General features: G+C 38.2%; 1 protein-coding gene across 1 annotated transcript; it reads right to left on the bottom strand.

Moving 5' to 3' along the window:
- Positions 1 to 52,202: 52,202 nt before the first annotated feature.
- LOC122739113 (1,25-dihydroxyvitamin D(3) 24-hydroxylase, mitochondrial) lies at positions 52,203 to 71,245 on the bottom strand. The gene is made up of 13 exons (XM_043980959.1): positions 70,988 to 71,245; positions 70,349 to 70,539; positions 69,053 to 69,146; positions 67,015 to 67,111; positions 63,941 to 64,032; positions 62,744 to 62,855; positions 59,361 to 59,506; positions 56,809 to 56,975; positions 55,978 to 56,056; positions 54,523 to 54,720; positions 54,122 to 54,242; positions 53,053 to 53,137; positions 52,203 to 52,341 (listed from the first exon to the last, which is right to left on the bottom strand). The coding sequence occupies exons 1-13, from the start codon at positions 71,243 to 71,245 to the stop codon at positions 52,203 to 52,205; spliced, it is 1,779 nt and encodes a 592-aa protein (XP_043836894.1).
- Between the last annotated feature and the right edge of the window lie 844 nt (positions 71,246 to 72,089).

Genomic DNA, 72,089 nt, shown 5'->3' with positions numbered 1-72,089 from the left:
CCTACATAAGGGCCATTCCTGATGCCTCAGTTGTAAATGCCCTCCTTTCCCTCACATTTCTTTGTGTTTAATTTTTACCTTTTTTACATTTGATCGTGTGTATGCATATTGTTTTACTTTAATAATATGTAAGCTTCTTTTACATAGGGATTCTTATGTTTTTTCCTTTTTGTCTTTTAATCCTCAATTCCTAGAACAATTCTTTGTACATAAGGATACATGAATAAATGCTTAATTGAAAAAATTACCTAGAGAACATCTAGGTTGAAATGTTCAGTAGAAAGTTGGTGATTTAGGACTTGAATGAAGGAGAGAGACAAGGGTTAGCTATAGAGAACTAGGAGTCCTGAGCTTAGAGATGAATAATGATGAGAGATTAGTAATAATAATAAATACAATATATTCATGTAGTTTTAAGGTTTATAAAACGCTTTGCAAATATCATCCCATTTTATACTCACATTGATCCTGAGAAATAGGTATTATTATTAACCCTATTTCACAGATGAGGAACCTAAGCCTGAGAAAAGGTTAGGGCAAGAGCCCAAGGTTACCCAGATAGTAAGCTTTCTGAGACAGGATTTTGAATTGAGTTCTTCCTGTCACCAAGTTCAACTCTATCCACTGTGCCACCTAATAACCCCTGATTAATAGAGTACATGTCCCAATAGTTATTTTTTGGATGATTCAGGATCATCATTTGAAAAATTATTTTGTTGCTCTTTTTTGGAACAGAGTTTCAGGCTACATTGAAATGTGCCAGCTTCTATCTAGACCAAATAAATCGGGACCACTGTCCTTTTATAGTTAGTATTTCTTTTAAATTTTTTCCTTATTCTCAGTCATTACATTTTTCTAGTCTTCAATGTTTTAAAAATTACTTTTCTTTTTAAGGGTAAGGCATAACTGTAAAGGGTTGGAAGACAGAAGAACACACAAAATAAGTGAAGGAAAGGGAAGAAACAACATTTGTTGAGCACCTACTATGTGGCAGTACTGTGCTAAGTGCTTTATAAATATTATTTTATTTGATACTTACCCAAAAGAGTTGTTCCATCTCATAGGAGGAAGGTGCTTGGATGTTATGAAAGTTGTTGTCCCAATACTCAAAGGTGTTTTCAATTAATTTCTAGGTTCTTAATCCATTTCTGTTTTCAGCTATGTTCCACATAGCTAGTTTAAAGTGACATCTGGATAATTGGTGTTATTTATAGGAAGAGTTCAGTTGAACACACATTGATAAAATGCTTACTGTATGCTGGGTTCTGGAGAATATATAAGTATTTAAATTGAATTTTTCATTTAGGAGGCACTTTGCTCACAATAGTGTTGTGGTCTAGGTGTCATACAAATAGGTATTCCCCTTTTACCCTCAGAGAAAGAGACTTAAGAAGGTATAGTCCTCTTGCCTAATGTCAAGACCAGTAAGTAAACCCAGGGCTCCCCCAACTCTCCCCCAACTCTAGGTCTAGTGGGTATTACACTATTACACAGTGATTGGTAATAGAGTATATGCTTCTTGAGGCTTTTGTTGTTGTTCAGTAATGTCTGACTCTCTTGTGACACCATTTGAGGTTTCTTGGCAAAGATGCTGGGAGAGGTTTGACATATCCTTCTCCATCTCATTTACAACTGAAGCAACAGGGTTAAGTGACTTGCCCAGGGTCACACAGCTAATAAGCATCTGAGGCCAGATTTGAACTCTGGATGATGAATCTTTCTAACTTTAAGCTGGCATGTCAATAGTGTGTCATCTAGCTGCCCCATTATAGCATGGAACATCATAATATGACATCTGTTATGCCAGCATGATAAATGACATATATACCAGTTTGCTAATACATCGGTTTGCATTGGCAAGATAAATGATATAACACACTGACACAGTAAATGACTTATTATTGCCAACTTACTATCATGCCTCTGTTATATATCTCATAATTCTGACATACTAAATGCTATATTATATGATGCTGTTATACAATACTATACTATGCTATACTATTCTCTCCCATATTATGCTACATACTATGTTATACTTTATTATGTTATACCCTACACTATATAACCCAACCTATGGTACTCTGTTATACTATACTAAGCTATGCTTTGCCATTCTATGCTAGGCTATGCAAAATACTATGCTGTTCTTTAAGATGCTATGCTTTATGATCCTATATTATACTATGTTATGATATACTTCCCTATACTATATTATCTATACCATGTGAAAACCGTCTTATACTATACACTTTACTATTCTTTAAGATGGGGCAGCTAGTGGTACAGTAGATAGAGTGCTGGGCCTGAAGTCATGAAGACTACTCTTTCTGAATTCAAATCTGGCCTCAGACATTTCTTAGCTGTGTGACCCTGAGCAAGTCACTTAGTTCTCTTTGTCTCAGTTTCCTCCTCTGTAAAATGAGCTGGAGAAGGAAATAGCAAACCACTCTAGTATCTCTGCCAAGGATACACCAAATGGGGTCATGAACAATCAGACAATACAGAAACCAATAACCTAATCAGTACCCTAAGCTGCATCTCCCATCTGACTAGAGGGCTAGAGGACCAAGCAGAAAACTATTCCCAGGATTTCCTAGGGTTTCTAAGTCATCATTAAAGGAAGGTTTTGGGAAGAATTTCTTTTTTTTTGCCCTACCAGAGTTACTTTCATACCCTTATTCAATTTTAAAATCCTTGGAATGTTGAGAAAATGAAATAGTGATCGCAAAAAAAAAAAATAGTGATCACAGGGTTAAAAACAAAAACAAAAACAAACCACCAGGGTTTTATCAAGAACAGAGCATGCCACGCTTTTTTTTTTCTGACAAATTTAGTAGGTATGTACATCAAGAAAATGCTGTAGATGAAGTCAACCTTGACTTTCAAAATGCATTTGAGAAACGATCACATGCTATTCTTGTGTAAAAGATGAAGAGATGTGGGTCAAAAGTCAATAGTATAATTTAATGCATTCAGAGCTAGTTAAGTAGCTGGACCCTGAGAGTAGTCAGTAAATGTTTAATGCCAACATAGAAGAGAGTCTCTAGAGGAATTTATGCTTGCTTCTGTGGTTTTTAAAAAATATCTTTATTAATATCTGAGGTCAGGGCATAGAGGTTTATATGTGTCAAATCTGAAGATGATACAAAAAACTGAAGGTGTTATGAAGGCGGAGTCATGACCTGAAGAAATCTTAACAGGCAAGACTATTGGGCTAAATCAAATTTAAAAGGGATAAGTGCAAAGCCTTACCCTGTGGATCAACAAACTAGTTTCACACTAAAAGGCAGAAGAGGCACAAGTAGATAGCAGTAATTTGAAAAAGATCTGGGAGCCATAGTAGGCTACAATTTCAGTATGAACCACTGGTATAATATAGCAGCCACAAAAATCAATGCAATCTTAGCCTACATTAATGCAATCTTACACTTGGTACCTATGAGTATGGAGTTGATAAGACCAGTGCATTTTGCCCTGATCAGATACTGGGAGTATTGTGCTCAGATATGAGCCCCACTGTTTTGGAATGACATTGATAATATAGAGAGAATCCAGGAAAGTGACAAGAATGGTGAAGGGCTTTGAGATCCTATTATATTAATTGATTTAATTCTTTTAGGAAGTATTTATAATGAGGATCAGTTGAAGGAATTACTGATGTTGAACTTGGTGAAGAGAAAATTTAGGGGAGATGTGACAACCATCTTCAAATATTTCAAGGACTGTCTTATGAAAGAAGGATTTTATTTGTCCTGTTTGAATCCAGATGGTAGAATCCAGAGCAGTAGTTAGAAGTTTCAAAGAGAGACACCTGGAATTCAGGTAAGGAAAAACCTCATAAAAATTAGAGTTATCTAAAGTTATTCCTATTTGAGGAAAATGGGTGTCTCCTCACTAGAAATTCTCAAATAAAGAGAACAGGACCACATGATGAGAATATGCTTGCAAAGAGAATTTTAATTTGGATATGGGTTGGACCAGAATAACCTCAGAAGGCCCCTTCTGCTTCTATCATTTTGTGACAATACAATAGATGATGTCAGTCAACAAGAATTTTTTAAGTGTTTACTATGGACCAGGAGCTACTATCTTCACTATACCACATTGTGTTCTTTAATCTGGGATCTCCTGATCCCTTTCCAACACTATCTTGTGTTTGTTGTCTTATATTTCAGGGTGGTCCAGTCAATAGAATGCTGGGGCCTGGAGTCAGGAAGACTTGAGGTCACATCTCACCTCAGATACTTCCTAAGTATTGACTCTGGGCAATTTGCTTGCCCTTTGTCTGACTTAGTTTCCTCAACTGTTAAACAAGGATAACAAAAGCACCTACCTCCTTGGAGTTGTTGTGAAGACGAAATCAGATAATACTTATAAAGCATTTAGCACAGTGCCTGATGTATAATAAGCACTATATAAATACTGTTGTTGTTGTTAAGCTCGTTAGGAGTAAAGGCTGCTTCATTATTTGTATTTTTATCCCTAGTATTTAGCACAGTGCTTGGCACGCAATTAGCCAATAGACTTACTGAATGTGGATTGATTCTAATTCTAAGGGGGTCTCCCAGATAAGAACAAGGGCCTATATTTTATTCTCATTCTCCCCTCAAAGCCTGATTAATTCTTACTCAGCCTAATGACACGAGGGTCATGAAAGTTGTAATTTTTAAAAAGAGAGTGAGAGCAAAGATAATTTTTAACCACCACCCCTATTTTTCATTAAACACTTTTCTTTTTATAGTAAACTAGGGAAACAGTGTCCAGAGTTCAAGTTCATTTGGTGCAGTTTTTTTTTGCTAAGCAGAGCCCAAAATAGATTCTCCAAAGTTCAAATTTGGTCAATGTTTAATTCATTGAGATCCACCTAAAATACTACTGTTACTTCCTAAGCAAGAAAAAAAAGCCACCCCCAAAAACAAAACAAAAACCCCATTCACCAAAGCATTTCTATTTCTGTCCTCACAAAACACTGCCTCCATAGCACAATTTTAAATGTGTGTGCAGTTTATTCTGTTTCTACCAAATCTCTGGAGCCAGAAGAACTTAATGTTCAGGCTTTCGGTCAAGAATTAATTTCCATTCAAGGAAATGACATAGTATAGTGGAATGAGTGTTGGATTTGACACAGAGATTGTGAGTTCAATTCCAGACTCTGACATTTACTCCCTGGGTGATGCTGAATAAGTAACTTCTATTATCTGGGCCTCAATTTCCTCAGCTGCATAATGAGATAGTTGGCTTAGATGATCTGTAATCAGCCCAGGAACCTTAGCTTAGGGTCAATAACCCCCTTTAGGTCACTGGTGTCCCCTGACTTTGGTTTTTTCTACTTTGGTGAAGTTAAGTCAACAAGCATTTATTAAGCACCTACTATATGCCATGAACTACACTAAGCATTGGGGATATAAAGAAATGCAAAAAAAAGTCCCTACCCTTAAGTAGCACACAGTTTAATAGGGGAAATAACATGCAAATGCCTATTTACAAACAAGATATATACAAGGAAAATTGAAGATATTCACAAGAGGGAAAGCACTAACATTAAGGGGTACTAGAAAAAACATTTCAAAAGGAAGAGTTTTAGCTAAGACATGAAGGAAGCCCAGGAGTCAGAGAAGTGAAAGAAAATTTGTGGAATTAGGGACAGTCAGTGAAAATACTGAGTGTAGAGATAGAATGTCACATTCAAACAACAGAGAAGTCTTCACTGAAAAAAAAAAACAAGACAAAAAGAAAAAATCAGCAGTAAATACACAGACAGACAGAAGCTAATTTTGTAAAGAAATTGAGTAGCAGCTCAGTGTTCTAGGGAGTTACAATAGTCTACTAGGTTCCAGCTCAGGTGATACCTTCTCATGAGCTACTTCCTGATTCTGCCCAGTTGTTAACATTATCTCCCTCTTGCAATTACTTTGTGAGGTGTGTATGAAATCTATCACTATCATCCTAGTTTTATAGAAGAGGACAGTGAGGAACTTGCCCATGGTCAAAGGCAGTATTTGAACCCAGATTTTCTTGACTCCAGGTTCACTGCTTCTACATTTTGGTAAAATATAAGCTTATTGAAGATAAGGAATACTTCATTTCCCCTTCCCCCAAACCCCCATTTCCAGTGCCTAGTATGATATATTAAATGTAGTAGTCTTATAGTTAAATGTTTATTGAATTCAATCAAATATATTAGATGATAGAGATTTGACTAAGTTTTCACCCATTGAAATTTGTATTATTAAGCAAAAATAACACCAGTCCATGACTCAGGAAAACTTGAATTCATAGTTTTCCTTAGATATTTTCTAAGTGCATGACCCTAGGTAAGACATTTAACCTCTGTTTGCTTCAATTTCCTTATCTGCAAAATGGGTATATTAACAGCATCTACCTCCTGGGGTTGTTGTGATGATAGAATGAGGTGCCATATGTAAAGCACCTTTTCAAATCTTAAAACACTATGTAAATACTATTATTTTTATTATTATTCAAAAACATTTATTAAGTGCTGACTTAGAGGACTGTGCTGGTCTTAGTGGAATAGACAAAGGCCAGGTAAGACATGGTGCTTGTTCACACAGAGCACACAGTCTAGTGAAAGATAACCCTATAATACAGTATTATATGATAAATGTATTATATGGATGTGGATGTTATAACATATTGTATAAATTTATTTTAAAGAATAAATTAGCCACAAATGGTGCTGCTTATATAAAATATATGGCAAAATTCTACATCCTGGGTAAGGTTTGGGTTGAAATGTTTTCAAAACAATAATGATGTCATTCGTTTTTTTATGACAATCATTTCTGGAAATATTCCTCTCTACTCCCTGGACTGATCCCTCCCATATAACAAAGAAAGTCAACTCAACCTCATATGAAAATATATGCAACATTCTGCACTGGACGTCCCCTGTGTCCCTGCTGTGAGTAGGGAGGTATGCTTCAGTATCTATTAGGCTTTCAATTCATCTTCCCTTTAGTGATCTTTTCATTTACATTGTTACAGTCATTGTCTAAATTGTTGGTAAATAGCAACTGATTCTGCTCTGGCCAGAAACTCTGAGGGTCTTTCCTTCATAGACTGATTCTTTTATGAAGGCAAAGTAGGCCCCATTTTTATCTCAAATACCTAGCCTTTAATTACTGAAGGCATTCTGCCTCAGGCAAACAGACCTGGGAAAGACTTATTTTAAAAAGGCCAAAGTCCTTTTCTGTATCCTGGGTCATCACCAGTCGTCTTGACCTATCTTGCCACTGGACACTGATTACTCTGGAATAGAGAGTAAGGTTGATACCTTTGCACAGCTCTGCCTCACTTAAATCTCATTCACTTTCAAGTCAAGACATCACCCTCCTGATATCATTGGTCCACTTTGAGAATGAAGGATGAACAACAATTTTCTGTTTTGATTGTGCTTTTGCTCTTTGTGCTAGTTTATATAAATCTTTCCATTAAATAGTTACTTTTTGGGGGGGCAATGAGAGTTAAGTGACTTGCCCAGGGTCACACAGCTAGTAAGTGTCAAGTGTCTGAGGTTGGATTTGAACTCAGGTCCTCCTGAATCCAGGGCCGGTGCTTTATTCACTGTGCCACCTAGCTGCCCCCTAAATACTTTTTAAAATTGTGTTTATATATGTGGGAGAGGGTAATAGTGAGGAGTGCCTATGGGGCCAGGTATAGCTATAAATGCAAAAACCTCTGGTTAGTGCTTCAGAAATCTCAAGATAAGAAAACACAGTTTCCCAGTATGAGACGAATTTTTCTAGAAACCTAAATGAATTCATTCCTGAAAATAAAGATATGTCTCCATAGCATGAAAAGAAGGCTCATATTCATCAGTTTCATGGTTTCATGGCATTTTAAAGATGGAAAGATATTAGAGGCCACCTAGTGCAAGCCACTCCTTTATAGATGAGGAAATAGGCAAGTGCCTTGCCCAAGGACATATGGCTAGTTAGTGACAGTAATGGGAATAGGCGAAAGGAGAACTTCCATTCTGATGCCCTCTCTCAATCAGTGTCTAAGTGAGGTCTTTTGGAGCCCTAAAGAATTACTTTTCCACTTGTTTTCCTATCACCTATAATAATCCTTTCTCTTTTGCCATGTCTTTTATCCAATGTTATAGAAAATGTAGAAAACATTTTTTAAGAACCATTGAAAAACTACTTACAAAATTATTTTGACTGCTGTGATAAAGGACTCCTCTTACTATAGGATGGACCAAGAGAGAGGGGATGAGAGGAAGAAAGGCACAAGGATTTATTAAGCATCTACTATGTGCCAGGAATAGTGCTGAGCACTATTCAAATATCTCATTACATCATCACAGCCGTCCTGGAAGATAGATCCTACTATTATGCCCATTTCTACAGTTGAGGAAAGTGAGATAGAGGTTAAGTGACTTGTCCCAGGTGACACAATTAGTAAGTGTCTATATTTGACCTCAGATATTTTTGACTACAGGCCCAGCACTCAATTTTTAAAAAAAAAATATTTTTAAAATAATAAATATTTTTACATAAAGTTTTGTGTGCCAAATTCTATACCTCCTTTTCTCCCTCCCCTCTCCTTTCCCTGAGGCAGTAAGCAATCAGATATAGGTTATACATATGCAATTGTGTAAAACATTACTATATTAGTCATTTTGTCTTTTTTTTTTTAGGGCAATGTGGGTTAAGTGACTTGCCCAGGGTCACACAGGTAGTGTCAAGTGTCTGAGGCTGGATTTGAACTCAGGGCCTCCTGAATCCAGGGCCAGTGCTTTATCCACTGCACCATCTAGCTGTTCCCTTATATTAGTCATTTTGTATAAGAAAATTTGAATAAAAAGGAAAAAAGGAAAATGAAAAATAGCATGCTTCAGTCTGTGCTCAATCAATATCAGTTATTTCTTTTAAGGTGGATAGTATCATTAGTCCTTTGAGATTGTCTTGGATCACTATATCATTGAGAATAGTTAAGTCATTCACAGTTCTTCATCAAACAATATTTCTGTCACTGTGCACGTTTTCCTGGTTCTGCTCATTTCACTATGTATCAGTTCATGTAAGTCTTTCCAGGCCTTTCTGAAATCATCCTGCTTGTCATTTCTTATAGCAAAATAATATTCCATCAAAATCATATGTAGGTTTGTTTAGCCATTCTCTAATTGATGGGCATTCCTTTGATTTCCAATTCTTGTTCACCACAAAAAAGAGCTGCTATAAATATTTTTGTACAAATAGGTCTTTTGCTTTTTTGGGGAGATGTCTTTGGGATATAGCAGTGATATTGCCAGATCAAAGGGTACGCACAGTTTTATAGCTCTTTGGGCATACCAGCTCTCAGGTTTAAGTCAGGTTCATGCCTCAGGGAAATCTTATTGTGGAAACTTCCTCCCACCCAGAAAAATTGGAATTCATCTCTGATTTAATAGATAAATCTTAAAGAATTGCCTGAGGCACATAAAAGTTAAATGTCTCGCCTGTGGTCACAGTGCAGTCAACCAATCAACAAGCATTTTTATTAAGCACTTTCTATGTGTCAGGCTCTGTGCTAAGCCTGGGGGATATGAAGAAAGGCAAACACACTCTCATTACCCTCATGTTATTCATATTCTAATGGGGGAGACACCTTATAAACAACTATGCCCATAAGAGATATAAACAGGGTAAAATGGGAGGGAATCTCAGAAAGAAGGCCCTAAATGGGAGGACTGGGGAAAGGGTCCTGCAGATTTTGAGCAGAGTCTTGAAAGAAGCCAGGAGGTGAGGAGAAAAGGGATAACATTCCTAATGTGGTGGACAGCCTGTGAAAAGGCAGAGTTTGGACATTGCATGTCTTATGCTAAAAACAGGAAGAAGGCCGGTGTCATTGGATTGTAGACTACATAGAAGGGAGTAAAGTATAAGACTGCAAAGATAAAAAGGAAGTAGGTTTTGAAGGGCTTTAAAAGCTAAACAGAGGTTTTTATATTTTATCCTACTACCACTGGAATCTATTGAGTAAGAGAGTAACATGATCAGATCTGCCTTTAAGAAGATTACTTTGGCAACTAACCAGAGGATGAACTGGAGTGGGGGAGAGATGTGGGGCATAAATACTGGACAAAGGTGGGGATTTAAACCTGGGTATTATTTATTCCAAGTCCAATACTTTATCTACCATGACATGCTGCTGTCCACAAGGGAAATGAAAAGGATAATGTCTCTAGCATACATGTGTGTTGTTCTTTATGGCTTATAAAAATTTTTTGTAGATTTTATCTTATTTGATCCTCACAACAATATTGTTTAATACATTCATACATTTGGTAGGACAGCTTTTGATGGGGAAAGGACCTATGATTTCATAGAATTATGCATTTCCTAGTTTCCTAGCAAGGCAGCTAGGTGGCACAATGGATAAAGTGCTAGGCCTGAAATCAGGAAGCCTCATCTTCCTGAGTTCAAATCTCATCTTTGACACTTACTAGCTGTGTGACCCTGGTCAAGTCACTTAACTGTGTTTGCCTCAGTTTCTCATCTGTAAAATGAGCTGGAGAAGGAAATGGCAAACAAATATCTCTGCCAAGAAAACCCCAAATGGGGTCACAATGAGTTGGACATGACTGAAAAATGATTCAACAAAGTTAGTAAGCTCCCTTTTCCACTCCAGATCTCTACCCAAATAGCAACTTAAAAGTCTTAGAGAATTTCTTGGGCATCCTAGGATGTTAAATGGCTTGCCCCAGATCATGTAACTAGCATGTGTGAGAGGTGGGATTTGAATGCTGGGTTTTCTGACTCCAGACATAGCTCATTATCCACTATACCTCACCACTTTCCTGGGACAACTATTATTTATATTTTTCAAGTGAGGAAACTGAGTTCCATACAGGGGAAGTGACTCCCTAGAGTCATAGATAGATAGATAGATAGATAGATAGATAGATAGATAGATAGATAGATAGATAGATAGATAGTATCAGAGCTCATTTCAAACCCAGGTCTTGGAATTACAAATCCAGGCTCCTTTCTCCTATATCCCTGAACCATCATGCTTGGTAGGAAAGCAAAGAATCCAGCCAGATGCTCTTAAATTTATTTTAGCTTTCCTTCAGAAAAAGAAAAATGATGAGCAACTGTGGGGCAGTGAGGGCTTTGGTGATTCGTGGCCCTGACAGAGGCAAACTCTCTCATCTTGGCTAGTTGCAGAAGCAAAGGCTTGTGGGAGACTTCCTGAATCATCTTTTTGTCTAGACACATCAAAGGGCAAACTGCCTGGTTATCAACATCTCCAATCCCAACCGATGCAGGAAAAATAACATGACAGGTCTCTGTCTCTGAATCATTCATACCAGATGGAATGAGTTTGGGGGGCAATGGGTTCATTTCATGCCTGAGTTAGTTCTTCAGTAAGGAAAGCATTCTCTCCAGGAAGTTAAATTCATGTTGTCTCTTGCCAGAGACAATCAAAAAGAGACACTGTTGAACTGTGGTCTGTTGCTTGGTTGCAAAGCAGACCCCAAGTTGAGGTTCAGAATTTGATACTGACATCACTCAAGGTAGAGACAGTATAATACACTGGGAAGAGCCCTAGGGTATGACTTCTAAATATCTCGATTAGAAGAGTAGGACCTGTTCTTTGCCAGCTATGTGATTCAGAGCCTTGGTTTTCTCATTTGTTAAAATATCTTTATATTTTGAAGATAATTTGTAGGCAATCTATTTTGCACCTCTTCACTTTACAGAAGAGGAAACAGGCTCAGAAAGGAAAAGTGACTTGTCTAATATCAGGCAGATCATTATCAAGAGAGCCAAGATTGACTCACATGCTCTGACCTTAGTTCCTGCACTCTTTCAATTCACTTTAATTCATCAATTTAACAAACCTCCATTAAACCTCTCATTTGTGTGATGAAAAGTACTGAGGATCTAAACACAAAGAGACATGGAAATTACATCCCCTCACCTCCAACACATATAGTCTTTCTTTCTTTCTTTCTTTTTTTTTAGTGAGGCAATTGGGGTTAAGTGACTTGCCCAGGGTCACACAGCTAGTAAGTGTTAAGTGTCTGAGACCAGATTTGAACTCAGGTACTCCTGACTTCAGGGCCGGTGCTCTATCCACTGCACCACCTAGCTGCCCCCATAGTCTTTCAAAATAGCCTTTTCCACCCTAGAAGGGTCCTTTGCCTTGCATTCTCCACAACCCAATGAACAAATGAATTGTGATATCAATCTATGGACCAATCCTACTGTCTTCTTGGAGTTGGGATAAGTTTGGTCTTCAAACTTGCGCAGCCAGCCCAAGTGGTAAAGGCTAATCGAGGTTATGATAAATTTTTCTTGTTCTCTAATTCCCTTCAAACTACCTCAGGAATGGAGTGTTCACTGTCAAAGCCCATGGAGGCTGAATGGGAAAACCAGGACATTGAGGTTTTGTGCCTGCATGATTCATGCAACAAATCTGTCTTAGGAAAGATTCAGAGAAATCAAATATGCATAAATCAGGTCCTTTGAAAAATGCCTAAGAGAAATGAAGAGATAAAAGAGTTTTGTTACTAAATCTACAAAGGAAATATAGTTTGTTGTGATTAACATCATCACAATGTGGTGTACTGTAGTATAATGAGTGCTGTATTTGAAGTCAGAGGACTTGACTTTAAATGGCAGCTCTGCTCTTTCCTACCTGTATGACCTTGATTAAGTGACTCAGTCTCTCTGGGATATAGTCTTCTCATCTCTAAAATGACTGGGATGGACTCCATGATCTTGAAGGTCCCCTTTGGCTCTAAAGTTATGATCCAACTTACTAGTGGTTTTTTTTCCCCTTGGTGAGGCAATTGGGGTTAAGTGACTTACCCAGGGTCACACCGCTAGTAAGTGTTAAGTGTCTGAGGCCAGATTTGAACTCAGGTCCTCCTGAATCCAGGGCCAGTGCTCTATCCATTGTGCCACCTGGCTGCCCCCAACTTACTAGTTATATAATTTAGATTTCCATAAATAAGGTTGCCTAATCTGTAGAGATGTTCAAATATTGCTTTCATTTATTGACAAAAAGTTCATTTCAGTTCTGTACATTAGCTTACCTAAATGAAAACCAATCACTACTTGAACATCAGGGGAGAAAATTATTGTGGGAGGGAAGAGAAGAGTAATGTCTTCAATAAAAAGATAGAAAACATCAAGATGAAAGAAAAGAAATGGATTATACAGATATACTCATAGCTAAAACCTAAAAATATAATTTAAAATAATTGTTGGCATAGTGTGTTAATCTGAACTTTATTCATTAAGAATCAAAATATCATTTGTTTTAGAAAATTCACTCCCATTACTAGGACAAAATAAAAATTGCACCTTAGTAAGTTAATATTTTAGGTGAAGGTCAGTATGCATTATGAGAGTAATTAAAAACCTGATTACCCTTCAGTAGTTGGAGTCCTTTTTGAAATAATGGAAGAAAGTAAGAGGTTTGAATCTATAAGAGTCCACATTTTTAGACTTGAAAAATGAGCATTTGTTAGTAAGTAAAGGAAAAGGGAGGTAGGAGATTCCATGACTGGAAGGCATAAAGGAAGGGCTAGAATTCTTCAGGAATGGTATAGAGGTATATTCTTCAGAAATATTTTCTTATTCTGATATTCTATGAGATCAAATCCTTCATCAAATTCTTGGTCAAATAACTTCCTACATCCTGAAAAGGGGTAAAATTGTCTTTTCTTTGTCCTTTATTTATTACACAAGTCACAACAAGTCAACATCTGAAAGTCAAGGTAGAAAATAATAGAAGAGAAGGATATTTCCTAAACTTTGCCTCCCAAGAGGTAGAAAGCAATACAGGAGCAGGTCATGGAGTTAAATAGTTTTGGGGTATATTTTGAGAAGGACTACCTAATTTGTGTTGTTTTTCATGCTGGTTGCTATGGAAGATGAGACAATTATGGGATAATCAGCTTACAGATTTTATCACCTAAACTGATCATCTTTAGGTCAAGATTGAATTCCTCTCCCCACACAATTGTGTAATTGGTTCCTGTGTGCTAAGGGGGAAAAAAAAGGGAATGGAAAAGAATCTTGGAGGCTTTGGAAAAATCCATAGAAACAGTTAGGTCCTTGGGGATCAGACTTATTTGGGATTCTATGTAAGTGCTTATTAGAATAGACAGCACATCACTTATGTGAAGTGCTCCCATGGTCCATACCAAATGACTGACCTTATTGCAATATGTGTTTTGTAAATATCGTGTACTGCTACCTCAGCGTTCAATTTACTAAAGTTGATAACTATCAATGAGCAGTCAGAAAAAAAATTAAATAGACAAGCCACTACATACAAAATTATTGATAGCAGCTCTTTTTTGTAGTTGTCCCTATTGGAAACCAAGGAGGTGGGTCTTCATATATTGGGGGATGGCTAAACCAATTGTTACATGTGAATGTTGTAGAATAGTATTATGCCGTGAGAAATTATGAAATGGACAGCTTCAGAGGCAAATGAGAAGACTCCTATGAACTGATTCAGAATGAAGTGAGCAGAGCTAGAAAAAATAGCTAGGTGATGCAATTGCTAGAGCACTGGACCTGAAGTCAGGAGACCTGAGTTTGAATCTGATATGACCCTGGGAAAGTCATAACCTCTATCTACCTCAGCTTCCTCATCTATAAAATTGGTATAAGAATAGCTACCTTCCAAGGTTGTTAACAATAGGGATAAAATGAGATAATATTTGTAAAGCACTTTACAAATATCAACTCTCTATAAATGCTAGCTATTATTATTATAACAATTTATACAAGACAGTGACATTACAAAAAAATACAACTTTCAAAGATTTTAGAATTCTGATCAATGCAATGATAAACTAGAATTCCAGAGGATTGAAGATCAAATATGCTACCTGCTTCCTGGCCAAGGTATGATGAACTTAATACCCAGAATGAGACACTCATTTTTGGACATGGTCAATGAGAGAATTTCCTTTGCTGGACCACCCATATTTGTTTTGACGGTTTTAGTTTTGCTTATTTATTTTTATTCATTTTCAGGGAGAGAGTGGGAAGGAGAGATAATTAATGTTTGTTAAATAAATAAAAATATTTTTAAAAAGAAAAACCAGCAGGGTAGACTCCTGTCCAAAGGAGTATGTTATTAGGTTTCCTTTCAGAAGGAGAAATGTTGTTTCTTAACCTGCAAGCTGGAGCCTGGTAAGCCTTTATTTACACATTTTTTCTTATTGCTTTGCCCGTAGGAATTTTTAATCAGTAGAGTATACAAGCTTTGAAATACTTAACACAACAAAGACTAAACTACTTCACCTCCCTCTTCCCTGAATTATTGTTGGTTAATTGGGCACTCTTCTCATTACATTTCCCAGAAAGGACTTAGGGAGTCAGTTCAGTACAATGGAAAGAGCATTGGACCTGAATGCTTGGGGATGCTAACTCAGACAAATAGCATTTCTTCTCACCTTGGGAAAACAGCTCAGCATTGAAAGTTTTTTTGTTTGTTTGTTTGTTTGTTTTTATTGTTGTTGTTTTAAGTGGGATTACTGCAAAGAAGAAAAGGACTTGAAGATACAGGTTGCTTCCTTTTGATGTCATTGGTCCTATTTGAGAATGAAGGATGAATAAGTCGTGGGATATTTCAGCTTCCCAAACCAATAAGGAATGATGCCATCTAGAAAGGCAAAATCTTTAACTCTGAAACACACACAACTGTCAGCAAACATCTCACACTCTTTTGTGATCTTCCAGAATCAGGAATGGCTACTGAGTATGCTCCATGGGAAGGATCCCTATAGACAAATTCAACCTCCATACATTCAGCTGATTAGAAAGCAGATTGTCATTCTAAGCATGCTGTTCCCAAGAAGGAGTGTTACCTTCATATAAGTTAATAGCTAGCTTTTATGTAAACACTCTCTATATGTTATCTCACTTTATCCTCATAGCAATCCTGGAAGGTACTCATTATCATTATCCCTGTTTTACAGATGAGGAAAGTAGGGCCCAGAGAAGCTAAGTGATTAGCCCAGGTTGACACAGCTAGTAAGTGTCTGAGGCTAGATTTGAACTCTGTTTTTTCTGACTCCAAGTCTGGAACTCTATATACACTGTGATACCTAGGTGTCTCAGAATACTTCTTTTTGTTGTGCACATGGATCTCTATTACTCTCTTGGTTACCTTCCCTATGATTCTAAAACCTGTGATAGATCTTACTGGTGTCTGTTGTTTTTTAATTTTTAAAAGTATTTTATTATTTTCCAGTTATATGTAGAGATAGCTTTCAGCATTTGTTTACATAAGATTTCCAATTTCAAATTTTTCTCCCTCCCTCCCCTCTCTCCCCCTTCCCCCAGACAGCAGGCATCCAATATAGGTTTTATATATATACATACACACACACACATGTATATATATACATATACACACATACACATACATAACAACATTAAACATATTTCTACATCAGTCATGCTATAAGAGAAGAATCAGAGCAATAAGGAAAAACCTCAAAATAGAAAAAACAATAGCACCAAAACCAAAAGAAATAGTATGGTTCAATCAGCATCCATGTCTGCTGTTTTGTAATGGGTATGGAGAACAGACTGTGTGGGAAGAGATGAGCCACTATAGTTCTTTTTTGTTATTGTTGTTGTTGTTTGTTTTTTTAGCAAGGCAATTGGGGTTAAGGGACTTACCCAGGGTCACACAGCTAGTAAGTGTCAAGTGTCTGAGGTCGGATTTGAACTCAGGTCCTCCTGACTCCAGGGCCGGTGCTCTATCCACTGCGCCACCTAGCTGCCCCCCACTATAGTTCTTGAAAATTTCTTATTAAAGTTATACCCCTTTGGAGTAATATATGATCAAAAAGATGGTTCTGCTTATCTTTTTTTTTTTTTTTTTTTTTTTTGGTGAGGCAATTGGGGTTAAGTGACTTGCCCAGGGTCACACAGCTAGTTAAGTGTTAAGTATCTGAGGCCGGATTTGAACTCAGGTCCTCCTGAATCCAGGGCCGGTGCTCTATCCACTGCGCCACCTAGCTGCCCCTCTGCTTATCTTTTTGATTCAATTCAGCAGTTAAGCAAAACACTGTTCTAGGCAGTGGAGATCCAAAGATGCAAAAAATGAGAAATCCTTTGCCCTCAGGGAGCTTACATTATATTGATGGATAAAATATGAGTAAAAACAGGCAAATATAAAGAAACTTACAGTATCAGAAAACATACAATTGGAGGTGAATGGGGCTGGATAAGAAAAGTTTAATTCTTAGGTGGTGACATCTGAGCTGATAGTTGAAGGAAGTCAAGGATCTGAAGAGTCAGAGGAGAGAAGGCAGTGAATTCCAACCAAGGGGGAGAGCCTGTACAAAAACTTAGAGATGGGAAATGTCATTTAAAAAAAGCTAAGAATGTATAGCCAAGTTCGGTTAGAATGGAGACCATATGAAGGTGAGCAATGTACAATAAGTTTGGAAAAGTAAGAACTCGGATTTTGACAATAACTTAATACTGGGCTGAGGAGTTTGTGGAGGTGCTAGACTGGAGGTCAGAAGAGGTCACTGGTAGTCTTTGTAGATCATTTATAGCTATTCAGTAGATGACACAGCCTCCTTTTTCAGCACTGGCTGCATTTTGACTCATTTTCTGACTCATGGGTAGAGATAGAATTGGTATGTTTTTTGCTCCCTCCTGTCATCCATGCTTCCCCTACCACTCGGTAACCTCTTTTGAGATTCATTCAATTCATGTTTATCACTGTATTTATCATTCAATCAAGGTTCTTGAGGCTATTATCTACTGATCTCCAAGACATTCTCTTCCTACCTCAATGAGTTCAGTACCTGGCTCACAGTCTTTCTCTCCTCCCCAATTCCCAGTCTAATATTAGGGGACTTTAACATAGTACATACATGCATACATAAATACATGTGTATGTAGATAGATACTTCTTAAAACACCCTGACTCCTACTCCTTTCCTATGACCAATTCCTCCACCTCATCATAGCTATACACAGAGATGGTCATGCCCTTGATCTTGCCATAACCTACAAATGCACTGCTTTCATTTTTACTAACACTGAAATTCCTTTAACTCATTGTAATCTGTTGTAATTCCCCCTCTCCTCCTGTCCTGTAACCTCAAAACCTCTTCTTCATTCTCACCGTGCCTCCAAACCCTCAACCCCACAATTCTTTCCTGGGCTAACACCCCTGCACCAACTACACTCTCCACCCTTCTCCATCCTGACCCCTTCGTGAACCAGTTCAATTCTACACTGTTGTCTTCTATTGATTCCCTTGCCTCTTTAACCTATGAAAGAGCTCACTATGCCAACATTCAGCCTTGTATTACTCCCACCAGGTATTCTCTTCCTTTCTAGTTGTGAACTGGAAAAAAAAATCACAAACCTACAAATTTGTTATATAATCTCAGCTGGGCCCTCACTGTGACAAGGCAATCCTTTTACACCACTATAAATAATTCTTTATCATTCTCACCACTGTGGTTTTTCCAATCTCTTTACTCCTTTTATGATTCTTCCATTCACAACTTCAAACTTTGCTTCATATTTTACTGAAAACAATTAAGTCCATTTGTTAAAAAACTTTCTTGTTTCCTTTCTTCCTCATCTCACATTACTGAGATGCCTTCTGTCACTTTCTTTTCTTCACAACCCATATCACACAGGGAAGTGGCCCTTTTCCTTGCTAACACAAATCCCTCTATATGAACAAAAAACTTGTTTCATCTTATCTTCCCAAGCTTATCACCTCCTCTTATATCCCCAGATCTCTCACTTATCTTCAACCTCTTCCTGTCTATTGACTACTTTTCTGATGTCTACAAACACATATCTCTCCTATCCTTAAACACACACACACACACACACACACACACACAAACACACACACAAACACACACACACTCCTCACGAGATTCATGCACCCCTGGTAACTATCATCCTATATCTCTCTTCCTTTTAGCACCTAAACTCCTGAGAAGGTCATCTGGAATTTCTGTTTCTACTTCCTTTCCTCTCACTCTCTCACTCCTCCTCTTGACCTTGTAAAGTCCAGATTCTGACCTCATGGTTCAAATGCTCTCTCCAAAGTTATTAATGACCTCTTTATTGCCAAATCTGACAAGTTTTCTTCAATGTACATGCTTCTTGACCTCTCTGCAGCATTTGGCACTGTCGATCACCCTCTTCAACTTGGTATTCTCTTCTATCTAGGTTTCTCTCCTGCTCTCTCCTGGTTCTCCTCCTACCTGTCTGGCTCTTCCTCTTAATCTTTGCTAGATCTTCATCCACATCATGGCCATATTAACTTTGGGGAATACTTCAAATCTCTGTGTGGGCTTTCTTCTATTCTCCTGTCATAGTGTTGTTTGGCGATCTCATCAGCCTTCAATGGATTCAACTATGTATCTATGCAGATGATTCTCAGATTTTTATGTCGAGCCCTGACCTCTGTCCTGTGTTCTACTTTCATATCTCTAACTGCCTATTATACATCTCACACTGGATGTGCTGTAGACATTTTAAACTCAACATGTTCAAAATTGAACTCAATATCCTTTCTCCTAAAATCTCTTTTCTTTCTAACTTCCTAATTACTGTTAAACACACCATCATCCTCTAATTCACCTGGCCTCCCAACACAGGGATCATCTTCAACTACTCACTTTCTCTCTCATCGTCCATTCCATCCACATCCAATCAATTTCCAAGTCCTGTTGATTCTACCATTGCATTGTCTTTTGTATTTAGCTATTCTGTCTGACAAGGCCACCATGCTGGTGCAGGCCTTCAACACCTCATGCGTAGACTATTACAATAACTTTCTTGTTGATCTCCTTGCTTTAGGTCTTTACCTACTCCAGTTCAACCTCTGCCCAGCTGTCAAGTTGATTTTCTTAAAGCATAGATCTGTCTATGTCCTACCATTCAGTAAACTCTAGGGACTTCCTATCACCTACAGGATCAAATATAAAATCCCTTGTTTGGCTTTTAAAACTCTTCATTGTTTTGGCCTCTTCTAACTTTTCTAATTTTCTTCCATGTTAATGTCCCAGTACCTTCCATCCCTTGAAATCCAGTGAATGTCATCTTGCTGACATTGTGTCTCCCAACCCTGGACATGTTCACTAGCTCAACCCCATGCCTGGAATTCTTTCCTTTTGCATCTCCACCTCATGGCTTTCCTTGCTTCTTTTAAATTTCAGCTAAAGTACCTTCTTCTACAAGAAGTTTTTATGCAGTGCCCAGCATACAGTAGGCACTTAATAAATGCCATTTGCTTCATTTTTGTCTTCAACTCTCCAAGGTATAGAACACTACTTGATACTTAGACAATTAATAAATATTGTTTGAATTAAAGAATGGATGGATATCTCAACTTGGTAAGTTAATTGATAATTTGCTTTGAGATCTATGGGGTAACTTGGTGTTTTCCATGTTTGTGTGGGGCTAGGTAAACGAGGAATTCTGTCTATTGCCTTATGGTAATTTACCCAGTCTACCCTGTGGAGTTAATCTACCCAGGACTAATATTACACAGAGAGAGAGAACATGGTGTGGTCTAATAGTGTCTGAGACCCCCTCACTCCACCATTTCTATTTGTAGTTCCTGAATTTACCCCTTTAGAGAAATGAAAATTTGAAAGACTGCCACAATTGGAGGCAAGAGACTTTGTTTGTTAGTTTTAAAACTTACTAGTTGTGTGACCACAGCTAAGTCACTCAATTTTTCTAGGCTTCAGTTTCCTCATCCATAAAATGAAGATAACAGTTACACTACCTACCTCACAGAGTTGTGAGGAAAATAATTTTTAAAACTTAAATATACATATAAATATACATTATCAAAGCTACATGGGACTTTAGGGATTATCTAGTATATATCTCTTATTTTGAAAAGGAAATTGAGGCTCAGAGAAGAAAAACAGACATCTAATCTCACACCAATAATAAGTAGTTGAGCGGGAATTTGAACTCAGGCCCTCTGTCTTCAATCCCATTGTTCTTCCAATGTCACTTTCATTCTTTTGACTTAAAACTTAGCATCTCCAAGAGTCATTCGTTAAAATGAAAGTATTGGTAAAAGTCATTTACAACTTAGAAGAAATTAAGTTTTGCATTGTTTTCTTTAAAAAGAAGAAAAATTAAATTTAGATCTTTTAAAGAATCACTAAAATTATAAATCTTTCACATCCAGCCTAACTTTCTAGGCTAGTTATGCATTTTTACTCCTCATTCACTCTAATAACATAGTCAGAGTATCCTACTTCCTGTTCCTGGCACATGACATTCCATATCTTGCCTTCATGACTTTGGCCAGGCTCATTCCCCATGTCTGGAATATATTTTGGACTCATTTCTACCCCGATCTCTCTTCAAGGCTCAGTTCAAGTGCCATCTCCTTCAAGAGGCCTTTCTAAATACTTCAAATTGTTAGGCACCCCTACACCAAATCACTTTTGTTGTAGTAGTAGTAGTAGTAATCTACTCTTATGCAAATATGAGCATGTTCACATTCTTTCCATTAGAATGTAAGTTCTTTGAGAGCAGGAATGATCTTTTGTATATTAAAATTGAACCAGAAACTAGCATGATACATGGATCATACTCACTCAATAAATATTTATTGATTAATACTACCATCCCTAAGAAAGCCTTTTTCTGTAATTGTCAGTACGGTTAAGAAAAAAATCTGAAATATTAATCACATCTTATGGCCTCATTCTATGTGGACCTATACCAATCACCTATGTATATATGTATTTGTATATATAAAATGATCTGAAGGGTAGAAAGGGAAGGTTAATGTATGAGGGTGATTTCAGCTACCAGGGAGAAGTATGAAGGACCTTGGAACCTAAAGAAGCAAGGGATGGGTGTGGAAAAGGGAGATGGAAGCATGCCAAAGACAAACTGTATACTTTTCACAACTCTCATAAGGATAGGCCATGTCAAGCCCTGATTACTTTGAACAAGTAGAGGCTCCTATGATGATTTCCCCTCCCCCCCAACCCCCTGCCCCAGACAAGTATAGTGTAATGATTGGAATGACGCCACCTACTGGAGACTTGCTGTGGAGAGCTCCACCATGAGGAAAATGCCTCAGAGGCATTGTGGCTTTTCCTTGGCGTCAGGAAATGACGCTTGCTCATGGGTGCTGTCTATCAAGTCTACCAGCCAATCAACTGGAGGAGCCTCCTATGGTCTGGGAGGAGACAGGAAGGAGGAAAGGGAGCCTGCGCAGAGAGCGCTGGCCTTTTTGGCTTCCGGACTTGATGGTGGTGGCGGCAGAGGACTTCACAGGAAATTTGAGGAAAGATAGGAATGCCAGGCTGTTAGAATTCTGTTCTCAATCTTTTTCTTTCTATTTTCCAATAAACCCTTAAAAACCTAAACTCGTTTTATCAGTGATTTTTAGTCAGTTTCCCCCAAACTGGGGGAACACATTAGAATCCACATTTAGAATCTTAAATTACACAATAGCATTGAACCTAGTTCTCCCCTTGGTACCCAGAATACAAAATATACACTTCCTTGGGTGGCCCTCCCAGATTCTTGAAGACTTACTCATTTTGACATGGTTCCTGGGCAGACAGGGCCAAGAAGAACTCAGTGATCGTCTTTTTCAGAGCAATAAGGCTTTGGGGAGCATGGAGTGGGTGGAAAACATGAGGAACATTCACTTACACTGACTGATCTCTTCTCTTCCATGAGGTAGCAACTGGCCTCCACCATGTGAAGGGTTCTAGGACATATATGGATACTACCCACATACTAAAACAGTGACTATAAAAGTAGTAAATCTCTTATCATGCTGATATATTTCTTCATATCCTCTAACATTCATTGACTTTTTTAATCTTTAATTTCTAGCCTTATAACTTTGGTTGGCATCAGTCTATTATTAAGCACAATTGGTGATTAAGTATTTTTTTTTTTTTAGTGAGGCAATTGGGGTTGTGACTTGCCCAAGGTCACACAGCTAGTAAGTGTTAAGTGTCTGAGGCTGGATTTGAACTCAGGTACTCCTGACTCCAGGGCCCGTGCTCTATCCACTGAGCCATCTAGCTGCCCCCGGTGATTAAGTATTACATTTAGAAATAAAGTGATCTCCCTTATTGCTTTGGCAACTGTTTTCAAAACAAACAACCATTCCTTTCATTAAGGAGAAGAAAAAAAATGTTTCCCTTTCAAGGCAAGAATTTATGGCCAATAGTTAGGAAATCAACTATGTATTTAACAGTACTGTGGTAAGCTGTGGTCTATTGGTTGGAGGGATGAGTGTGTGTGTGTGTGTGTGTGTGTGTGTGTGTGTGTGAATGATATTTTGTAGTCCAAGGTTGCCCAACTGTTGAGGTGGTGAAATATTCATTTGGGTTGAAAACCTGAGAGGTCATGAGATTTAGCCTTTAAGGATTAAATATGCCTACATGTGATACATCAGCAACTTTTGGGGAGTAATTGGGGAACAGCAGTAATTGGGGAGAAGTTCCTGGGTATTTATTACCACTGGTGTGATAACATTAGGTGTAATATATTCAATTAGGAGAGAAGATAAGATGTATGTTAGAAACAATGCCCAAGACCACTTGTGTTTTGCAAAATTTTACTTTGAAGACTAATGTCATCCTTGAGATGATCACAGTAGATTTGCCTATATCTGTGACTGAACCACTTGAACAAGTTAACGAGTACTGGAGGCCTTTACAAACATAATTTGGAATCTCTGGAGTCCTTCAGGAAAGGGAAGGAAAACAGCAACCATATCCATTATGTGAGGTGGCTGAGGACATTTATTTCCTGCCAGCTCATTGGTTCAATGGATAGAACTCTGGGCCTGGAATTAGGAAAACTCATCTTCCTAAATTCAAATCTGGCCTAAGATACTTACTGGGTATGTGACCCTGGGAAAGTCATTTAACCTTTTTTACCTCAGTTTCTTCATCTCTAAAAATGAGCTTGCAAAGGAAATGGCAAACCACTCCAGTATTTTTACCAAGAAAACCCCAAATGAGGTCAAGAAGATTTGAACACAATGGAAAAACAACTGAACAACAACAACAAATTAATTTAAATTTAATCTGCCTTTTTCACTTTGTTCCAGTGAAAATTTTGTCGGTTGTTAAGTGAAGGCAGGGTCTTGCTTCAACTGTGTTCTCTTGGCCTTATTCCCAGACTTGAGTCATTGAATAGCAGTTTGGTATCCTCAAAGGCCAAAGGGTACCTTTACTCCAACTACTGATTTCTGTTGGCCTGAGAATCACGAAGTTATTTTCTTACTGGCATTTCCTCTTTACCAGTACATTGCACTGTGTACCAGTGTCAGCTTTCTCCTATTTCTCCCTGCCCCCTTCCATCATATTTAGTCTCCTTATCCTTCACTTTTTCTTTCTCTACTTTCCTTCTGGGATCATCAGAATTGTATTGCTCTTAATCAAAGATTTTTGTAAAGCATAGAGTGAAGGGTAGGACAAGGTGATTTTTGAAATGAGCTTTAATGATTAGTTCAACATCAAGAGATCCAGAGGAGTCATGAAAAGGGACAAATTGGTTTCAATCTTTCTATCAGGAAGATCAGAGACCCATTTGAATGTGATAGTATAAAAATCAAAACATAATCAAGTCAAATTGTGTTTGTATCTGAAAATAGATATCTCAGATAAAAGGAATTTTAAAACCAATTTATCACCCTGATACTCTGGTTTTTAAAATAACTTTTGTCTTTTTAAAAAAATAACTTTTGCTCAAGTCTGTGAAGCAATTATTACAAAAGGGAAGGCCCTGAAAGTTAAAAGTTGATGTCCGCTGATGGGGGAGTGGCTAAGCAAATTGTAAATGTACATGAATGTCATAAAATATTACTGAGCTCTATGGCATTATAAAAATGAAGAATTTAGAGAAATATGGGGAGATTTGTATGAATTGATGCTGGGTGAAGGAAACAGAACCCAGATGACAATGTACACAATAGCTACAGCCATGCAAATGGAAAGAACAACAACAAAAGTTAAAACTCAGTGCTATGCAAATAAAATGAGCAAGCTTGGTTATGAGAAGAGATGAAGAAATGTACCCTTCTTTTCAAAGGTAGGAGGCTATGGGTATAGAACATTGCCTAAATTGTCAGGATCAGTTGAAGTGTTGGCTAGCCTGCTTTCCCCTCACTCTTTCTTTTTTATGCTACACTATATGAAATGGGTGGGAAAAGGGGAGGGATATATTAAGAAATTAAAGTGATATAAAAACCAAAAAATAATATTTTTTAAAAAGTTAAGTTGGGGGCAGCTAGGTGGCACAGTGGATAGAGCACCAGCCCTGGAGTCAGGAGGACCTGAGTTCAAATCCGACCTCAGACACTTAACACTTATTAGCTGTGTGACCCTGGGCAAGTCACTTAACCCCAATTGCCTCACCAAAAAAAAAAAAAGTTAAGTAGGATAGTAAAGAACTTAAACTGTGTTCAGGTCTGTTCAAATGTCAATGATATTTAAACCTAGCCCTACAACCCAAATTTCATAGTATAGAAGGCTCTCCTCCATCTGGCTTTCTTTCCTATTGCCTTTTTCTTTCTTCTATCACTAATTCTTTTTTTTTTTCCTCTCCTTTGTCCCATCCAATAGGTTGCAGTGCTTGGAGATTCTGAAATCTAAAAGAAAGGATTTCTAATAGAGCAGCAAGAATATCCCAAATGTGCTTGTAGTGGGTAGAGTAAACAGGGTCTACAATTACATATTTTAAATTTTATTTAAAAGCCAGAGGAATGTTTTTCTGCAAATAGAAGGTTCCCTTTAAGGTATTCAAAATATAATTTGATTCAGAAAATATTTGCAAGCTCTATTATAGAAACATCTTTTGAATAAAGTAAGAAGTGCCAGTATTGAAAAGCTTGCAATTAAAAAAAAGTAAATCCACTCACCTTTGAAAGTAAAATATGTTTTTAAGTATATTTTGATTTTTTTCTTTCCAAATGCATGCTAAATATTTCAACCTGCGTAATTGTGACCTTAGCTGTATGAACCTGTGATGTTTGTGAACATCCTAAAAACAATGAACATGGCATCTTTCTTCCTAAACCTTCTCTTCTCTTTAATTCTTCTGTTTCTCTTAATGGGGCCATCATCTCAGCAGCTCAGTCTTGAAATATTGGAATCATCTTTAACTTTTCCTTCTCCTTCACCTCCCACATCTGAGTGCTGTAGGGTTTTTATGCATGCTCGGTTACCTAATATGGAGCCACCCACATGGGAGACACTGGGAAATATGCTTCTGGGAGGTAGGCAAATGGGCACAAATGTGGATATTCTGTGTTGGCCTCCCATCTGGTTGGAAGTAGCCTCTTTCATTGGTTGAGTAGCCAAAACAGTCTATGTCTTTAAAACTACCTTACTATACACGGTCTGCCTTTTTTCTTGAATTCATGTCTTAGAGTGAGGGACTCCTTCATTCAAATCAGGTGATACAATGAAGTAAGTGTGTGTGTGTGTGTGTGTGTGTGTGTGTGTGTGTGTGTGTGGAGTGTTTGAGGGCCTCTCTGTATCTTTGACCATGTGGCTCCAAGAAATCACCCTGAAGTTTTGTTTGTTTGTAAGTGCTAGGTACAAGAGGTGAAATCCTTGACCTGAGATGTTGAGCTATGGGGACCTGGGAGCCTAGGAATCCAAGCTTGAAATTTCAGTCAGCCCAGTAGTGGAGCTTCTAAGAATAAAAGTCTAGGATGCTAGCCCAGTAGACTTTGGACTTGAAATTGGTGAGACTTATATATTATGTAGGAACTGAGTTAAACTGTGACCTCAATTCCCCTTTCATCCCAGAAATCAAGGTAGTGTAGTGGGGATTATGATCCTGAGGTAGTGAGATAAAGTAGGTAGGTACTTTCCTATCTGGCCCCATTCCCTATTCCTATTACAACTTCTCTCATTCAGACTCTTAAGTCTTCTTACCTATAATGTTGTAATAGCTTCCAAACAGTTATTTCTGACTAATTTATTAGTCCTTGGATCAGTCCTCCACTATTCTTCTTGAACAATCTTTCTAACATATCACTATGATCATGTCACTGATCACATTTCATCAAATCCCAATACTAAATTACTCCAACCATCAAATTCCTTCATTCCCATTCAGTACTGCTGAACTGAGCAGGAAGAACTCATTAAATTATGCTGATTGGGTTCACTACAAATTTATATTTAATCTCATCTGGGCACTCACTCAAAAATCCCTATTGTCTTCTCTCACCACCACTCTCCAGCTTCCTTTAACTCTATGCCAAGGCCTTTACACCCAAGAAGGGCCAAGTATCTCCCAGCTTCCATGGCACCCTGGGCCTCCCCTTGGTCTAAAGCACCCAGGAACAGGGTCCACTTTCCCTTCTGCCTGTCTTGTGAGTATAGACAAGGCATGACCGTCTTTTGACTGGAGTCCCACAATGCCTCCCGCTGCTGTCTGCTGTGAGGAAGGTATCCTAGGGCCTCACAGAATATGACATAACTCAATACCATGAGGTTGGACTCAGTGCTAATGGTAAGGGAATTGTAATACGCTTTTTGCTCTCTATAGCCATTTCCAGAAAGTTCCTCTACCACCATCTCTCAGCAGCCACTCCTCCTTTGAACTATCTAAATTTATCACCTAATACTGTTCAAAATGGCTATTATCTATTGACCCCAGGACATTCTCCGATCTGGCTTGTCTTCTTCAGTTCCTTTTCCCAAATACTCTAACTTTCAAGTTCCTCAATTCCCATGACTTATTCCTCTACTTTATATCAGGTACACACAAAGATGGTCAAACCTTTGATCTTACCATCACTCACAAGTGTTCTACTTCCTTGTTCCTGAATACTGAAATTCCTTTATTTGATCATGATTTTTTATTATTCTACCTTTTTCTATTCTATATAAATCCCAACCTGTTCTTTGTCCTTACCATGATTTCTAATACCTTTGTTCATCAGTTATTTCTCAGGCAATCATTCCTTCATTGCTATACTCTCCTCCCTTCCTTATTTTGACTTTTTCGTGAAACAGTTGAATTCTACAGTATCTTCTACTCTAAGATTCCTCGCTCTATTGTCTTATCACTGATCACATTTCATCAAAACCTAATACTAAATTACCCCAACCATCAGATTCCTTCATTCCCATTCAGTACTGCTGAATTGAGCAGGAAGAACTCATTAAATCATGCTGATTGGGTTCACTACAAATTTATATTTAATCTCAACTGGGCACTCACCGCACAAAGGCAATAATTCTTTCTAATAAATTCACTATCCCATTCTCCATAATAACTATTCCCAATCTCTTCTTCTGTCCTCAACATTCCCACGATACCTCCTCATCCCACTCATGTGAGGATTTTGTCTCATTACCAAAAATTGTCATTTGACAAGAGCTCCTATTTGTCCCCTCCTCTTCATCTCAAAACCCTAAGACACCTTCATTATCTCTAAGTGAAGTACTCTCTCAGATAAAGGGATGACTCTTCTACTTGCCAAGGTCAACCTCTCTACATGTACCCTTGATCCTATCCCCTTGTATCTTCTCCAATAGAATACTTCTCTCTTAACTCCCACTCTTTCTTTTATCTTCAATTTATCCCTATCTACTGGCTCCCTCCCTGACACCTACAAATATGCTTGTGGATCCTCTATCCTCAAAAAACTCCTCATTTGTTCCAGCATCCCTGATGGCAATCCCTTTATATCTCTCCTTCTCTTCATAGTTGAATTCCTTGAGAAATTGTCCATACTATGACTCCATTTGCTTTCCTCTCATTCTCCTTTAAACCTTGTGCAGTATGGCTTTGAATTTCATCATTAATTGTCAGTTTACTCCATAGGTACCAATGATATCTTAATGATCATATCTCAATTTTCAATCTTTAATAGACTTTTCTCAGTCATCCTTTCTGTTGGCTTTTCTATAGCATTTGATGCTGTTTAATATCTCCTTTTGGACACTCTCTCTGTTTTCATGACTTGCCTCTTCTCCTATCTGTCTGATCACTCCCCCGTCTCCTTTATTGGTTCTTTGTCCATGTCATGCACACTAACCTCCAAGGCTCTGTTCTGTGCCATCTTCTTTTCTTCCTACATACTATTTCACTTGACTATCTCATCAAGTCCCATTAATTCACTTAACATCCTCTATGCAGATGATTCTTAGATCTATATATCAAGGCCTATACTTTCTCTTGAGCTAAATTCTCTTATGAATTCCATTTTGGACATCTTGAATTGGATGTAGCATAAGCATCTCAAACGCAACATATTTAACTCATTATTTGCCCCTGCCCAGGCTGTCCTTTCTTCTGAACTTCCCAGTCATTTAGGGTCACAATCTCAGTGTCATCCTCAATTCCTAAGTCACTTTTACTCTACATATCCAATTCATTGCCAAAGCTTGTCATTTTTGCCTTCGTAACATCCCTTACATGAAATATGGTCCCTGACATAGTAGACCTTATAGCTTGGAAAAATGACATCACATGCACACATAACTGTAATATAGAAGAAATCATGAGAAGTGTATGTTATAGTGACAAGAGAACTAACCTGAAGGCATAGGACATGAGTTTTAACCCAGGCTCTCATATTTATGATCTGTGTGACCTTTTGCAAGTTGCATCTTCTCAGGGACTTAGTATATTCATCAATAGAATGAAAGGGTTGGACTAGATCCTAGCTTCTTAAACTGTGGGTTGGGGGCATATGTGATATAATATCCTTCTATTAAACTGTAAGGTCCATGAAGGCTGAAGCCATGATTTATCAAAACATTATGTTCGGGGCAGCTAGGTGACACAGTAGATAGAGCATCAGCCCTGGAGTCAGGAGGACCTGAGTTCAAATCTGGCCTCAGACACTTAACACTTACTAGCTGTGTGACCCTGGGCAAGTCACTTAACCTCAATTGCCTCACAAAAAAACCAACACAAAAACTGGGGTTGTGACCCCATATGTGTAACTGAACGTAGGGGTTTTGAAAGATTTGGCTGCAGTAAAAGGTTATATTTACCTATTATATATAAATATATACATATTCATATACACACACATATATACACACACCTGGTGTTGTGTAAAAATTTCTTGAGTGAAAAGGGATGTGAGTGGAAAATAGTTTAAGAAGCACTGGACTAGATGACTCAAAGTTGCCTTCTAGCTCCAGATCTATGATCTTATAGGAATCCCATAAATTGGAAATTGGTGGTCTCAATGAACCTTGTTTATGTATAGTCAAATCCTAGTGTTCAGACTTGTTAGGGAGAAATTGCCTTCAACTGGGGAGAATCTGGCAGAATTATCATTCCCAGATGAGTCGTGAACTTAAACCTAGGTTAACCTACCTAATAGGAGTATCTGAGTTCATCCCAAATGTAGAATTTAATCAGTGCTGGATATCAGAGCATGAGCTGGTGTTTTAGGTATTTATGTAGAGTGTTGTGAAAAGATTAGTTTGGAAGAGTGTAAGAGGATGGATTTTGAGTGTAGTCCAGAATTACATTTCTTAGAAGTTTTTTAGGAAAAGAAGCTAATGAGGATTTTTTAAAATCAACAGCTGCTATACTAGTTATTGGATGCCATTTTGGATTAACTGTGAAGCTTTTATTGCACTCTTTGGTTTGCCAACTTTGTATGCCTTGCTAGGAGTTTGGAGGTACTTAGGTGTCTGTATACAGAATGACATATCTTTAATAGTATGGTAGTTATTTATGTACAGGTTGATTCCACTAGAAAATCATTTTTCTTCCCTTTTCCTCTTCTTATATTTTACTTTCCAGCATATACTCTACAATCTACTTCCACTACTCTACTTGCTCTTCTTTACATACAGGACTCCATCTCCCAACCTTGGACCTTTGCATTGGCTGCCATATCTGCTTGGATTACTTTCCTTCTCTCATGCTGTTGTTTCCTTGGCCTCCTTCAAAAACTCAGCTCAAATGCTACCTTCCTCAAGGTAGCAACCCTTTCTGGGTTCCCCTACTGCTAGAAGACTATGTTCCATCTACTTTGTATGTATTTTGTGTGTACTTCACTATTTAGATGTTGTATTCCCTATTGTCCTTGAGGGCAAAGACTGTTCTTGCCCTTTTTGGAGCACCAGTGCCTAGCACAATGCTTGATGCAGAGTAACCACCTAATGTTGTTGACTGTCTGACTTTTAAAATGTTTCTGGATTCTGGATTCTCTCTCTTCTTAAAATGGGCGTTTTATAATTTCTCATTTTTTATTTTTAACATTAAAAATGTGGGTTCCAGATTTTCTCCCTTCTTCCCACTCACTCCCCCACCAATTAAAAAGGCAAACAATATATCAATTATACATGTAAAATCATGGAAAAGATATTTTCATTTAAACCATATTACAAAAAAAAATCAAAAGAAAACAAAGGAAGTGAGAAAATTATGCTTCATTTTTCACTCAGAGCTCATCAGTTCTCTGTCTGGAGGTGGATAGCATTTTTTCATCATGAGTCCTTTGGAATTTTATTGGATCATTGTATTGCTCAGAGTGGCCAAGTTTTTCATAGTTGATCATCATTACAACATTGGTATTACTATGCACAATGATCTTTCAGTTTTTTTTTCATTTCACTTTGCATCAGTTTATTTAGGTCTTGCCATGTCTTTTTCTGAAATCCCTTCTCCTTATAAATTCTTATAGCATAATGGTACTCCATCACAATTGTATGTCACAACTTGTCCAGCTATTCCCCAATTGATAAGCATCCCATCAATTTCCAATTCTTTGCCACCACAAAAGAGCTTCTTTAAGTATTTTTGTACATATAGGTCCTTTTTCTTTTTTTCTGATCTCGTTGGAGTGCAGATGTAGTAGTGGTATTGCTAGATTAAAGGGTATGCACAGTTTTATAGTCTTTTGGGCATAGTTCCAGATTGTTTGCCAGAATGGTTGAACCCATTCTCTACTCCCAATAGTAATATGCCTATTTTTCCTGTCCCCTCCCAGCATTTGTCATTTCTGACAGGTATGAGGTGGTACCTCAGAATTGTTTTAATTTGCATTTCTCAAATCAATAGTGATTTAGAGCATTTTATATGATTGTAGATAGCTTTTATTTCTTCTTCTGAGAACTGTCCATTCATATCCTTTGAACATTTATCAATTGGAGAATGGCTCTTATTTTTATAAATTTGACTTAGTTCCCTATATATTTGAGAAATGAGGCCTTTATCAGAGAAACTTGCTATAAAATTTTTTGATATTGCTTCATTGCTTAGGATATCATTTAGAAAAAATATAATTTCCCTAGTTTTCTCTTTCAATTAGGTCCATTTTTGCCTTCATTTTGTCTGATCATGATTGACTGCCATCCCCGATCTCTTCACTTCCACTAAAGTATAATAGACTTTGCTCCAGCCCTTTCTTTCAACTCTATGTATCTTTCTGTCCCAAGTGTATCTCTTGTAGACAACACATTGCATTGTTGCTTCTAATCCATTATGCTATTCTCTTCCATTTTATGGGTTAATTCATCCCATTCACATTCATTGTTGTTGTTCTTGTTGTTTGTCCTTCATTCCCTAAGAGGACCATGACATTGAGAGGTGGTATCATGACTTGCAGTGAATTCAATTTAAGTGAGGAAGGGCTGTGCAAAGTTGCTAGCTTCACTCTCTCCTCTAGAGCCATATACCTGAGGACAACTGAAGATGGCCCTAGATGTTTGAGGCAGTCAGGGTTAAGTGACTTGCCCAGGGACACACAGCTTGTAAGTGTCAAATGTCTGAGGCCAGATTTGAACTCAGGTCCTCTTGACTCCAGGGCCAGTGTTCAATCCAGTCTGCCACCTAGACACCCCCATTCACATTCACAGTTATGATAATTAACTGTGCTTTCCCCTCCATCCCATTTTCCTCTGTTCATCCTCCCTCTTTTTTGTATCCTTTCACTCCTCAAAAGTATGTCTTGTGTTTGACCACTGACTCCTCTAATCTTTCCTGTTCCTTGTCATATCCCGCCATGTCTGTTGTCCTTTTTGCCTTGTATATCCCTTTGACTAAGATAAATTTCTGTACTGAACTCAATGTGAATATATATTCTTCCCTCTTTGAACAAATTCTCATGAGAGTGAAGTTCAAGTATTGCTTGCCACTGTCCCATTCTCCCCTCTACTATAAAAACCTTTTCTTTATATGAGAAAAATTGCCCCATTCCATCTCTCCTTTGCCTCTTCTCCCAGTACAGCTTTCTTTTTCACCCCATATTCTTTATTTTTGAAAACCATGCCAACATAATTGATGCATACTCATGCCCTCTGTGCATGCAGACTTTTTCTAACTGCCCTAATAATGAAAAAGTTCTTAGAAGTTACATGTGTCATCTTCCCATATAAGAACATAACATGTTTAACTCCATTGATTCCCTTAGGATTCCTCTTTCATGGTTACCTTTTTAGGCTTCTCTTGAGTCTTGTGTTTGAATGTTAAATGTTCTACTCACCTCTGATCTTTTAATCAGGAATGTTTGGAAGTTCTATATTTCATTAAATATCAATTTTTCTCCTGAAGAATTATACTCAGTTTCCTTGATAGGTTATTCTTGGTTGTAATCCTAGCTCCTTTGTCTTCTGGAATATCATATTCTAAGCTATCCGCTACTTTAACATGGAAGCTGCCAAATCTTGTGTGATCTTGACTTTGGCTCCATGATATTTGAATTCTTTCTTTCTGGCTACTTATGATATTTTCTTTTTGACTTGGGAACCCTGGAATTTGGCTGTAATATTCCTGGGAGTTTTCACTTGGGGATCTCTTTCAGGTGATCTGTCTGGATCTAAGATATCAAGGCAGTTTCCTTTTATAATTTCTTGGAAGATTATGTCTCGGCTTTTTTTTTTTGATCATGGCTTTCAGGTAGTCCAATAATTCTTAAATTATTTATTCTTGATATATTTTTCAGATCATTTTCCCATGAGATATTTAATATTTTCTTCTATTTTTTATTCTTTTGACTTTGTTTTATTATTTCTTGAAGTTTCATGGAGCCATTAGCTTCCACTTGCCCAATTCTAATTTTTAATGAATTATTTTCTTCAATGAGCTTTTGTACCTCTTTTTCAATTTGGCCAATTCTCCTTTTTTTAAGGCATTTTTTTCAGGGAAGTTTTGTACCTCCTTTTCTATTTGTTCTATTCTGCTTCCAAAGGAGATCTTTTCTTCAGTGATTTTTTTCTATCTCTTTTACTATTGTGAAAAATCTGTTTTTAAAGCATTTTCTTTTGTATTTTTTGTGCCTTTTTTACCAAGCTATTAATTCTCTTTTCATATTTTTGTTGCATTACTCCCATTGCTTTCCCCAATTTTTCCTCTACTACTCTTATCTCTTTCTTTAACTCTTCCAGTAATTCTTGTTGGCCTTGCATCCAATTAACATTTTACTTTGAGGCTTTGCTTATAGATGCTTTCTCATTGTTGTCTTCTAAGTTTATGTATTGATTTTTCCTGGCACCGTGTGTGTGTGTGTGTGTGTGTGTGTGTGTGTGTGTGTGTGTGTGTGTGTTTGTTGATTTCCCCAGCCTATTTCTTCATTTTGAAATTTAGGTTAAAGTTAGGCTCTTTTTGGGGCGGCTAGGTGGTGCAGTGGATAAAGCACCAGCTCTGGATTCAGGAGTACCTGAGTTCAAATCCGGCCTCAGACACTTGACACTTACTAGCTGGGTGACCCTGGGCAAGTCATTTAACCCCAATTGCCTCACTAAAAAAAAAAGTTAGGCTCTTTTTACTGGTGGTGGGAAGTCATTGTGCCAGGGTTCAGACTTTTTTTGTGTTTCTGCTTTCAGAGCTAGTTTTGGGAGTCTGAAAGCTTTTAGTGATTCCCAGGTGGTGTTATCCTAGGAGAGGTGTAGTCACTGCTTTCCTGGTCTCTACTCTGGTTTTTACCCAGGAAGGGCTCTTGCTCCCTTACAGCCACAAATACTAATGCTCCTCTTTGCTCTGGAACTATAACCATGCTTCCTGTTCTCCTGCAGTCACAAATGCTAATACCCTCATATTACAGACATCTCCTTAAAACCTCCAAAGGTGTCTTAGGCTAGAAAGTGTCTCCCTTTGACCTTCTGTCAGCTCTGCCAGTTCAAAATTTGATTTGAGGCATTATTTTAATGCCAGTACTTTGCCATCTTGGCCATTCCTCCATTCATATTTGAATGCTTTCTTCTCCTTTCAAATAAAAATACTTTCTTGCAACAAATTGATGTAATCAAGCAGAGCACCAACTATGAATGTGAATATATGACATTTCACACCTCTCTTCTACCATCTCTCTGCAGAGTGGGAAACAAACTTCACTATCAGTCCTCTAAAGTCGTGATTGATCACTGCATTGATGAGGATTCTGGAGCCTTTCAATGGTGTTGTTTACATTATTGTGGTCATTGTGAAACTTGTTCTATCTGGTTTTCCTTACATCTATCTGCATTAGTTCACATCATTCTTCTCAGGTTTCTCTGCATATTTCATATTCACAATTTCTTATAATGTAATAATATTCTATTATATTCACATATCATTTGTGCAGTTGTTTCTCAAGTGATGAGCATCTACTTTCCTTCTACTACTTTATTACTATATACTACTACAAATGTGTTTGAACTTAATAGAACTTTGAGAAAACTTGTATTAAATGCCTTCTGGTGTCAGAACACTGTATTAGGACCTAGTGAACATAATGTTTTGTTTTGTTTTAGTGAGGCAAATGGGGTTAAGTGACTTGCCCAGGGTCACACAGCTAGTAAGTGTTAAGTGTCTGAGGCCAGATTTGAACTCAGGTACTCCTGACTCCAGGGCCAGTGCTCTATCCACTGCGCCACCTAGCTGCCCCGAACATAATGTTTTGATAAATCATGGCTTCAGCCTTCATGGACCTTACAGTTTAGTAGAAGGATATTATATCACATAGAACCTTATAAACACACATGCATAAGACAATTAGGGCACAAAACTTATGATTAATACATTTGAACAGTATGAATAAAATTCTAGGTGAGGCTGGAGAGGGGAAAGGTCATTGCTAACCTGGAGGACGAGGGAAAGCATCCTCAAGTTATAGGATCATAGATTTAGAGATGGACAGGACTTGACAAGTCATTTGATCCAACCTCCTCATTTTATAGAGTTTATATAGGCAGAAAATAGCAGAGTCAGGATTTGTACCCAGGTTAGCTAATCAATCCAAATTCAGCAGCTTTCCCCCTGCACCATGCTGCCTCTGAATAATACAATTTATAGCTTGATAGAATTTGGGCATCACCTAGAACACACTCTTAATTTTATAAGTAAACTGAGACCCAGAGAAGTTTAGTATCTTATGAAAAGTCACCTGTCTAGTAAGTAGTGGAGATGAAGCTCACACCAAGGTCCTTTGACTACAAATTTTATGCTTTTTATCATGTTTCAGTTCATCTTTAAAGGGTAGACAGGGATCTATCTGATAGAGAAATGGGGGAGGACATTCTAGGTTTAGGGAACACTGTGAGCAATGCAAAGCTTCATTCCTTCTTCCCCCATTAACTTCTTGATGACAAAGTCCCAGCCTTATTCATCTTTATGAACATAGAACCTAGCCCATGGGAGGCACTTAATAAATATTTGTTTAATTAAATTCTAATGGATTGAAAAATCACCCTTCTTTCCACAACTCTGATACCCCCAAATAATTCAAGACCTGCCAATTTCACCTTTGCAATATGTTATTTCTCACATATACCCTCTTCTCTCCTCTGACACTACCACCACCCTAGTACAGAGCCTCATCACCTCATGCCTTGATTATTTCAATAGCCAGCTGGTGGGTCTGCTTGCCTCAAGTCTCTCCCCATTCCAATCCATCCTCCATTCAGCCACTAAAGTGATTTTCCTAAAGTGTAGGTCTGACTATATGACCCCTTCCCCCTCCTGTCTTCAGTGGCTTCCTATTACCTCTAGAAACAAATGCAAATTTTTTGTTTGACATTCAAAGCCCTTCATAACCTAGCCTCCTTTTACTTTTATGGTTTTCTTGTAACTTACTCCCCAACATGTACTCTTTGATCCATTGACACTGGCCTCCTCATTATTCCACAAACAAGACACTCAATTTCCCAACTCTGGGCATTTTCTCTAACTTTCTCCCAGGTCTGGAATGCTCTCCCTTCCCTGGCTTCTTTTTTAAATCCCAACTAAAACCCCACCTTCCACAGGAAGCCTTTCTTAACTGCTCTTGATTCTAGTCCCTTTCCTCTGTTAATTATTTACTATTTTTTCTGTGTGTGTGTGTATATATATATATATATATATATATATATATATATATAGTGTGTGTGTGTGTGTGTGTGTGTGTGTGTGTTTGCATATTGTCTCCCTGACTAGATTGTAAATTCTTTTAGGGCAGAGACTGACTTTTGCCTCTTTTTTTCCCTTGTGCTTAGTACAGTGCCTGACATGTTGTAGACACTTAATAAATATTTATTTATTGATTAGTTGGAAACAGTTTCTTTAAGAAAAGATGAATTTTTGTTGAGAATAAGGAGCAGGATTAGATATACATTTTCAAATATGGCTAATATCTTGATTTGTTTTACTTGACTCTATGTAGAGGTGGAATGAGCTAGTGGGTAGTGATAGAGATGCAAAAAGAAAGAAAAGCCATCAATAAAACTTGAAAATATGCTGAAGAAACCCCCCAAAAAAGTCCAAAAGGGGACAAAACAGCAACATTTTCTTACTACCACATTGATTTTAATATAGTAGGCCTCCACTAGTCGCGGACGACCACGGATCAGCGCCCTGAAGAGCCAACAGGCCACAGTGTGGCTGTGCAGTCTGATAAGGGAGCCGCAGCTCCTGAGTGACTTATAACTGGTAACTGCCGTATCCCGTGTTGTATCTACCCCATGAGGAGTAGCTGGAGTGTCATCTTCAGGGCTCTGGCCTGGGTGGATCAATATGGAAAACAAGCTGTTGCCCATGGAGCAGGATTTCCCTCTCCATGACATTGATAGATCCAAAGGAGAGGCAGAACCAATACAGTTTGGCACCAGTGCTGCCACAGGAGTTGCCAGAGGGATGTGATGTCCAACATCCAACTGCCTAAGGGACTCTGACTCCTGATTTTTCCTTGGGGTTAACTCTCGAAGCCTTTCCCATATATGGGTATAGCCGCAAGGCAGCAGAGGTTTAAAATCAGGGTTTCCTTCCCCTAGGTGGGTTGCCTGCCAAGGCTAAAGAGCCCCACCTGCCCGAAGCGACTGGTTTTAAGGCGCCAGTGATTCGCCTTTGCCCCTTCTCCTGTTAGTGGAAATAGTTCCGCCACAAGAAGGCCAGGAGTTGGGCTTCAGTTGTCAGAGGCTATTTGAGACACAAGGAAAAAAGAAAAAAAAACAACTATCAAAGAATGATTTTAATATACATTTAAATAAACTGTAATGATTGGAATGATGCCACCTACTGGAGACTTGCTGTGGGAAAGCTCCACCATGAGGAAAATGCCTCAGAGGCATTGTGGCTTTTCCTTGGCGTCAGGAAATGATGTTTGCTCATGGGTGCTGTCTATCAAGGCTGCCAGCCAATCAACTTGAGGAGCCTCCTATTTTCTGGGAGGAGACAGGAAGGAGGGAGGGAGCCTGTGCGAAGAGCTCTTGCGCTTTTGGGTTCCTGACTTGGTGGTGGTGGTGGCAGAGGACTTCACAGGAAATTTGAGGAAAGATAGGAATGCCAGGCTGTTGGAATTCTGTTCTCAATCTTTTTCTTTCTATTTTCCAATAAACCCTTAAAAACCTAAACTCGTTTTATCAGTGATTTTAGTCAGTTTCCCCCAAAACTGGGGGAACAGATTAGAATCCACATTTAGAATCTTAAATTACACAAAAATATGAAACAGAAGATAATGACTTATATACAATCCTATTTTATTCTTTGGGTATTGGACTGTTAATGTTGATGATTGGAAAATTCACATTAAAGAGCAAAATTTTATTTTTAAAAAATGAATACGTTGTCTAGATTAGTGTTCCTTAAAGAGCTTGGAATGAGATTATTGCAAATGTTTTACTGCAAATAAAATCTTTTGGAATTTACTTTCCAGTCTGAACCTTTGAAAAACAATCTATGTTTCAGCTTAAATGGGTGTTAAAGAATGAGTCCCAAAGGCAAATTTCAACATGGACAGGGAGATTTACACCTACTGGGCCTTCTCTTTCCAAAGCAGGAGAAATACTTTCTGCTTTATGTAAATGGAATGGCATTCCATACAATTCTTACATCTTTAATAATAACTAACCCTGTTACTCTCTATTGTTGGAATAGCATTTGCTCAATCTCCTATTTGTCAGGCCAAATCTTTGTTTCATTGCTAATTCATAGCATAGATTTTAATCACAAACAACTAATAACTCATTTCCACATATCTCAGAAAGTTCATGACTTGTGTGGGTGTTCTTAAGGCCCTCACACCTAGGGTTCAGCTCTTTTGTGGGATCTCAAAGGAATATTATAGGAGACTGAGAGGTATATTTCTTTTTTAGCTAGTATTGTCATTTAACATTCACACAGTATTTATAAAGTATCTCCTATATCTTATGATGCCACTAAAATTCCACTTTAATTCCTCTATGTGGGGTGGAGGTCTTGGCTTCAAGTCCAGGTACTAGCAGGTCCTACCAAGCAAGAAAATCTTCAAGTACAGTGCCTTGGTAATGGGCTATGTGTCTTCTATCCAAGGGCTAATTTAGCTAAATGCAAATGCTTATCCCCAGAAGATTATGTATCAAGTAATATATTTTTTTCAGCCAAATCAGTTCACAAAGAGTAAGAGGAAAAGGGTTGTAATCTACATCAGTGGGTTCATGATGAAATCACAAACCTTAAAATAGGTATAGGAGGGGTGGCTAGGTGGCGCAGTGGATAGAGCACTGGCCCTGGAGTCAGGAGTACCTGAGTTCAAATCTGGCCTCGAACACTTAACACTTACTAGCTGTGTGACCCTGGGCAAGTCACTTAAACCCAATTGCCTCACTAAAAAAAAAAAAAAGGTACAGGAAATGTATCACTCTAGGCATTGGGATGATACAAAGATAAATAAATCTTGGTCTCTAGGAACTCAAGGAACTCAATGGGAAAAGGTAGCAAATTCAGCCATATATAATATAAATGAGCATATCAAATATATAAAAGGAACAATTATAACTCACACTTACATAACACTTTAAGGTTTGCAAAGTACATTCCACAAAACTACCTTCTCAGTTAAACAGTTCAAGGAATTTTACTCACATCTTACAGATGAGACAATTGAGCTCAGAGGAGGTGAAACAACTTTTTCGATTGTCTGAACAGCTATTATGAGTCAGAACAACACAAGTAGAGTGGAGAGATCCCTAGGTTTGGAATCAGAGGAGGTTGGTTAAATTCATGCTCTGCCATTTACCATCCATGTGATCTCAGATGAATTACTTTTCCCTTCTGGGGTCTGGTGCCCGCAATTGTAAAATGAAGGGCTAGATTAAGGAACCTCCATGATCTTTCTCAGCTCTAAATCTGACCTTCTATAATTCTGTGATTTTACAAACTGAGATTTGAATCCATTTCAAGTATAGGCCTCTTTCCCTTATTTTACATTGTACAAGGCATTATGAAGTCAGATGAGGAAGAGATTCCTTCCAAATAAGGGAGTTGAATCAGGGAAGGTTTCATGGAAGAGGAAACTTTAGAGTGAATTTAATATTTTAGTTTACCACAGTGATACAGAGAAGGTTTTGAGTAATAAATTAAAACATCATACAAGGAGATGATGATCCGAGCTATTGAGAATGCACTTACTTGAGCTGTTTTATTGTGATATAACAACATCAAAAGGGATAGGACTGGGATATTTTTTCTTCAATTTTTGCAATCATTGATTTGATAGTATAGTCCACAGTTGAATTTGAGATGAGACAACCTGATGATAACAGTTTGATGATGTAAGTGGCTCTCTTTTAGAGAGCTATATCTAAGATATATCTGTCTGCTGGCCACTCATACCCTTGCTTGCCTTCCTCCCCCATCAAAAAAATACTACTTTGTATATATTTTTATACATAATACATACATAAATATATGTATTTATTTTTATAAATGTTATTTACCTAAATAGAAGGTAAGCTCTTTGAGGGTGGTGTATATTCATTTTTTTCTATCTCCAGTGCCTAGCATATAGAAGTTACCTAAAAATGCTTGTTAATTGACTAATTTACTTCTTTAAAGCACATAATAGTTACTTAATAAATGATCATTAACTGGGTGTGTAAGTCATGAAATGATGAATTTTTTCAGTCAATGCAACCTGATTCCGGGATGAAAGTACTATGCTTCATATCCAACTTCCAGGCTATTCTCAGAGACCCATTGAGAAATCTGGGAACACATTATGATTTCAGCAACCCTTTCAGAATGTGAATAGTCACTAATTACCAAGGAAGTTTGCTATTGACCTGTCCACTTGAAATGTACTCTCTTTAAATGAGGTTGTTTTCAGATTTTTCTTCCGGTCCTAGGAGGGAATATGCAGGGCAAGCTGATCCCAAGTTCACTCTGAATTAGTTGATGAGTTAACCATTTTAATCTCTTCCGGCCCTTGAAGACTGTTAAAGGCTTTATATGGAGTTTTCCAGGTTAGTAGTTAGTGAACCTTGGAAAGATTTGGCAGAGATGACTTGTTGGTCATTTCAGACTGTGCTCAGCACATTTTCACTGAAGCACAAAATAACCAATTTATTATCACAGAGAAGTTATGATACATCAAAGTCATGGGTCACCTTACTTTTGTGATCCCTTAAAGGGAATGGGCAGAAAATGAGGCTGGTATCTCAGTCGTTCTCGAAGTTTTCCTCAGGGGTCATTATTGATTAAGAGGCTGTTTTCTTGCTATATGCAGATTGGTTGAAAGAACATGGGTGAAGAAGAGAAGGTTTGGAGTGGGGAGGTAGGAAAGAACATAATGAATAGCTTTCAATTTTCACTGTCAAATTTGAAGAGCCATAAAACAAAAGAAGGAAGGAACTTGTTCTATTTGACCCCAGAAGGCAGCAGTAAGGGTGAGGGGTGTAAGGTTTTTTTTTTTTTATCTTCAATTCAACAATCATTTATATACATCTATGATGTGTTGGGCACATAGTGCTAGGCAATGAGTGCATAAAGACAAAATGAAATAGTTCTTGCCCTCAAGAAACTTAAATTCTATGGGGCTCGATAATAATTAGTCAAGTAAGACAAATGTTTTTCTTATGTTTATAGTCAACAAAGAATCCTTCATTTTAGGGCATGGGGCAGCTAGGTGGTGGAGTGGATAAAGCACTGGCCCTGAAGTTGGGAGAACCTGAGTTAAAATCTTCCATCAGACACTTACTAGCTTTGTGATCCTGGGAAAGTCATTTAACCCCAATTGTCTTAAACATCCAGGGCCATCTCTAGGCATCTTGATGTATATCTTGCCACTGGACCCAGATGGCTCTGGAGGAGAGAGTGAGGTTAGTGAATCTGCACAGCCCTCCCTCACTTAGATCCAATTCACTGCAAGTCATGACATTACCCAGATGTCATGGTCCTCTTTGAAAATGAAGGATAGGGGACAGCTAGGTGGTGCAGTGGATAGAGCACCGGCCCTGGATTCAGGAGGTACTGAGTTCAAATCTGGCCTTAGACACTTGACAGTTACTGGCTGTGTGACCCTGGGCAAGTCACTTAACCCTCATTGTCTCACCAAAAAAAAAATGAAGGATAAACAACAACAAAACAACATTTTAGGGTGATATATGTATCACTACAGACCTTCACTTGGGTATTCCAAAAAAGCCTAGAGTCCTCACAGTTTTTCTTCTCATCAAAATACAATTCAAGGGCAGCTAGGTGGCGCAGTGGATAGAGCACCGGCCCTGGAGTCAGGAGTACCTGAGTTCAAATCCGGCCTCAGACACTTAACACTTACTAGCTGTGTGACCCTGGGCAAGTCACTTAACCCCAATTGCCTCACTAAAAAAAAAAATACAATTTAAAAGGCTTTATTTATTTATTTATTTTTGCACGGGGAAATGGGGGTTAAGTGACTTGCCCAGGGTCACACAGCTAGTAAGTGTCAAGTGTCTGAGGCTGGATTTGAACTCAGGTACTCCTGAATCCAGGGCTGGTGCTTTATCCACTGTGCCACCTAGCCGCCCCCTTTATTATTATTATTATTTTTAAGTAGTATTGATGTGTTTTGTTTTTATATTATAAAACATTATGGATTATTTCTGTTTTATGACTTCCATTTCATAAAACTAACAGCACAGTGACCTTATCTCAAAGCATACCTAACATTTCACAGTTAGAACTATATTCCTATAAGAAAATCACAGAAATCTATTTTCTCTCCTCACCCTCTCCCATCAATGCCATTAGAAAAAAATAATGTAATAAATATGCATAGTCAAATAAAACAAATTTCCCTCAATATTTGTGTACAAAATATATTCTGCACCCAGCTCCATCACCCTTCTGTAATAGAAATTATGTGTCATCATTGATTCTCTGGAATCACAAATATTCATGTATTGATCAGAGTCCTTAGAAGCAAATTAGACTTGATTACAGAAAAAAAAAACCCAAAAACTTAAGAATTAGAGTTGTGAAAAAGTGAAGTGAAATTCTTAAGAAGGTAGTCAGTTCCTCCTCAGTGGAAAGTCTTCAGTTACTTTTTTTTTTTTTTAGTGAGGCAATTGGGGTTAAGTGACTTGCCCAGGGTCACACAGCTAGTAAGTGTTAAGTGTCTGAGGCCGGATTTGAACTCAGGTACTCCTGACTCCGGGGCCAGTGCTCTATCCACTGCGCCACCTAGCTTCCCCCTTCAGTTACTTTTAAGGGATGTTTTGCTTGGCTTCTGAGATCCCTTTCATTTGAGAATTTCTGTGGAATTGTACAAAAAAAGGCACTGAATCTTGAATTAGAAGATTTTGTCTTGAATCTCAGTTAGACTCGTTTTTGGTTGTCTGACTTAGGGCTTCATTTTCCTCATATGTAAAATGATGAACTAGAGATCCTCCAATTTCAAAGTTCTTTCCTGTCTCTAAATTCTGCAATCCTATGGAGAGTACTTTGAAAACCATAACGTGCTATATCAATGTCAACTTAATACTACAAACTCGATTCTTGGCTATCTATCTGAATTTGCCATTGTTTGAATACTGAGTCTGCTTTCCTGTGATATTAGGATATAACTGGACCACCTCCCCTTCCTAACACCAAGGAAAGGCTATTTTCTACTAAGCAAACCAAACCAAAATCAGGAAAATAAAGCTTTTGAAGAAAAATCATGTTATGGATTTTACAGTATAGATGATAAAGAGTTGGATGTGTGCCTAGAAGGCCAAGCATATCATTGGCATCAAGGAGATCCTGTATTTCTGAAAACCCTATCTTTAGGATGAGAGCGGAATGATAATTGAGTTCTCCAAGGACTCTACCACCCCAAACACTGTATGTTCTATTTCTATGAAACCTATGAAATATGTAATTATTAATACTATGATTATTTTAGGGCAAAGTAACCATGGTCCTATGTAAATGGTAGTGTTATTTGGTTCACTAGCAGATTATAGAGACCATATTCATAAAGGAAACTGACTTCCAACAGAAATTGCCCAATGTGTTTATGATGAACATTTGTTGAATGATTGATTGATACAGTAAAGCCCAAGATCCTCCAGGTGTGGGTAACTCAATTTCTGGGTAAGAAACAATAATATGATTCAGAGGCCGAAGGAAACTTGAAACATTTTTCAAAATCAGAAGGGCCTTCAAACAATGGTTTGAAATTCATTGTTTTGTGGATGATATGATACTTTATTTTAGTGGAATTAAATAAATAAGCAAAAAACACAGCATGAGTAACATTTCTTAAGTGCCTATTTTGTATAGCACCCTGTCCTAGTCACTGAGGCTATAAAGATGAAATAGCGTAAAATTTCATAAAATAAATTACATGGGTATTACTTTTGAAATATTTTAATCATTTCTGACTCTTTGTAATCCTATTTGGGGTTTTCTTGGCAAAGATACTAGAATGATTTGCTATTTACTTCTTGGGAATTCCAAAAAAAGCCTAGAGTCCTCACAGTTTTTCTTCTTCTCATCAGAATATGATTCAAAAGGCTTTATTATTTTTTTTAAAGTAGTATTGATGTGTTTTGTTTTTATATTATTAAACATTACGGATTATTTCTCTTTTATGACTTCCATTTCATAAAACTAACAGCACAGTGACCTTATCTCAAAGCATACCTACCATTTCACATAGATAGAACTATATTCCTATAAAACTATATTCCTCATTTTACACATGAGGAAACTGAGACACAGAGGAATAAGTGACTTGCTTAGAATCACATAGCTAGTCAGTGTCTGAGGCTGGATTTGAACTCAGGTCTTCTTGTCTTCAGACCTAGTGATCTACCCACTGCACCATTTAGCTGTCCCATTACAGGGGAATACATGACTCTAATATTACAAGACAGAATGTGAAAAGTGCAAAGGACAGGTTCTGGCAATGTGCTATAAAACTTTTGTCCAGAGAGATATCACTTCAAGCTGGGATAATTAAGGAAGATATCTGAGTTGATGGATTTTGACTAGCAGATGGGGGTGCGCAGGGGGGGAGGACATTGTAGGTGGGAAACAATGAAGAAAAGCAAGGAGACTAAAAAAGAGAAAGACTTCAGCAAGGAATAGGGAATAGTCCATTTTGGCTGGAATGTAGAGTATATAAAGAATAATGGGCCAAGAATATGAGAAGGTAGGCTGCCAGCCTTCTAATGACAAGGTAAGGAGTTTATACTTTATCCAATAATAATGATAGCTAACATTTATAAAGTACTTACTTTGTGGCAGGCATTGTGCTAAACAGTTTACAATTATTATCTCATTTGATCTTCACCATAATCCTTGGAGGTAGGTACTATTATTATCCCCATTTTATAGAGGAAGAAACTGAGGCAGACAGAGATTTAGTAATTTATTCATGGTCATGGGGCTAGGAGGTGTCTGAGGTGGTATTTGAACTCATCTTCCTGATTCCAGGTCCAGTGCTCTATCCACAGCACCACCAAGCTGTTCGCAGCAATGGGGAGCCATTAAAGGCTTTTGATCAGGGAAGTGGTACATTTAGGGGGATTTTAAAAAAATGGAGATTAGCCACTGTTAAATGGAAGATGAATTGGGGAAGAGAAGAAGTAAGAATTAGAAAGATTAAATAGAATGATGTTTCTATATTAGTGGAGAGAAGTGATGAGGACTTGAATCTGGATGGTGACCCTGGGAATGGAGGCAGGGGACAGATATAACATATTTTTAAAGTACAATCAATAGTTCTTGAAAACTGGGGACTTTTCTTGTCCTTTACTATTGACATTCAAAGATGACTTCAAGGTTTTTGACCCCGAGCAAGCAAGAGAATGATCACATCATCAGTTGACAATAAAAGAAAAAGAAAGAAAAGAAAAGACATGAGAAAAGAAAGAAAAAAGAATCAGAGGGTAGAACAAGTATTTTTAAAATAAAATAATTTTATTATTTTCTAGTTACATGTAGAGGTAGTTTTCAACATTTGTTTTTAAAAGATTTCTAGTTCCAAATTTTTTCCCTCCCTCCCCTTCCCCCCCCTACCCAAATGTATAGTCCATATATATATATATTTTTTTGGCTTGGCAAATAGGGTTAAGCTTGTAAGTGTCAAGTGTCCAAGGCTAGATTTGAACTGAGGTCCTCCTGAATCCAGGGCTGGTGCTTTATCCACTGTGCCACCTAGCTGCCCCAAAGTATTTTTTTTTTGTAATAAACATTTTTATTTATAGTTTTTGGTTCCCATTTTTATCCCTCTTTCCCTCCCTCTCCTAAGCCCTCCCTCAGGCAGCAAACAATCAGATATGGGTTATACATGTATGATTATGTAAAACATTACCATATTTGTCATTTTGTTAAAGAAAACTTGATTAAAAGAAAAAATGAAAGAAAAGGAAAATAGTATACTTCAGTCTGTTCCATCAATATCAGTTCTTTCTTTCAAGATGGATAGTATGTTTCATCAATAGTCCTTTGGGATTGTCTTAGATCATTGTATTGTTGAGAATAGTCAAGTAATTCACAATTCTACATCAAATAATATTGCTGTCTCTGTGCACAATGTTCTCTTGGTTCTGCCCACTTCACTATACATCATTTAATACATGTCTTTCCAGGACTTTCTGAAATCATCCTGCTTGTCATTTCTTATAGCACAATAATATTCCATCACCATTCATATACCACAGTTTGTTTAGACATTCACCAATCGATGGGCATTCTTTTGATTTCCAATTCTTAGCTACCACAAAAAGCACTGCTATAAATATTTTTGTACAAATAGGTCTTTTTCTCTTTTGGGGGATGTCTTTGGGATATAAACCTAGCAGTAATATTGCTGGACCAAAGGGTGTGCACAATTCTATAGCCCTTTGGGAATAGTTCCAAATTGTTGTCTAGAATGGTTGGATCTTTTCACAACTCCACCAACAGTGGATTAGCATCCCAGCTTTCTCACATCCCCTCCAACATCCAATATTTTCCATTTTTGTGATATTTGCCATTCTGAAAGGTGTGAGGTGATACCTCAGAGTTGTTTTAAAGGACAAGTATTTTTGAGGAAAATGAGGACAATTTTGGATACATTGAGTTTTTGGTGCTGAATAAATTTCATCTGTACTTTTCCTCATAATCTTCTAATCAACAAAGTCAGTGAAGTATAATGGAAAGAGTACTGGACTGTGAGTCAGGAGACCTGGATCTGAATTTGGATTTGCCACTAACTTGTCATAGGCAAGTCACTTGAGCTAGTCATTTCATTTCAGTTCTCTTCCTCTGTCAAATGTGGGTGTTGGACTAGATGTGACTAAGTTCCCTTTCAGGTCTAAAACTGTATGAATCTAAGGTCTTAGATTTAGAATTTCAGGGAATCTTGGGGATTATCTGGTCCACACCCCTAATTTTACAGATGTAGAACTGGAATCAATCCTTGAAATATTTTTAAGTACCTCCTATATGCCAGAATTTGTGCTAGGTTCTGTGGGTACAAGTACAAAGAATAAACAAATCTGTGCTTGTAAGGAGCTTATATTTATATCCTAATGAAAAGGTATAGAAGGGGCCTTAGAAATCATTGAGCCCAATCCTTTCATTGTATAGATGGAGAAATTGAGGCTCAGAGACTAGAGGGCCTGCTCAGATGCACCCAGGAAATAGAAGAGCTAGAAACAGAACCCAGGCCATTTCCAATTCCACATTCTAGTCCTCTGTATATTGTGCCAGTCTCCCTCAGGAGTCTATATACACCCCAAAGGCAATAGGCTGCATGGAAAATGCATTATTAGCATGCGTTGTCAGAGGTTGTAATTAAGTCCTTTAAATGGCCGCTGGACTCTGAGTGCATAGACTTGACCTATAGCTTAGGGCCATCTGTGAGGCAGGTAAGTGGTTAAAGGAAAAGGAGTCCCAGTCTGGTAAAGAGGGATGTCATATTAGTCTCCAAGTAAAGGAATATTCTATTAATGGGGTCACTACAAACTGTTCCCTTCTGTTGCTGAGGAAAATGGTATAAACTATGGCAGGGTGGATTTGTTATGCATTAGTGAGCAATTGCTGATTATAAGGGCTCAAGAATTTCATTATGAGGGACATTGATGAATATCTCTTTTCAGATTGTTGGGAAGAGTTTCCCAATTATCCTTTGGAGCTGGCATAATGATGATCTTTTGCCTTGTTCTTAAAATGTCTAAACCTATGTCTCTGGTAATGGCAATTTCAAAAGGGAAAGGTTGAGCATGAGCAGAGACATCTATAAATTAAATCTGGATACGAGGTGCATGTCATCAGTACTTTGTAGAGACACTGTGGTATAGTGGGGAAAGCAATGAACTTTACCTAAGGAAGGCCTGAATTTAACCCTAATTATTGAATTTTGAATGAATCATTTCATGTCTCAGCCTCAGTTCTATGACTTCTAAAATGGGGATACCAATACATGTACTATATTCCTCATAGTGGTATTGTGAGACTCCAATGAGATAATATATCTCAGCACTTTTTAACTCTAAAGGGCTATATAAAAGTTGTTGTTGTTCAGTTGCATCCAACTCTTCATGTTTGGGTTTTTCTTGGCAAAGATACTGGAGTGGTTTGCCATTTTCTTCTCCAGCTCATTTTACAAATGAGGAAATTGAGGCCAATAGAGTTAAGTGATTCATCCAGGATCATACAGTTAGTAAGTATCTGAGACCAGATTTGAACTCAGGAAGATGAGTCTTCCTGATTTCAGGCCTGGTACTCTACCCACTGTACTACCTTTCTACCCCATATAAAGGTGAGCTACGCTTATTGCAATTTCTGATTAATAGTGATAAAAAAAAAGATGACCTGTGGTTTCATTGGACTATAGGGAGCTTCTGGGGAGGAACTTCATTTACCAATTCAGATCACCACCTGCTCTGAAATTTATACTCTTAAAGCATTGCTGGGGGAACTAACATGTTAAGAGACTCATCTGGAGTCACTTAGCCAGAATGTGTCAGAGGTGGGGGCTTAACCCAGGTCCACCACCATTACGGCAGCCTCTCTATTACTAAAAATGATAATATCTATATATTAGAAAGAAGCCATTATTGATGCTCCTTCTATTGCTGCTGATAATTTATTTACTAGAAGGTGATAGAATACCAGGTAAGGTGGGTGAGGGCAGGTGTTTTCATGGTGGGTAGTAATGATGCCTTTCAAGTGTCCCTAGTGAGAAGCAACATGGAGTAATGGTAGAGGGCTGGCCTGGAGTCAGGAAGAATTAGATTTGCATGCTTGGTTCAGTCACATACTAGTTCCATGACCCTGGGCTAATTACTTTACCTGTTTTTTCTCATCTTTAACATTGGGATAATAATAGCATCTATCACGGATAACTGTTTGAAAGGATAAAATGAGATAATTGAATGCAAATCTGAAAGTGATGATTATATATATATATAATCAGTTATTATTATCCCTATAGAAGTGTGCCTCACTCTTCATCCCAGAGATGTGTTGCTGAAATGTTGACCATAAAGCCAATTTTTTTGAAGCAGAAAGATATTTCAAGTAAACAAAAAACTCAATATCAAAATCCTGCAGTGATTCTTTTCATGTAGTAATGATGTATATTTAATGTTTTCACCATCCTCTAATTTATCAGTTTTTAGATTTTGACTTTTCATATACCAGACTTTCTTAAAGTGGGCCCCACATGTATAATTTATAAAATGACTACTAACAGAAACTTATTTGCTAACAAGACAAAAAAGGCTCTGTTCTTGCATTGTGTGCTGTCTGTGTCCAGTGCAAACAGAGAATGGCTATGTCTCAAGTGTTGTAAAATTTCATTTTTATTACAGTGGTTCCTGAAAAGCCAAAGATAGTATACAAAAGCATTTTTGGATAGTACAAGTATAATTGTAATTATGAAAATAATATGTTGTCATTGTGGAGAAAACACAGAACTACATTTATAGTATGCACAAGTTCATGGATGTGAATGCTTTGCATTTCTGACAATTCAGAATATGTCATTTACTAAAAATGTAAACTTTATTAAATGTACATCAATATGTTTAGAAGAAAAACTAATTGCAGGAACACACAAATAGTATATAAACATAAACAAAACTGTCTTACTTTATACTATCTATCTGACAAAAATCTTTGGATAGTTTGCATTTTATAATCTCATTTCTTTTGAAAAGTTCAAAATCACCCAAGAAATGTTGTAGAAATAAACCTCAATACAGTCCTTAAGCACAGGGTTTCTGAAAGGGTATGCTCTGGGATGGCATAAGTTTCTGCTAAAAATGAAGGGAATGGAACATATATTCTCAATTATGAGAGAACGTATGAATCTCTTGACTCTTCCAAAATGCATTGGTGTTTCTCAAAGCAAACAATAATATGTGAACAAAAAAAAAGTTTGAGGTCTATTATTTAGGCATACAGGACCTCCTAAAATCCCATTATATAAATGGGAAAATTGAAACGAAGTAAATTATTTTCCTGTTGTAATGAATTAAATCTTTGTTGGGCTGAGATAAACATTGGTCTTGATACAATCTGACAGATCCTAAATTAATTAATATCATTATTATAAAAATAACAAAATAAAAATTGATTCTTATTTTAAATGAATCAATTTAATAAAATTGCCAGGCTTTTACACTTTTTTTTAAAAGGTCATGTCTTTGCTTATGGCATAATGATTAAAAACCATAAAGCAAAAGGGAAGAACAATTAGCAAATTAATGATTTTTTGCACTTGGGTTCTCAAGGTGAATTATCTGTTTGTATTGTTCAAAGATATATCACTTAAAAAAAATTTCTAGCTATCCTTACACTTGTCAGCAGGGAGGTAGGCTTAGTCAATACTCTCATGGGTGATCATCCTTTAATTAACAATTTCTTGATACTGATTAAATTATTCAATGATTGTCTTCTAAACTGTGTCTGCCATACAAGGACAAGTCTAGCCAAATTCAGAAAGCCTTATTCTCAAAATTCTGTATGATAGATTTTTCTTCATCCCCAGCAACTCATATATATTGTCTCCTAAAAGATAGAGAAGTTGTAATCAATGGTGAATTTCCCACACAGATGAAATCATGAGTCCTTGAAATATTGAAGCAGTATATATTTACAATAGAAATGTAAACTGAGCTTTAGTTCATGAATTTTATGATAGATCTTTTCTGCCCCAGATAATATTTGGTCTTTATCTGTGAGTTATATAAATGCAGTGTCCTTAGGAGATGTCCCAGATTCACCTATATGAAGCTCAAGATCTCGCTTAAGGTAAGGACAAAGATAGTTGCCATCTTCTGACTTTTGAAGGATTCTCATTCTTCCTTTCTAGGTCTTATGAGAATCCCTAGTGTTGGACAGAAAAGTTGGCTCACTAATTACCAAGTTAAATCCAGAACTAATTCAAGTCAGGGCACCTGTAGACAGTAATCAATTGCTTTTAGTTATTATAGACCTGATATAGAGATAAAATACCCTGTATTCCAACATTCAATATAGTTTCCTGAGTTGGTTACAGTAAAAATAAATACTATTATTTATACATAAACTAGAGGTATTGGAAAGACTTTATCATAGAAAAGAATATCCACCTAGTGCAGGGATGAAATGCTCTGTGGATGCCATCTGCTGCTCTTGAAAATTAGTCTTTTCCATTGCATATCCAGTAACTTGAATATCAATCTTGAGCATCAGCAACTTGGTAGAGAGCCTGAAAAAGTAATGAGACTACAATTATAGATCAAAGAAAAATGCTTAAATGAGGGAAATGTAGCATAACCTAGTAGTTATTCTTCTTCCTGGAGTTTATATGTACTTGTTCATGGATCATCAAAAACTGCCACTGGCTTTTTTTAAGGGTACAACTCATAATGACAACATACCTTCTTCTCCTCTAACACTTCCCTTTCCCAATAAAAAAGTTACGAATAGCTGTAAGCTTTTCATTCCTGAGAAGAGATCTAACTCCATTTCTTCATTAATTAAGAAAGCCTTCTTAGCATGTGACAGCTCTAACCAGGTTCCAGAAGAGGTAAGAAATGTGTGTGTGTGTGTGTGTGTGTGTGTGTGTGTGTGTGTGTGTGTGTGTGTGTGTGGTGATTATGATGGTGGTAGTAGTGGTATTGGAGAGTGTAATGAAGCAGGAGTGTAATGAAACTCAGTGAGTTTTTTCCCAAACACCATGTTTTCTTAATAAATAGTAACAATAATTTATATTTCTATGAAAACCATCATTTGTGCTGCTGAAAGATTTATGAATAAGTTTCCTGACAATTCTGTAAAGTAAATATATATGTGTGATTATGCCTACTTTATGGATGAAGAGAACTAAGTATATGGAACATTAAGATTTGTTGTGTTTTCCTTGTATTCACTTATATTACTTATATTCAGGTTGGTAGTATTGATACCCTTATTTTACAGAAGAAACTGAGACTCAGAGATAAGCAGTTGCTCCTCAGAGCTAATCAGTCTATTGTCTCCTAACTGGTAGTCAGCAAGGTGACCTTGACAAAACAGACAAATAATGTGGTGAAATGGAAAGAGCATTAGGGCTGAGAGCCAGGAGGTTTCTGGGTTATTGCTTTGGTTCTATCAGGGACTTTTTTGTCATCTTGTTCAAGTCACTTTTACTTTTTGTCCTCAGTTTCTTTATCTGTCCTATGAATCAATTGAACTAGATGCTCTAATGTCTAGGATTGTGAAATAGTTTCTAGAAGTATCCTTTCTAGAAGTGGGAGAAAACATGTAATTCTGCCACAGCTAGGAAGGAAAATAGGTACCTGAAAGGGCAGTGACAATCAATATACAAAAGGAATGGGGTGGGGATACTGAAGGGATGGGAGACCAGAATAATGGGGATGGAATAATGACTCACATTTCTATGGTGCTGTATAGTTCACAAAGGCTTTTTCTTGAAACAATTCCAAGGTAAGTCATATAAGTACTATTGATCCAATTTTACAGTTAAAGAAACTGAGACTCACAGAGACTAAAGTGACAACATAGGAGTATAAAGCCCAAAAGGACCTTGGAAGACAATGAAACTAACCTCATCATTTTATGGATGAGGAAACTGAGGCTCAGAGACATAAAGTGACTTGTGCAGGGTCACCTAGCTAGTAAGTGTTTAAGGCAGGACTTGAACTCAGATCTTCCTAAAACCAAGGACTTTTCCTATTACAGGCTGTAATATTTGGAGGTGACATTATACTTAAAATAACCCAGGTTAGTAAAAATGGAAAGAATTCTGAGCTTCTAATTGGAACACCTGGTTTCTTGTCTTGGCTTTGAAATTGAATAATTGTGTGACCCTAGATGAATTACTCCCTATCCCTTACCCCCAACCCCAGACTAATTTTTTTCCTCTTGTAAAGTGATAATTACACTAATCACTATTCAATTCATAGGGTGGTGATAAAGAAAGTGCTGTATGTAAAGCTCAGCACTTTTTCCCCCATGTCATGGAAGAGAACATACTGGTCACTCACCTGAAGTGCCACATCGGGCCAAGAAAGCGATGGGAAGTTCCCGGTTGGGGACCAGAATGCCCAAATGCAGCATTTCCACTGGCTGGTTATCTAAGGCTACAATGTCATATTTTCGGACAATCTGGAAGACACAATGACAGAGACAAAATTATCCAGTGTCTTTTCTTCCTTCCAGAATTATCCAAGGCTTATTGTGATAGAAATTCTTGACCAGGAAAGAAGCTTCAAGAAGTAAATATTGGGGCAGCTAGGTGGTGCAGTGGATAAGGCACTGGACCTGGATTCAGGAGGACCTGAGTTCAAGTCTGTCCTCAGACACTTAATACTTACTGTGTGACCCTGGGCAAGTCACTTAACCCCAATCGCCTCACCAAAAAAAAAAAAAAAAAAGTAAATATTACCCAGCAAAGAGCCAAATGGAGCTGGAGTTCAGCTAGGCGCCGTCCAATGCACATCCTCTTCCCAATGCCAAATGGAAGGTGAGCAAAAGGATGGATTTTCTTCTTTTCCTGAAGCCAACGTTCTGGTCTATACTGACTCCAGTCTTCAAAATTTTCTTCATTAGCTCCCAAGAACTGAGTATTTAACATTAAAACTGTCTAAAAATACACACAACATTCATGTTAATCAGAAGGGAAGATTTAGAAGTAGTAAAAATACTACTATGGGCAGCTAGGTGGCACAGTGGTTAAAGCACCGGCCCTGGACTCAGGAGGACCTGAGTTCAAATCCAGACTCAGACACTTGACACTTACTAGCTGTGTGACCTGGGCAAGTCACTTAACCCTCATTGCCCCACAAAAAACAAAACAAAAGCAAAAAAAATTACTACTATGACTATGACTACAATTGCTGCTGCTACTACTACTACTACTACTACTACTACTACTACTACTACGACTATGACTACGACTACTACCACCAATCATATATAATTTAGTTTTTTCCAAAGTCTTTTCTCACAACAATTCTATGATATGGGTGGTACAAGCATTATCCCTTTTTTTTTTTAAACAAAAGTAGAAGTCAAACCTCAGAGAGGTGAAATGACTTGTCCAAGGTCATAAAGCTAATAAGTTTTATAGTTTGTGAGATTAAAATTGGATATTAGATCATAAATCTACCCTACTTAACCTTTCCCTTAATTTATCTCCCAGACTAGTAAATGGAAGAAGCTTCTGGTTTTCTAGATAGAGCTTTTATTTTTATGGTAGTCACAAGGTGATGTTGATTAGAAGGATAGGAAAGTAGAAATACAATACAAATCATCTTAAGTCTAGGCTTAGTCTATATTCTGTATAAAACTCACCAAAAGCCAAAGGCCACCTTTGGGGAGAGAGAGACCATCTGTGCAGCGCAGTCAGGAGACCAGCAGAGCAGGAAAAAAAACTCCCACTTCCGTTCTCTCCTTGCCTTTTAAGCTCGCACCCTGGAAGTGGAGTGCTAGCAGGCAGTCTGACGTGCGCAGCAGGCGGACTGGCGTGCGTAGCTCATGCCATTGGTCTCCTCCCTGAAAGGGTGGTCCTTAAAAAAAAACCTGGCGTCTTTCAGTTATCCTAACCGACTGTTAAAAAACTTTCATGTTTTTTTACCACAAGTTGAAATATCATTAAAGCTCCTTTGACTCTAAATCCAATGCCCTTTCTTCATACTATACTTCCTTTCATCAACATTTGAATATCTAACAATTAATATATACTCCTTCTAAATAATAATTTTAACTTGCAACATGACAATTGCTTTTATCATCTGAATTGACACTCTCCTGGAAGGCTACTGTCAGCAGTGATCTCTATCTCTCTTTAGGACTCTCTTTCAAATCAGTGCTAATAACAATATGCATCAGTTCTACTCACCCCCTTGGATAGGACATAGTCTCCAAGAACCATTTCTTGGTCAAGTGTCCTAGTTGTAAATGGCACAGATGGTGTTAACCTACAAAAACAAATATAGGTTATCAAAGTTGGAAAATGATTACATTCTATATCAATTATTAATAGGGATTAGATTCTGATAAAATATATTAGGCAATGTCATGCACTGAAAAGGTAATTGACTTGAGAGTCAAGTGACTTGGGTTCTGATCCAGGTTCTATCATTAACTTGCTGTGTAACTTTGGGCCAATTGCTTCATTTTCTTGGGCCTAACAGCATATTCCCAATCTTATTCATCAATGCTCTTAGCATTCCTGTGTACATTTTTATTATTATTATTTTGAACTTAGGGATAAAGGATAGCACATATGTGATTTGCCCAACCTTTCATGAAAAATGGAGCCTAAGAATGTGATTCAAAGGTTCATAGGATTTAGAGCTGGAAGGGATCTTGGCCATCTTACTGTCTTGTTTGATGTGAGAATAAACCGAGTCCCTTCTAGGTTGTGACTTTGCCAAGGTCATACAGTTAGCAGGGAGCTGAGTCACAATTTGAACCGAAGGCTTCTGATTCCAAATCTAGTCCTCTTCTCATGATATTTCAAGGTCTCCTTAAGTTATGTTTTCATCAACTAACTTTAATTTTCTACTCCATCTAAGGTGCTCTGGGTATGGGAGGCCAGGAGAGGGAGGAAAAGGGCAAAGATGATGGGGGAAGCTATTAAAACATGAGGCAATAAGGCAAAAAGGACTTTTCCTCACAACTTAGACAACTAAGGTGATATTTCAGGCAGTGGACATATGTATTTCACCTCATTGATTCTTTCAGGCAGGCTTTTAAATAAGGTAGATTCTTCAAGTCTTCTGCATAGGGGGTCCGTTGATCAGGCAAAACTCTCTCTATTTCCTCAAAAAGCTTCTTCTGCACCCGGGGATTTCGAGATAAGTTATACAGAACCCACAATAAGCTGTTGGCTGTCTGAAATGAATATAGACACCATCACTGAGGCAGGTAGGTGGCACAGTGAATAGAGCACAGGCATCAAAAAGACATGAGTTCTAATTCTGCCCCTGACGCTTACTTTGTAAAGTGCTTTGCAAACTTTAACATGCTATTCAAATGCTATTAGCTATTATTATCTTAGGATCATAAGTTCAGAACTAGAAGGGACCTGAGTCCAACTTTGTCATTGTACATATGGAGAAACTGAGTGAGGTCCAGAGGGGGAAGTGACTTGCCAAAGGTCACATAGCTAGTAAATGGCATGACTGAGATTCAAACAGACTCTGAATCCTGCACTCTTTCCTCTACACTCTGCTGCCATGAGTTCTATGTTTAAAGAGCTTTTTACCTTGGCCTTCTGTATGTGGCAGAAAGTTTAACTCTTTTCACTGCAAATTGAGTTATAGAAACATCCAGTTTTAAGCAAAAACAGGGTATGATTTCTCAGCTTCTTTCATGTATTTAAAATGTGCCTCAATTCATACATCTTTAAGGAAAAGCATCTGTTATATAAATTAAGATACACCCAGACCCTAAGCTGTAATTCTCTCCCCCCACTCCTCATTTTTCCTATTCCCAACTAAAACAGCTCTTCTAAAAATCAGGAAGAGTTATACAGTAGGGGTGGGGACAGGCTTGGGGCTTGACAAAGATTGTTTGCTAATAAAGCTTTAAAAAAGGATTTCAGTATGGAGTGATATGGGCATCTTGGTGGCCCAGTGGATAGAGTGCTGGGGTTGGATTCAGGAAGACTCATCTCAAAAAAGGGTTTACTTTATACTTAAAATTCAATGCAAATCCATGCAACAAACATTTATTAAATACCTACTATGTACAAGTGGCTACGTATAAAATAACATAATCCTTGCCATCAAGAAGTTTACAATCTAATGGATTCAGAATAACTTTCTCTTCTGGAAGTAAAAATTTGCTTTAGGTAAAATCACTTTCTCCTATCCTCAGTTTCCTCACATATAAAATGGGTATAGTTTTATTATCTACCTGCCTACCTCACAGAATAGTCAGAGAAAATTTCTGTGCTACTTATATGTGAGCTACACAAAAACATCCAGCTCTTTTTTCTCATCCTCTGGAAAGTCATTTCCTACATAAACAAAGATGCTGCCCCTAACCACAACTCCTACCAAAATACAAAATTCTGACTTTCACTTATTCTTAATAAAAGCTGGTTTCATTTTTTTAAATGGCATCACTTATTTCTTTTCCAAACGAAACTAGACAAGGAGGAGAATAAATGGCCCAGAAAGCCTGTCCTGCCCTTTGCAAAAACACACACCAGGTTATGATGACCAGTGGTGAATGGTGTGTGGTATAGGGCTGCAATAGCTAAACAGGACAACATATTCCCCTGGAAACGGTTGGAATGACCTTTATTTAGACATGAATATACTCTCGCCAAGTGCCATGTACAGTTTCTCTGAAAATACATATGTGATGCCCAGACCAAACAGTACATTGGGAGAGGGCTCAAAGCAAATCAGATTTATTGTTTTTGGAATAGGACGCTTTGATGGCAGGTTGTTTCAAGTCACAAGATTCTGGTGGTTACAGCTGCAAATAAACTCTGGTGGAAGGCATTATTGTAATAGCCCAATTTGCAAAACAGGAAGAAGGCGTAGCCACCACATTAGATATGCTTTCAAATTTCTCAGATTTACCAAATGTGACTTTCCAGGCTGAAAAAAGAAACACATCTAACCATATCAATAAGACCTTCACCACAAGTACTCTCCAGTGTTTCCAAAGGACAGATAACTGTAGGCTTCACCAAAAGCATCCAACACAGGCTGGCACTTTCCCACTGGGACCTGTCCTAGGAAACCTCCTCAGGCCAACTGGCCTAGGCACTGAGTATGAGTTCCATGAATAGTGAAAAAGAAGAATGGATACTAGGAGGAGAGATGATTTTCTTAATCCAGGTACCCAGCATTCTTGAGTCCAAAGCTGGCGATTGAGTCGAATTTACCATCGATTGGTAACAATTTTCAAAGTCAACTCAATGGGAAGGGCAGAAATAGTATCCAAGGATAAGCTCTCTACTACATGTATGTAGTGGGCACTATACAAATGCCATTTATTATTATTATATTATTATTATTATTCTACATAGTTGGTTTCCTTTGTATAGTTATATATTCAAGTTTATACATTCAAGGTCACTATTCTAAGAAGGGGTCCATAGGCTTTTCCAGGCTGCTAAATTGGTCCAAGATACAAAAAAGGTTAACAGTCTCAAGTCACAGAATTCATGGTAAAAACAAAACAAAACAAAACCTGTTCTGACTAGAGCATCCACATGATTGTTCATTCCACATATAGAAGAGACAGACAGGGACTTACCGTTTCTACTGCACCTAGCTGAAGCTCTGTAACAGCTGCATACAACTCCTTTTTAGAAAGCTGATTCTGGTGATAAATATCACAAAGAAAATCCTCACTGGGATTCTTTGAATGTTTTTCCAATCGATTGTTGATGCACAATTTGACTGTCAGAAGAGGAGAGAAGTGGCAGAGAATTGAGGTTATACAATTATAATTAGGGTGGAAAATGAGCCATTAAATTAAAATCCCAACCGAAGATTTTCTCTGGGACAGAATTTAATTCAAATGGAGAATAACAAGTAAGACAATGGAGAAATGACAAGATCTTTCAGTTCAATTCAATGAACATTGAAGTGGCTACACTATTATCAATCAATCAAAGAGCATCTAGGGTGCTTACTATGCTCTGGGTACTGTGCTAAGCACTGGGGTTTCAAAGGAAAAAATAAGTAAATAGTTGTTTTCTGCAAGGAGCTTATGTCCTATCAGGAGAAATATTATATACCATGAGCAAGGCACACAATATCTTCAGTTTTGTTTTGTGTCAACATACCATGCTTGTTCAATGACCTCCTCTATAAAATACATATTAAATGGGACAATTTCTCAAATTCTTTCCTGCATTTCATAGATTGGTCATATGAAGTATCATTCCAAACATATTTTTATTATTGTTTAATCATTTCAGCCATGTCTCTTTCTTTGTGACCCCATTTGAGGTTTTCTTGGCAAAGTTACTAGGGTGGTTTTCCATTTTCTTCTCCAGCTCATTTTATAGATGAAGAAACTGAGTCAGACAGGGTTAAGTGACTTCTCTGGGGGTCACACAGCTAGAAAGTGTCTGAGGCCAGATTTGAATTTATGAAGATGAGTCTTCCTAACTCTAAGCCCATTGTCCTATCCACTGTATGCCCTAGCTGGTCCCCCTCCCCCCAACACATATTGGGCCTTGGGACAAGTAGAAAATTCTTTTCCCAAAGCACATTTGCATTCCATTAGCTACATTTTTACATGTTTCATTATTATTTCTAGGGACCTAGTGGTACAAAATTTCTGTGCAGATCCCTAAATAGGAGCAGAAAAGATTAGCTCATGTCCAAGGTGGGGTCTGAAACTCTTGGCCCCCAGTAGATTAATGCCTGTATCCAGTATTCTGGACCATATGGTTTCTGAGCAGGCATAGCCAGAGATTCATGTCCCAGCTTCCTGCCTCCCCTGCACCCCCAGTTTCAGGGTCTCCTGTGGGAAGATGTTAGGTAAAGCAAAGCTGACATAAAATCAGTATGTGGCTGGAGTTGGTTTTCTTGCCTGGCATTTATGGGTTCATATATTTTGAAGCACCTCAGAGGTCATCTAATTCAATACCCTTACATAAAGGTGAAGAAAATAAGGCCTGGGAGGGTTAAATGACTTGTCCAAGGATTCACAGGTAGAAAGCACCAGAGGCAGGGTTTGAGTCCAGGTTTTGTTTCCTTGGTCACTGCTACCACCCTGACATGTTGTAGAAGATTTAATTACAAATTAAATCTGTGCTCCTTTAAAATGAAAGACAAGATAGTTAACCATTCCTGACTGGGGGGAGAGAATACTGGCTTAGAGAAGTTTCTGGTGTACTTTGAGCACACAAGAAGTTCTAGACTCCTCTTTTTCATGAAAGAGACATATCTTATGTCTGCCTCTTAGGCAAAGTAGTTAGCATAATAGGAGTAAAGATTCTCCCAACTTCAGAAAGAAGCATTCAATTCTATGTTATCAATTATCCCTATTTAAAGATGAGGAAACAGATTGATAAAAGTTAAGAGAATTTCCCAGTCTGAGGTAGAATTCAAACTCAGATCTTCTTGACTCCAAATCCAGCACTCTATCCACTATATTGCCTGATGAAGTGGATAGAGAGCTGATCTTGGAGTCAAGAAGATCTGGGTTCAGGTCTTACTTTTGACCCATACTGATTGTGTGACCTTGGGCAAGTCATTTAACCTTTCAAAGCTCTAGGCAATTTTTGAAGACTGTAAGTTGCAGAGAAGATGTCAACTTGCATTGGTAAAGTAGTTTTCGTTACCTGGGAGTCCCTATTCCTAAAGTGGTTATAATAATACTTGCACTGTCCATTTAGGTCCTATACTGGGTCTTCCTTATAGGATCGCAAGATCTATGGGTTCTTCAAGGTTATTCCAATAGAGTATGAGCACTCATGGAACTTCCCATTCTGGTAAGTCTTAAGTGCTGGCCTGGACTTGGAGTAGGCTTGGACTTTTCTATCACATGAGGTCTAGCCTAAGGAACTACACAAAGCCTATCACTAGAAAGTCACAGAGTCACAGAATCACAGAATCTGGAGCCTCAAGGGAACTTTCAAGTCATTAAATCCAGTCTCTCCATTTTAAAGATGAAGAAATTGAGGCCCAGAGAAGTAAAATAACTTGTTCAAGGACACAATTAATAGATAGCAGAAGCCAAATTTGAACCAGGTACCCTGATTCCAAACCCAGAATTCTCCACTGTAACATATTTCCATTCTCTAGCCACAATAATTCATGAAGATCATCTATTGAGCATGGAGAGTTTTTGTTTTTTGTCAGTGGTGGGAATGTCCACACTAAAGTCACCATGAAGTTTTTCAAAATATCAAGGTAAGCCTTGCCCTCCCTATCTCACAAATTTGCTATGAAGATTAAATGAGGTTAAAAGAGTCTCTGAGATCATTGAATCCCATATTCCTGTTTTACAAATTACTGAGGCTTAGATTTGCCCAAGTCTTACAGATAGTTAGTAGTAGAGTTAGGCTTCAAACTCAGGTCCTCTCACAGGATCATGGATTTAGAGCAGAAAAGGACCTTAGAAGTTACTTAGTTTAATCTCCATTTTTTTTTGACAGGGTAGTAAACTGAAGCCACTGAGGGGAAGTGACTTTCCTAGGCTCCCTAGAGTGTCAAAGACAGAATTTTAACTCAGGCCCTCTGTTGCCAAACCTAACATGCTTTCTGCTATTTCAGGTTGCCTTACTCCCAAATCCTGCCCTTTCCCCATGTCATTCTGTCTCTTCTGTTTAAAGGGATTTGTAACAGTAAAGCATGATCTGAATGTAAGTTCATATAATTACTGAAAGAGTTACCATTCTTAGAACAGGGAATCTGGGATAGAGAAGGGAAGGTGAAACTTACTCTCTGACCTAAAGGATTCTACACTGAGCTACAGATCATCATTCCTGTAGAACACTCTGTTGCTATGATGCCAGATCTCAAGAGAAAGACAGAAGGTCAGAAAACAACAAAATGAGTCAGGGCAATCCAGTGAGGAAGGCTGGGCAAGGAAGGGAAACATCATCTTCAATAGAGCTGCCCAAGCTGAGTCTGTCAGGGAGAGGAGCCAGTCAGGCTTTCAGGGAAGGACCTTCTCACCTGATTTAAAGATGTTGTCCCAGGCCTGAGTGTGCATCTGCCAGACCTTGGTGTTCAGGGTTTTGTGAAGCTCCACTGGGGTCACCATCATCGTCCCAAAAGTACTCATCATCTGTGGGAAAGCAAACATGTTTCCATTCCTTGTCTTTCCAAAAGGAACCAGGGTATTATGTATCTTAGTGAAAACTTGGACTCTCAAGAGTTGGAATATACCTCAGAAGGCATATGATCATAGGACAGGGTGGTAAAGATGGAATCTGTGTTTCCCTTGATATGAGGGATTTTTGTACCCTCTACTAATTCAGGTCATTGCCGTTCTCAGAGAATGGTCTACTCCTGGAGCAGTGGTGACAGATGCAAATAGAAGTGAATCCATACAGGCTGTATGTTGACTTAGAAACCTCAAATTAACATTATCTATGTTGTCTTATATTTTATTCTTACTTATTGTGTTAAACATTTTCCAGTTACATTTTAATCTGGTTCAAGCTCAGGGAGACTCAGCTAGGATGTGTCAGAAGTGGGACTTGAATACAAGTCTCCCTGAGTTTGGCGCTCTGAACCACATGCTGCTGCCAGAATTTTAAAGCTATTTAATTGACTTTTTTAAAAAGTATGCCAAAAATTGAATACTTCCTAAATGAAACTGCATATTAATCCTTACTTTAGACCAGTTATAACTAGAAGTAAACACTATTTCCACTATGCAATAAGCTGAAATGAATCCCTCAAAGTTATGAAGTTGTTGTTGGTGGTCTTGTGTCTGTTCCCAAACCTTCCTCTACCATCAGAGAATAAATCAAGAGCTAGAAGGGACCTCCAAGGCCATCTAGTCTAATGCTCTCATTTCACAGATGAGGTAATTGAGCCCCAAAGAGGTTGTGACACTGCCAAGGATGCACAGATAGAAAGCAGAAGAGATAGGATTTGAACCCAGGGCCTTTGGCTCCAAATTCAGAATTCTTGGTACCACATCATACATCCTGCAGTGATGAGGGGACCCTGAACTGGATGGAATATAATTTAATTTCTGCAAAAACCTTCTTACCAAATCAATTCTGATTCAGTAGATATAATAGATTAAAAAGATTTCTTTTGATACTTTTCATTCAAAATAATTAAGTGATATATGATTTCATAATTCAATTTAGCAATTTAACTCCACCCAGGGAAACCACACATCAAACACGTTCTTACTGTTTTGATGGATGTAATGAAGTTCAAAGCATCATCATTGGCATTGTTCTGCAGGAGTCCAAATCTCTTTTCATACAACACTAGGCAAATACCTGTTATTTAAAATGAACATGGCTGTTACACAATAGCAACACCCCTGGAGTCTGTGATTATCTGGCTATTAAAAGTTCAATTCTGTCTCCTGTAGAAGTGTTGGCTTTTCCAAGAACAAAGAAGGCAAGAAGTCAATGGCCTGTCAGGGCCTGGTGTATAGTAAAGAAACAAGCCAAGGGAAGAGGTGGGATCTCTGCAACTGAAGGACTCACCTCACCTCCCTGGTGAGAAATCATCACCCTCAACCCTTCCAAGGCCCTACTTGCCTAGAAACTCCTTGCTAGAATAAGATTGAGCTCAGGATTCCCAATCATATACTCAGGATGACACTTAAGATAGTAGTCAAAAACACTGTAAGGCTGGGTCTATCTGATGTCAATAACATCTCTCATGCTATATAGATACTTCTTGATCCTTCTCTCTACACAGTCAAAGAGAATTCTACTCATTAGGGGACTAAATAATCCTGAACACTAAAAAGAATTCAGGAGAAGTTGTAGCTCTCCTGTGAATAGAGACACACTGGGATTGTTCTCCAGAGGAGGAAAGAGTTGAAAAGTTAAGAGGAAATTGTTTTTATTCTTTTTTTTAGCCATTCAAAATTCTCATCCCATCAGCTTCTACTCCTTGAAACCTTCACACATTCCCTGAAAGCCGGAAGGAATGTCTCCCTCTTTGGACCTTGCAGAGCACTTGGTGGCTCTGTTGGGCGCTTAACCATGCTCAAAACTGAATTGGAATTTAACCATTTGTGTTTCTGTTTTAGTTTCTCTGCTAAACTGTGACATTCTTGAGGTAAAAGAGCTAAATCTTATTTAGCTTTCTATCTCAGGTGCCTATTATAGGGACTTGTACAGGGCAGAAGCTTCAAACATATTTGTTCAATTGAAATTAATAATAATTCTAGCATTTATATAAAACTTTAAAGTTTTCAAAGGGCTTTATGAATATTAACGCGTTTGATACCCACAAAAAATTTGGGAAATAGGGCCTATTGTTATCCCCCATTTTACAGATGAAGAAACTGAGGCAGACTTGCCCAGGGTTAAGTGACTTGCCCAGGATCACAGAGCTAGTAAATGTCAGAATCTGGATTGGAATTCAGGTCTTCCTGACTCTAGGCCCAGAGCTCTATATATTTTATTACCTCCCTGAATCTGTATTATTTAAGGTTGGGAGTTCTTTACCTAGAGCCTATAACTTTTTTTTTTGGCAGTCCAATGAGGGTTAAGTGACTTGTACAGGGTCACACAGCTAGTAAGTGTCAAGTGACTAAGACTGGATTTGAACTCAGGTCCTCCCGAATCCAGGGCCAGTGTTTGATCCACTGCACCACTTAGCTGCCCCCTAGAGGCTATAACTTTTTAATTTAATATTTTGATAACTATATTTCACTGTAATTGGTTTCCATTGTAATCCTGTCTGTTTAATTTTATACATTTAAAAACATTATTCTGAAGTCCATTTCTTTTACCAGACTGCCGAAGGGGTAAATGACACATAAAAAACTAAGAATCTCTGATTTCAAGCAAATATCTAAGTATGAACATAATACATAATGACAGACAACTAGTCTCTCTAAATGTTAGTCATCATCAGAATCCTCATTGTCCACGGTATTCATGTAATGGGAAGGAGCAGGACAACTTGACCTCTAGTGTCCCAGCTAACACAAAGATCTTTGTCTCATCACTTCAACTACCTTCTTTACTAAATAAATTAGCATTATACATTTCTTTTTAACCAAAAGGCATATTAATATTAACATACTGCTCCTTGATTTATTGTCCCATAAGATAGTTAGAAAAAAGACATTCTTACAACATGTAGTAATAGGAAACACTTTTTTTTTTAATGGGGGGGCGCTGATCTACACACAGCAGCAATAAACCAGATTCAAACACAACATCAAATAACAATAGTTTATATTTATATGTCACTTTAAGGCTTATATAACATTTTTTTTCATAATAATTCACTGAGGGAGGTAAACTGAGTGTTATTCTATTCTGCAAATAAAGAAACCAAGGGGCAGGAAAATTAAGTGATTTGCCCAGATTTAAAGAACTAGAAAGTGTTGAAAGCAAGACTTAAATTCAGGTTTTCTCATTTGAAGACCATCCTTCTTACCAGTATATCACATGGTCTTGTTGATGGTTTCCTCTCAGTACTGAAAATCAATATGGCCCTATGAGAGGTTGGAGCCAGGGAGTACTGATTTCTCTCTTCCTTAAATACTATATCTATTACATGTCATTCAAAACAGACCCATATAGTCTTTGGATTGGAACATGTGCATAGGGTCTTCACGTAGGAATATATACCTTCCCTTATTTTTTGTATAGTCACTTTAGATTTGCTACTATGACAGTATAGTTGGGCATATCCAATAAACTGACAAGGTTCAACTCTCTAGACTTTCCAGCTTCTCTAATTTTCTTGGTGTTCTTAGAGAACAATATAGTATGAATGTGGAAATGCTGTGAAATTGTCTTTAATGGGAAGAGTTAAGAAATGAATGGTCAACCTTAGATTTGGAACTCAGCTGGTTCTAACACTTACTAGCCCTTTGACCAACACTTTAGCAGAATTTCAGTTTTCTCCTCCCTAAAATGGGAAAAATACCTTTCTTGTCTCCTTTATCAGATCTAATGAGATAACATTTGTCAATTGTTTTCTAATTAGAAAATATATATATACATGACAGTGAGGGATAGTGGAATGAATGCTGAATAGAATAGAATCCTGCAATAGAATCCTACTTCTGACATTTACTAGCTGTGGGACTCTGGGCAAATCACTTAATATCTCTGAATCTTAGTTTCCTAATCTTAAATGAAGATAATAGCATCTGTGTTTCAAGGGTAAAATGAGAAAATGCACATAAAAACTTTGTAAATCTTAAAGAGTTATTATGATTAACAATATCACTAAATCCTTAGTTCTTTAAACTCATATGAGAAAATTCTTTAAAGGCTTACTTTCAAATGACCATTTGTTCAATTCACTATACAAGTCTTCAATTTGGCCATTTTCATTAGAGAGTTCATCTATTCTTTGCATAAAGTCCACTAAGACCTAAGAAACAAAAAGGACACATTGAAAGAACAAACTATTTATGATATCCTAGGCTTACTTCAGTTCTTGTGGCATTTGATACTCATGAGGTTACTTTACCCCCCAAAGTAAACTAATTATATATTTCCATAAGAGCCCACCTTGTTCCCTAAACAAGTCTTGTCATCTGTGACTTCCAAAGGTTTCCCTCAAATACCCACAGATCAGGTTTCAGCCTTTGATCTAAAAATGATGCTTGCAATTTAAGAAAAGGAAAATATTGACTCTAATCTCAATAGGGATTAGACTGCTAAGGGGTAATCATCCAAAAGGTTAGTTGGCTAAGCATTCCAAGTGCTGTGATATTGAAACTATTCTGAGGTCTGCCACTTCCTTATTTGAAAAAGAATTTCTCATAGACCTGATCTAGTGGAAGAAATTCTGAGCTGGGAGTCAACCCGGAGATCTGAGTTCTAGGTCAGTGAGTGCTGCTACTTGCTGTGCAACTTTATGCAAGCCATTTGACCTCTCTGAACTTTAGGCGCCTCTTCAGTAATGTGAGCGGTTTGTTGTTGTTCAGTCCTGTCCGATTCCTCCTTACCCCATGTGGGTTTTTCCTAGCAAAGATGTTGGAGTGGTTTGTTATTTCCTTCTCTAGTTTATTTTACAGATAAGAAACTGAGGCAATCATGGTTAAGTGTCATGCCTGGGGTCACACAGCTAGTAAGTGACTGAGGCTGGATTTGAACTCATGAAGATGAGTCTTCCTGATTCCAAGCCCAGTGTTGCATCCACTACACCACCAAACCACCCAAAGTGAGGGGGATGACCAAGATTCTGAAGTCCTTCCCAGCTTCAGTTTAAGGACTTTTAAAGGTGGATGATCAAATGAAACAAAATATCTATTTCACAGTGCTAAAACCACGAGTGGTGGGGTGGCATAAAGAGCCCCTTTGTTATTTGCATACACCTTATTTAACAACACTCAAGTGCTTTCCTTTGGAGATATATAGTAACTTTCACGTGGCTGGTATTTCCTGATACACCAATGTCTCAATTAGCCATAGAAGTCTAGAGAAATCACTTCAGGACTTAAAGGTGATACTAAAGATTTTCCTGGATAAGTTGTAAGGAAGGGTACATTTGTGAGGCATACAATTCTCATAATGTTGTTACTTAAGGGCTAATATTTTTCTTTAGGATGTCCTTAGTATAGGGAACTGAGTAAGGAGACTATCAATGGTAGCAATAGGGTTGCATTTGTCACTAGGTTAGGTCACTTGCCCAGGATCACACAACCAGTTTGTGTCAGAGGCATGTCTTCAATTCATCTCTTCCTGACACTATGCTGCAAGCAAAGGTATCTTCTTTAAAGATATGTTTACTTTAGTTATGGCCAAGTATTTATTTCCTGAACATTTCCTTCTTTTTTCTTTTCTTTTCTTTTTTGATGAGGCAATTGGGGTTAAGTGACTTGCCCAGGGTCACACAGATAGTAAGTGTTAAGTGTCTGAGACTGGATTTGAACTCAGGTCCTCCTGACTCCAGGGCCAGTGCTCTATCCACTGCACCACCTAGCTGCCCCATGAACATTTCTTAAATTGTATAGGATCTAAATGAAACCTGATGTAAACCTAACAACTTTTATCACCATCTCTCTAGAAAGACATATTTCAGGTTGTTTATCCTGAACCCTCTTCATGTTGTCTGAATCTACTCTACACAAAGTGGAAAATTGATAGAATTCCTTGGAGAATTTGAAGTAAAAAGATCACTTTTGAATAAATCATTTGGATATTTTTCAAAGGCACTGGGGGGGGGGGGGAAGGAAAGAAGGATTTCCCTTGATTTTTCTAAAAATTGGTCTCATTTCTAAAGCATGCCTTATGGATCATACTTATGTTTTCATAAACTTCTCATTATTTCCAGGAACAGGCAAGGGGCAGTCTCAATAACAAGTACCTCATTGATTTTCTCATCCAGTTTCATAATTTCTGAGGGCTTCATTAGTTTTTTTTGAAAGGCACTCCTTACTCGCTGCCAATCTTTCCCTTCCCTGAGGATGAAGAGAGAATATTATTTAAAACAAAAGAGGGGACACTTCTAAGCCTAAAAATTCATCATTTACACAGTTCAAATGAAATAGATTTAAAGCAAATTACCTGTGTAATTTAGACAAAAGCCTGAATTATGTAGACAGTTGAGGCAGGATGTCTTTGTGAATAAAGTTCTAGACTTTAAGTCAGGAAGACCCAAATAAAAATCCTGACCATATTCTTACCAGAGGTGTGATCATAGGCAAATAACTAATTTCTCTTAGACTCAGTTTTCCCTTTTATAAAATGGATATAATAATCTATATGCTACCCACCTCACATGGTTGTTGTGAGGTTCAAACGAGATAATGTGGATAAAGTGCTTTATATACTTTAAGGAGAAATATAAATGATGGGGTTTTTTTGTGGTTGTTATGTCCCCTTGCAACCAGTTTGCTCAGGAGGATGGAAGAACATTCACTCATGGTTTTAAAATGCGCTTGGGTGAGAAGTCAAGAAAGTCTGATTCAGAGATAATGTTTTCCCCTCACTTTATAAGCCAAAGCAGGAAAGGTATATTGGGCAACATTGGGAGGCAAAACTGGGAGGTTTTGAGGCAAAATGTCTCTGGATCTCTTAAGAGAGACTGATCTCTGCAAACTCAAACCTTTCTTACAGCCCACTGTGAGGTAGCTCTGGCCACATCTAGGTCCTGCCCAGTGCTTCCTCTCTACTAGTCCCTTCTTCTCACCTTCCCCTTTGCTAGGAGTTTGTAGATGTTTCCAAATGTGCCTCTGCCACTTCTCTTCTCTTCTCTTTCCCCCTTAACATCTGGAATTTACAGTCTGTCCTCATTAGGTTAGGATTTCCAGCTGATTTTGCTGATACAAATTCTCTCTTCCCCTTCCCCCAAATACAAAGGGATCAGGAACTCCATTTGGATAGTTTCTTACATATAGGGCACTCCAGGTTTGGAAATTCTTATGACTTTGGATCATAAGGTTTTAGAGCTTAAAAGGCTTAAAAGGACTTTATTGGTCATGGAATCCTCTCCCTTTATAGAGAGGGAAGGGTTCTGTTCTGTTCTGGTTTTTTTCTGTTCTACTATAGGCCTAACTATTCCTCCAGACTCCTCAATAATATCCCAGCTTCAAGGAATGGGGCCTGTTCTGCCCCCCCCCTCCACAAGGGAAATCGACTCCCACTGGGGTACCTGACTTACAGAATCAGCAGCCCATAGCCCTCCTTGCGATAGTCACGATAGGCTTTCCAGGGCTTGATTTCCAGTCGCTTGGGGTACATGCTCTCTTTGCGGTAAAGTGCCTCTAGGAGACAAGGGGAGCCCAGGTGAACGGAGTCGAAGGAGCCCAGCTTCATGCGGAAAATCTTGCCAAATTTCTTATGGTACTCGGCCTGGAAAAAAAGATTTGAAAGGGAGTGGGGAGACAAGATTAGGAGCACTCTCCCCACACTCTCATCCCTCATCCACATATGCTTCGAAAGAATTTCTATCCTCTTCCCCCTCTGTATCTGTCTCCACTCTGTCTCTGATTCTCTGTGTCTGTCTCTGCCTTTCTCTGTGTCTCTATCTCTTTCTTTGTGTCTCTGTATCTGTCTCTGTCTCTCTGTGTCTTTGTCTCTGTCGCTGTCTGTCTCTGTCTCTTTCTCTTGTGTCCCTCTGTCTCTGTCTCTGTCTCTCCCTCCCTCCCTTCCTCCCTCCACCATTTACTGTAGCTACTGGAGGACTAGGGCTCACAGCCAGCCTGGAAGCTGGAAAGGGTCTTGCTCGCTGAAACTCTTGGTGGAGTGACTCTGGGCACGTAGGGAGAAAGGCAAGGAGTGGGGAAGAGGGAGCACTTACCAGTGTATGGTGCTGTTTCTTCAGGCCCCCCTTCCAGAGGATTTCCAGCAGGCTGCCCAGGAGGGGCCAGTTGGTTGGACCAGGCAGTGCAGATGCGGTCTGAACCTCACTGGGTACCATCAGAGGGCAGGTCGGTGGCACCTCGGGAGGCTTGGGGGCGCACGCGGAGTGTGTGACAGGTCGAGGAGGCTGCCTGAGGTCGCCGATTTGCTTCATGAAGGCAGCTACATAGGGGGCTTTCTTGATGGGCGAACTCATGGCTTTCAGGAACCGAAGTAGGGTAGGCAGGTGAGACAGAGAGGAGTGTGGGTTTGTATATGTTCGGGTACGTGTGGGAGAAAAGTTGAAAGTGTCAGAGGAGCTGGGGACCAGGATCCAGAGGTTTGGAGGATTGAGGGGGAAAGCACGAAATTGGGGATGAGCAGATAAGTGAAGAGGAGAGGAAGAGGAGCAGCTAAGGGAGTTGAAGGTCTTGAGAGAAAGATGCTCGGAGCTGGAGCAGCGACTAAATTGCAGAGTTCAGAGACAGAAAGGAGACGAGTGCCGGGCAGTGGTGCCGGCGGACAGCTCTTGTCAGAGCGTGCTCTGCACGCACCGGACGTCTTTGTTCTCTGGTTTGTTGGTCTATGTGCAGCTGTCTGCCTATGGGGCTGGAGGCAGGACCAGCCGCCAAGGTAGTGCTGTTGGTGATGGATGCTGCTGCCAGCGCGCTCGTTTTCTCCCTTACTCGGTGGACTCCTGAGGTTAGGGAAGGATGTACAGGTATTTATATAGCTGGGGCAAGCCGGCCGGACTCCCCAGGATAGCCAATGAGAGGGCGGGGTGCGCGGGGTGGGCCCGTGTTGGCGTGATTTAGCCCGCTGAAGCCACAGGTGGGAGGAGTACCGAGGGGCGGGATGGGCAGCCGGCGAGGTGAGGGAGGTCATTCAGGTCTAGAACAGCTGGCTCAGGTGAGCATATTGCTGAGACCAAGTTTCCAGTTCCCCTCCTTCTTTCCTCCTCCTGGCAGATGACCGCGGGGCTCCACCCGGGAGAGCAGAAGGGGAAGGGAAGAGAAGCTAAAACACGAAGTGGAGTTCAACGAGTGTATGCCCTCTGCTTT

Source organism: Dromiciops gliroides, chromosome 2, assembly GCF_019393635.1.
Source record: "Dromiciops gliroides isolate mDroGli1 chromosome 2, mDroGli1.pri, whole genome shotgun sequence".
Taxonomy (NCBI): Eukaryota; Metazoa; Chordata; class Mammalia; order Microbiotheria; family Microbiotheriidae; genus Dromiciops; species Dromiciops gliroides.
This window is presented reverse-complemented; position numbering and strand designations above follow the sequence as displayed.

What these genes read in the sequence shown, in the direction of transcription:
- LOC122739113 (XM_043980959.1), bottom strand. Translation starts at nt 71,245, where the DNA reads ATGAGTTCGCCCATCAAGAAAGCCCCCTATGTAGCTGCCTTCATGAAG. An exon ending in GGCTATGGGCTGCTGATTCT is followed by an intron (nt 69,147 to 70,348) that starts GTAAGTCAGGTA and finishes CTTCATCCTCAG; the next exon opens with GGAAGGGAAAGATTGGCAGC. An exon ending in TCTGAGTCTCAGTTTCTTCT is followed by an intron (nt 52,342 to 53,052) that starts GTAAAATAAGGG and finishes TTACTTTTTCAG; the next exon opens with GCTCTCTACCAAGTTGCTGA.